The sequence below is a fragment of the Pogona vitticeps genome, chromosome 8, assembly GCF_051106095.1.
Source record: "Pogona vitticeps strain Pit_001003342236 chromosome 8, PviZW2.1, whole genome shotgun sequence".
Lineage (NCBI taxonomy): Eukaryota > Metazoa > Chordata > Lepidosauria > Squamata > Agamidae > Pogona > Pogona vitticeps.
In genome coordinates, this window is record NC_135790.1 from 29,263,347 (window position 1) to 29,334,730 (window position 71,384).

The following is a 71,384-nucleotide window of genomic DNA, read 5'->3' on the forward strand; positions in this document are numbered from 1 at the left end:
AGACCAATTTGCACATGCAAAGAAAAGCGACAGTGGAAAGAGAGATTTACCGATAGACAGACTCGTCACCCTGACAGCCTTTGTGTACCTGAAGGAAGAAATGCCTTTCTTCCCTCTCCCCCTGGAAAGCTGAAAGGGTAAGGAAGGAGAGCCGGGTGGGAGGAAGGAGAAGGGTGTTTCATCGAGTCCTAGTCCTTCGGGCCACCAATCCATGCCAAAACTATTTCCTCCTGTGGCTGCCACCCCAACCCATCAGCCGAAGGTTTGTGCAATGCAAAGCACACCTCCGTTTGCCACCTGGATGGCAACAACCTGCCCATTGGCTACGGAGTGAAGGTTTCACCCAAGAACCATTTCCTGTCTCCTCGAGTGGCTCACTGGAGGAAGAGCTGGCCTCGTGAAAACCAATCACAAAACAGAGCAAGCCAACATGCAAATGATGGGAAGTATGGAAAACTCCTGCCATGACCACCAGAAGTTCTCCACACTTAGGGAATCCCCTTTTCTCATTAACAGGCTACAGTGGGGTCTTGACTTAAGAACGGCTCGAGTTAAGAACATTTTGACTTACAAACCACTCTCATAGGAAAATATTGACTTGACTTACATACTTAGATTTGAGTTAAGAACTGAAAAAAAAACCCACGTGGGAGGCAGGGAAAGTGCAAAATTTGAACTTTCAGTTAACTGTTGGCCAGTGAAAAGGGTGCCTGACCTTGTTCAGAAAGGCTGCTCACGCCATCCCTGTCTCTGCATTTTGGTTCTCTGGCGAGGGAAGTTTGGAGTCCAGCTGCAACCAAAAGTTGATGTGCCGAAGCTGCCCTCACAAAGCGAGTTATATTGGTCTTCGCATCTGATCTTCCCTCCAATGATTCAATTTGTGGCCAGCAGAAGATAAGGTTTAATTTGGAACTCTCCCATACTGGGCGAAATAAAGAAACTGCTCATGTAGCTGCAAGCTGCCTCTTAATTTAACTTTTTATCAGGAGTGAGAAAATAAATGCTAGAGATCAGTCCAGACTCACTGGGCAGAGAGCGGGGGGGGGGGAGGCACACGGAGCCGGCACATCATACGTGTCTGTTTCTGGGATCCCGGCTCCTTCCACTACAGCCAACGGCATCAGCGACGTGCCCGCCTTTTGCAGGTGCCCTCCCCCCACTTCCTCTGACACATCTGATGGAAGCAGAGAGGAAGCAGGACCGCTTCCACCCTTCTGACAAGTTGAAGAGTCCATAAGGCTCTTGGTTGGCTTCACTGTGCCAGACTAACACAACGGGTGGAAACTCCTCTACTGGCGTGGGCCAACACCGATGGTGGCAAGGATGATGGAAGTTGTAGCCGAGCCCGGCTGGAAGGCCACTGGCTAGAAAAGACTGCCCTGGTTGGGGCAGTGGACACAACATGCCTTTTCCTGGAGTGACAGCAGCTCTGGTTGAATTAGCTGCTCAAGGGGCATTTGAAGAATTTGGCTCCGTGAAGCCCAGTCAGATGTGTTTGCCTTTCAGATGCTACAAGACTCTTGGTGGTTTTCACTGCAACAGATGAGCAACTAACATGGCTGCCCTTTTGGAAAGCTCCCATGTTCTACCCCAACCTTCGGAGCAAGAAAGAGGAGGGTGCGACCCTGTGCCTTTCCACCAGCATGACCTGCAAGATGCGGGCTGTGATTCTTATACAGTACATTTATTCTACAACGAATGCAGTGAAGGTGCCATGGCTATGTTCCCTTTTCTTGCAACAGCCTTATCTCATCGAAGCCATCAAGTGTGGTGGGTTTTTGACCATTTTTTGTGTGTGCGTTGTGAGTCTGTCTGTTTGTCATGAACAAAACATAGTGGCATTAGGTGGCACTGTTCAGTGGGGTTTGCGTTGCTCATAGAAACAACATTGCAGTATGTTGTTTCTAAATAGTCATGTTCTTATCTATGTTACATTAAATTCAGAAGCTGTAGCTCTTTCTATTGACTTGTGAAGGCTGCTTCGCCATCTCCTGCCCTGCTCGTCTCTCCTTGAAAAGGAGCCTAGGCAACTCCCTTCCGATTTAGCCATCCTTCTGACTCCTGGACACAAAGTGCCATTGTGCCAGGATCCTAGCAAGGCTGCTAACTAAATTGTCCTTCGTTAGAAATTGCACACACCCCTTGGAAAAAAAAAGTCCATGAAAAATGACCAGGCTGCTGTCTCACTGTTACTTAACTTGGGACGACAATGAGTTCTCTCCCCCAGCATCCTCCACTTAATGGCCAGGCTTGCCACAAATGTCCACGGACTCCATGCCTCATTCGGGCCTGGGAATGGATCGGAAAGTCCACGCTCTGGAATAATTGTGCCTCTTTAGAGAGCTGGCAAGTAGGTCAGGCTGGCCATGATGAAGTGCACTTAAGAGACGGGCGTTTTTCTGACGGCATTATCTGAGCTGTTAAGATATTTGAGCGATTGTATAAAGCGCTATTGTCCGCATTACACTACCATTCTGCTAAAGTTCACATCTCCAATGCATTACCTCACTCTCACCATTCAAAAGGGGGGAATGCGGGGGGGGGGTAGGGGGAGAGAAAGGCATTTTTTAAAAAAGCATTGTGAGAATGAGGGAGAGAGGGTGATGAAGTGAGGCCTGGAAGGACAAAAGCAAGCCAGATAGCCTGCCAAAGATGAGTGACCTTCAACCAAAGGGCAAGGGATACGATGGGCTCCTTCCAGGATCCTCATCTGTGAAAGACAGGAAGAGTTCAGAGGGCCAGGGCATCACAAGGACAGCTCTTGGGAGTGCTGTTGGAACCGTGGCAGCTGAAACCTTACCCCACATCTCTCTCTGTGTGTCTGTTTAAGGAATACGGCTCCCATTCCTTGAAGCTGAATGGTTCTAACCAGGAAGTCTGCCCGAATCACATCTCTCCAACACTGGTGTGCTTCTACTTCTAATTATGGACCATGACTGTCCCTACTCCTCTCTACATTCCATTGTGACCACAGGCGCCATCGTTTGGAGGGGAGGGTCCAGGATATTTGCCCCCTTTCCAGATTGGGTGGGCACCCACCCCTCAATGCTAGAGGGCCACGTTTGTTCTGACCGGAGAAGACCTGAGGTGGCAAGAAGAACTGCCAGGCTCTCTAGGGAATTCAAAGGGGCTGTTGGTTAATGTCTGGAAAAATGTGAGGTTGTGGGGTGGGAGGGGGGGAGGACCCCAGCAGGGCTGAGGGACCAGACTTTGGGCCCTTGGTGGTAGCATGAAGAAGAGGGGTGTCGAGCTGCCCAGCCGCTCTCACATTGCCTTCGCCTGCAAGCCAGCTTTGTCTCCTTCACCTTCTCTTCTTTTCCCTTGTTTGTGACACTATTTGTAAAACATGAAAGAAGAAGGAAAAAACGGCAGCAGCACCAACAGCATCATAACCCCCCCCCCCTTCCTCCTGCTTTGCCTTGCTGATGCCTCAGCTAATTGAACTCATCAGCTAAAATTGTAAACGGGAGGGGGTGAGGAAAGGAAGGGGGGGTTAGAAAAGGAGCAGGAACCATCATCCGCAGGAGGAATTCTGATGTGAAAATACTCCAGCCTCTGAGATTGCAGTATTTATCCACACAAGAACCCTGCTGTGCTTGAGAAACCCAGTTGATTTTAATGAGCTGCCACAAAAGGTGTTTGTCGTTATGGAATTCATCTCTCTCTCTCTCTCTCTCTCTCTCTCTCTCTCTCTCTCTCTCTCTCTCTCTCTCTCTCTCTCTCTCTCTGTGTGTGTGTGTGTGTGTGTGTGTGTGTGTGTGTGTGTGTGTGTGTGTGTGTGTGTGTGTGTGTGTGTGTGTGTGTTCCCTCCTCCCCTCTCTTGTGCAAGTGGGATCCAGGCCTGGAAAAGTTCAGAACAGGGAAGGTTGTGAAAGATTTAGATCTCGCGGCCGGCCCCAGTCGACTCCCCCATCCTGCTTCCAAGCCTCCCTTTGAAACCTCTCCAAATCGAAATATTGTACAAGCTTGAATGTGGGGGCTTGTTTAACCCAGACACTGAGTGAGAGTGAAGGGGAAATTAGGGAAGCATTTGTGCGAACAGATGTTCCCTCCTCGCTGGGTTGGAACAGCAAAATTGAGGCTGGTTTGCTTGCAATCTGGAAGGGGGCAGAGGAAAAGAGGGCACGTGGAAGGAAGGAAGATGTTCACAGGGAAAGCGCCTTTGAAAGAGAGGGGCAAGAGACAGCTATCCAGTCGCGGCACAGGAACAAACCCTGCCTTCCGTGCACCAGCACTGAGTGAGACTCCTGAGATTTGAGATTTAATGTCTCGCTTCTCCTATCAACTCCGCAGGGGTCAGCGCCCATGTGGAGTTGATAGGAGGCAGCACTGCCTCTCTTCCTTCCTCCCCTTACAGCCTTTCCCCTCCCAAGTAGGTCTTTCACTCTTCCCTTCCTGAGACATCAGGCTTGCAAACCGGGTTGCTCTCCTTCCCACCTGACTAAGACCAAGGACAACACAGAAGGAAGCTCACTTGCCATACATGGATCACGGCAAGCTCGTGGGAGGATAAGCAGGCAGCCTCCGCCACCCTCCGCCAGGTGGGAGAGGACTGCGTCTAGATGTGGAATCCACATCTCGATCGAGTTGGTGTGAGGTTTCTAGAGAGATGCTCCTTGCTAAACCAAGCCACATGTCTGAGATGCGAGGATAACCCTGGACCCTCGCACAAGATGGTTGCAAGGACTTCTGCGTTAATACATTGAAAGAGCTTTGAAATATCTAAATGAAACCCCCATGTTCTGTTTCCATTTGGGAACAAAAGAACAGGGGAAAGCCAAACTGGAAGCTGATAGAAAGGGAATGCTAGAATTTAATGGTCTGATCCAGGCAACCATTTCGAACAGCTGCTCTCCTGGGCTTGCAGTGAGAAAGCCTAAGCACACCACACAACATGAACCTCCATCTAAAACCAGCCTCTTCTCCTCTCCTCTTCTCTCCGTTTCTTCTCTCTGTCTCTCAAGGGACCCGTGTTGGGAGTAAAGGTGGAGAGAAACCTGGAAAAAACATCTGAATATCATCTTTTCCCCATCCCTCTGGTTCTCTAGCCCAGAATTCCAAGCCCCAGCATCCGATCGCTTGAGAAAAGCGAGGCTGGCAGAAAAGCTTCAAAAATCTCTCTTTTAAAAGCATGCCACTCAAATCCGACCCCACCAGAACGGAATGTCCTTCATAGCTGAGGATGCCATCTCGTCACACCCACTCGGTGAGGCTCTTCGTTTGGGTCCACAAACCGAGTGGGCCACCTACACATTACCTCCAGCTTTGCCGCCACTGGGGTGGCCCCGTTTCTTGTAGTTTCTGTTTCGTGTTTTTGGAGGCGTACAGAATCCACACGGTGACTCACAGGCCTTGACCTCTAGAGACAGAGGAAAGCAAGAGCCGCTATGTCCCCTACGGCCAGACCCTTTTGCCACAGCACCTGAAGCGGATTCAAGTTTGAAGCCCCCGTCACCCTTGGTCTCATCGTCTACCAGCAGTACTTTCAGACTTTTCTGGGCTGCCCACCCTCCGTCTCAGGCTCTGGAACACCCAGCCTCATAAAGCAACCCAAAGGCTTCAAAAGCATCTCCGTTCATGATGTTTCAGCAATCAAATATTAACATTACCGTCTCTTGATTTGGGGGAATGATGCCAGTTTGCCATGCAGATTTATCCCTCTTTTGTGATGCTTTTAAACATATGGTGATTACAATTTTCTAGGGCTCTCAACCCTTCTAGACAGATAAATCTCCTCACAGGCCAGATGTGGTGCACAAGACTTTCAGTAGATCATCCCTGAGAATCTAGGCATCACTCGACAAGACATCCCCTCGGCTTGATGTTTGGACCTGAAGGACCCCAACACGGTCCTGGCTGGTTTGCAGAGCACAGGGTCCCGCTCCGGATAGTGCTTTGCTGCTCATTTCTCTCAAGTGTCTCTCCTTTCATGTTGCTTGAGCGCTGCCATTTTCGCCGAGGCTAAGGAGACGTAATGGGGGGAAAACGTTCCCGGTTTCATTTTCTTCTATCATGGAAAATAGAAAGGTGAGATTTCAGTCGGTAAGTGCTTCTGTGAAAGAAAAAGAGCGAAGGGGGAAAAAAACTGGCAAATATCTTTGTCAGCACTGGACACCCTTCCAATGAGGCTCAGAAATTGCCGGCTTTGCTTCTCCCCACCACCCACCACCCCACCCCACAAGGAAGGCTTCTGCATACCAAACCATGCACACAACTTTCCAGCCTGAGAGATGAAATGGCCCCTTTTTTGAGCAGTGCTGGGTGATTTGCGATGCACAGCCTTAGCATAATTTCCCATCTTCGAGCCAGCAACTCAATATGGAAAGCCAACCTGGAGGAGAGAAGGACTGGATTTTAGATGTGGTTTCCAGATGTCATTTTCCCATTAACTTCAGTCAAACTCTTGTACATACAGATTTTAATGTCCTTTTTCTCTTTGCCGACGAGGTTTGGTTTTTTTTTTCCAATCACCTTAGCTCTTGCAAAGTTTACTTTGGGTGCCATCATGACAAAAACCACCATGAGCCCTTCTGATGAAGCCGACCAGCACCAAAAGGATGTATTAAGATGGAGATCTGCTCATTTAGGAGAATCGGGCAGAGCTGGCAGGTTTCCAAAGGACCAGAAGAAACCTGGATTAAAAATCTATCACACGCTCACAGCTGAAGCAAAAACTCTACACCAGTCTGGGCTTCTAACTCATGTTTGACATTTGAAGCTGAAATTTCAAAAACTTGGCTGTTGCCAGATATTATTGCAATTAATTGATTCTGAGACACACTTTTTTTAAAAAAAAAGATGAAAAACCTAGATCTTGTTGATAAACATTGCATCATAAACATAAGTATTAATTTACCCGTCTCAAGACTTTGCACAGCCTCAAAGTTCCTATTTTCAAACATTCATAAAACACTGTTAAAGCTCTAATTAGGGGAATAAAAATGATATTTGGCAAAGAATCAAAGATATACGTGAGAATTTCTACAAGCATGCATGTATTTTAGCCTTATTTGCTGTCGCCTTTTAGGTAAGCTTGAAAATAGCCTCATGGCGGAGAAGCGTATTGCAGAACAGAATGCATCTCTGTTCAAGCCACAAAGTTGGTCCCCGGATCTGTCAGACACCCACACAGCTAAAGGAAAGGAAGGCCTCATTAAGGCACGGAGTCAGAGAGGTTTTTAATTGGGAGCATCCTTTTGCAAAGGAGCCAGCCACCACCCGCCCCCATCTGTTCTGCCGCTTCATGGCAAACAGCAAACAGCCACCGTAGACAGACGTGCTGGTCCCCCAGCACTGGTCAAGGTGTGGCAGGAAACACCAGCCCCCAGTTTGTAGACGCTGGTGTCTATTTCGTGCATGAATTCTGAAAACAGGGGCTGGGGTTGGGTGGGGGTTGTTGCATCCCTGCTTCTGTGGTCTGAGATGTATTGAGACTTGGCTTTCTTCCTTCTCCTTGGGCTTCTTCTCACTTTCTTCAGACCGGTGGCCTTACTTCCAACATGTACGGCTCTTCATCTCCCACAGCATTTCCCGTGGTTTGTCCCTGTTTATCAGAACATCTTGCAACCAAGTTTCTTCTCTCTTGGACACTGTAGGATGTATGTCGTCTTTATGTACCTCGGATTCCCCCCCACCCACCTTAGTGGCATCGCTCCTCACCCCCAAAGGAACTTGCCAGAGATGACCATGTTGCCGATCACTAGTTCCGTCCAAGCTCTTTTCGGGAGCGTCTGTCGTTCCCGGCGCTAGCTGGTCTCACAGAGGGGTCCATCACTTCTTCATTCTTAGTTGTCTTGGGCAACAGCCAAAGATCAGCCTCAATAGCTTCTCTCTCTGGATGGGTAGCATTCAAATGTCTCGTCAGCCTTTGGGGAGGCAGTGCTCCTCCTACGTTTACAGTAGAGCTCTACGCTTACATTTTTCAGTGGCAAAAGGTTCCAAGCCCTTGTGCGGAGGGAGGCACTTTGCCTGTTAACATGAAGAGGGCTCCTTGTCATGCTTCCTCCAGTTCCGTTTCATCCCCAGCCAGATATAGGTCAAAGCCTTGTTTAAGGCTCTCCCTCCCCAGCTTTTGTCTCTGTTGCTGGAGATGGGCAGGACTTGCAGGAAGGGGGGGGGGGTGACCCTTCAGGACTGCCTTCTTACTCTTCAGAGGCTGTTGTCTCTGCCCAGGCTGGGTTCCGGTTCTTTTTTAACAGACCCCCTTCTTGGAACCATGCATTGCTCATTTCCCTGCATTTCCAGAGTTTGCTCCTAAGATGTAAATTATTTATTGACAACTCTGTGCAGCTGCTTTCAAGCAAAAGTTCATCCTCAGCATCATCCTGTCTCAGAGGCCTCCTCCCCCAGCCCTACCCTTCTGCTTTTTGACCTCCTTCTCCGAGTTGGAATCCAAGCTGTTGTCTTCTGAGAAATTTCGCTGCTGTGGTTTTTTTTTTCCACATCATCACTCTTTCTCTTGCATTCCGTTATTAAGCCTTTCCAAAATGATGCAAAATGACCTTTTAATTATGGATCTCACCAGATCTTTGGCAGCCTGAGAAGCCGTCACATCTGGAATTGCACAGATGTTACGTCAGGGTGCAGTGCCATGGTTGGGATGATGAAACAACCAAGCAACTTGCCGTGTCTCTACCCCACCCTTAGAAACATGACATGCTTCCCAGATTCCCCCCTCCATCTCTTCCTCCATTCTTGTCTTGGCCACCTGGTGTGTTCCTTTCTAAGACGTAAAAGTCTCTTGAAGAGTTATGGCCACCAACACAATGGCATCTCGCACTGAAAACTAAATATTCATCTGAATCTGTTTGATGTCCTGCTTGGGTTTTTTAAAGATTCCCCAACTTAGAGAAAGATTAGGCAGCTACAGAAAATCATAAGAGGAGCCCAGACAATGCTCTACATTTCATTACCGACTCTAGGAGGCTGTAAAGAAGACAACCACATTTCGGAGGGCGTAGAAAAGGACATTTTCATTGCTGCTATTATCCAAACACCTGTTGGGATCGCCTTCCCTCTGCACACAAACTACAGCAATTGTGCATTCGCACAGAAAGGAAAATAATGCCGCTCGTCCATCAGAGGGGGACTGGAGGACAAAAGCTCTCCAGCAAAGCGAGCATTGTGCCAGGGCTGATGTGGAGGCAACCTCTCCTGGTGTCTGATCCCAGTATCAAAAAGCTGCTCTCTTCATGCAGCGGTTGGAGAAACCTATTTTTGTACATGCTGGAGAAAAAAGATTAATGAGAGAGAGAGAGAGAGAGAGATTAATGGGTTGTGTACTTAGCTTTCCTTTTTGTCTACAGAGTTTGTAGCAAAGGAAACTTTCCTGCCTTTTGAGGGAATTTCTGGAAGCTTCTGCGTGGTTTTTGGGGAGCTCATTTTCCAGGATAAAAGAAACCAGACAAAAGAGGGTGTTTGCACACCATGCATTTGCACTGTGTCTGGCATCCAGAATTTGGAAAGTAATGCTATAAAAGCAATGTGCTCAAAAGTAATTTGAAAAGCAACCCCGAGCCATTTCTCGTTGCAAGCCCCTTGCTGCATTGCATGTTGTTTTTCTGCACATTGAGCTCTTTCTTTTCCTTTTCCTTGTACATTATAAGAATTCCAAAATTCCCCATTCAGTGTGGCTATTCTGTCGGGAGAGTTCTGACACGTGCCATCCACGGCTCTGGCTGTATCATTGCTTTTCTATTATGGAGAAGAGCGGTGGTAAGAGAGGAGCATTTAAAAAATAATAATTTAAAATCCTGTCCAAATGTCTTTAAATTGCCTTAAAAAGTAACTTTTGAAAGTAAGTATGAAAAATTACGCAGTATTCAAGAGAAGCTACATCTAAGGCGCTGTCTCCACACTTCAGGGGAAGCCCCATGGAGAGTGGATTACAACAGCCTAATCTGCGGACAATGAGAGCATGAATCAATTTAGTGCTGACTGTGCATCTCTACATGCTTGGTCAGGCTGAAGAAAGTTCCCCCATCCCAGCACTGCCTCCAACAGGGGCCAACCAGATGGACGTCGGGAAATTGCTTACCTTGGTGATGGCTTGTTTCCAAGGCTAAAATGTTTCTTAGATGAATGAAAGATGGGATGTTTGATGTGCTAGTCTAAGTTTGAAATTAAAATCATGCTATGGGACAGAGAAAGTGGCTAGGGAAGCCTTTGGTCCCGGCCTCCTAACCATATAGAGTCCCACCGGGGTCGCCCACTCCAGTTGAAGTCGGGGGGAGAGTCAAGTTAGATTTGTTTAAAAGAAGGATGTTTCCACACAGCACAGAATGAAACTATGGGATCCACTTCCTCTTTTGCAGCAACAGCCACAGACCTGGACAACTTGAAAGCCAGCTTTCTTGCTTTGCTGAACTTTTGCTGGTGAGAAGGGTGGATGGGGCTCGTCTTGCAGTGGTAGCTTTCCCTAATTGTCTGTCTAGACAGGTTCTTCCCCCCTCAGCCATCTGCCACAACCTCCGAGGTGAGCGGCTAAGTTTTAAAGGAGGACGACAAGAGACGCTCCTGTAATGCTAACCTTGCTCTGGCATGGAAAACAGTAGACAAAGCAGCCGTGACAATGGTGTGATGGAGGCTGGGGGATTAATTTAAGTGCAGACCTAATTTCTTACCAAATTAAGATAAATTGATGAAAGCTACATTTAAATCAAATTAAGCGGGTGTCCAGTCTATAGCCCAGCAATGCAATCAGAGTCCTTGCAGACAAGCAGCACCTTCGGGCACAGTTGGAGAAGAGAGAGACGCTTTCCTTTTCCCTTCTGCTTGTGCTCCTGCCGTGTCGTATTTCTTGAACGCCACTGTGTTGCCAAGGGCTGTGTATGAAATGTGCATGACTATACTTCAGCCCAGAAGGCTTATTATAATCTAAGTGAGAACATACGGAGAGCCTGGATAGATCAGACAAAAAAAACCCCACCTTCTCCGGATTCATCATGCAGCTGGAGGGAACCCGAAGCATCATCAATCGCCCAGACCCCATCAATCGCCTGTGATCAGTTTCACCTTACAGAATATTAATATGCATCCAGCATGTGATAATTTTAAATCACAGTAAGCATCTGGTCCTAGAATAGTATGGTTGGAAGGGGCCCCAAGGGCCTTTCAGTCCAGTCTCCTGCCAGAGCAAAAGCCTCCCTGGCATCTAAGTGCTGTTTGAAGACCTCCGCTGAAGGCAAGTCCACCACCTTCTCAAATAGCCTCTTCCAATACTGAACAGCACCTATTAACAGGTAGTTTGCCCTGTTGGGTTGGAACTTCTTTTATTCTAATTAAAAGCCATAATTTTGGCCCCTGACCCCCCACTCCAGTGCAGCAGAAGACATCTTCCATGTGCTGAAGATGGTGGTCATCTCATCTCTCAGTTTTTTCTTCTCTGGGCTAAACTGTCCCAACGCCTTCAACTGTTTCTCATAGAACTAGGGTCTGAGATGGTTGACCATCCTCACAGTCTCACCTGGCTTGTGGTTGCAGCTCACAAGCCATGTAAAAGTGGTTCCTGCCTCTGTGAAGAGCCTTAAAGCAAGGGATGATGCCCTTCTGAACACATGGCTTGCCTGACAGCCTACAGGGTTTGGGGCTATTGAACCTCAAGTCCACACCTAGAAAATGTCGCTTTCTCCACAGGGTGATATTCAGAGACAAGGCAGGGCAACACCGTCCAGCATGTTTGTCATTTCTGGCTCCAAAGGAATGGGTCCAGGCACCAAGCAGACCCTCTGACCTATGGAGAAAGTATTGCCCTCCCACCCGTAAAATGAAGCCAGCTGTTTAAAGGGCACTTGGTCACAACCCAGAGCAGCAGTTTGAGATGAAATCCTCTATTTCCCCATCTGTGCTGGTCCCCCTCAGCTGTAACCTTTTGAGGCCTTTTTTCCCTCTCTCTTCAGTTTAATTCCTCAACATAGTCTGGGAGAGACATGAAAATTAGATCTAATAATGAATGATTACAACTTTCAAGTAAAGTCTAGTTGGTTGACTAATCAATTTGGTTAAGTGAAAATCCATAGCAAATGAGTCAGCCGTGGTACAACATTTCTCCATCCAATTTAAATTAAAATCACCAACCATAATAATTTCACAATTACTCCGTGGGCAGGCACGAGGGACTTGACCCTGGAGAAGAGAAATTTCAAGGACTGCAGGAGAGGCCAGGAGAGAGCACGCGGAGAAGCCCGGCCGGTGTCTAAGAGCCCAGGAAGACCGCAAGGAAGGGATAAACCACAAAGGAGAGGACTGGGGGGGGGGGGAAATGGCAACATAGGCTGTAACGGAGTTGCTGTGGCTGGCGCTCATGTAAGCGGCACAGCAGCACGGAGGGGTTTCTGTTGTAACTTTCTGGTCCGTCCTCCCAAGAGTTCCATCTGCAGAAGCCAACAGAGCCGAGCTCCCACCAAATGAGGCTCTTATCTGCTTCCATGCATGCTGGACTAATGCCCGGTTCTGTCTACTGTGTTTAAGTTGTCTATCCTTTTGCTCCAAAGCAAACCCACATTTTGGTTAAATCTGGCTCACGAACATTCACCAGCCACAGCCAGGAAGCACATCCACAACACAGAAGGGTCCAGAGACAGAGGGTTGTTGAGGAGCTTTTCCTGTTTTCTGTGTCTGAAACACCACATTTAACATTGTGCCGGTCCTGCATGTGTTTTGTCAACATGGTCAAACCCATGTCTGGAGCCCTGTCTGGTCTCATATGCTATTCAACGATGTGGCGCATGAGACCAAGCTAGGTTCTAAGCAGAAGGGGAATGGCAATCAAGGCCCACTGGACAATCGCTTTCACCCTCAACGGTGCCCAGTGCAGAGCACGCTCTCTGTGCCTGACAGCCAAATGTCTTACAATGAATATCATCAGCCACCAAAAGGCTGCATATAACTTTCTGAATTTTCTTGATTTGAGAAACGAGCAATGTTTCAGCTCTGAACTGTAACCAGCAACAAAGATATTGCCATTTACAAAACAAAACCCACATTGCCACTTTTCTGTAATTGGAGGGGTGGGAGAGAGGAGAGGGGAGAGGTCTGTGGGGCATGGAAGAGAAAGCAAGGTCTGTGCCCACTGGCAAAAGCTTTTAGCAGAGGCTATTACTCTTTCGCTGAGAATCGATGCATTTTAATTCCCACTGAGCCGTTTTGTTTGGATTTCCTTCTGTATTTCAAACACACGAGGCCCGTTTTAACACAACAAGAGAAGAGAACATACTGCATTTCTCTCTCCCTCTCCCCCCCTCTTTCTCTCTCCCACCTCCCATGTCCCCACCCCAGAATTACTGGAAGTCCATTTTAAAAGCAAGGCCATTTTCTTGGAATCGATGCCTCCCAACTCGAATCGATAGCCACTTGCTGCAGATGGGCTCAGGCACCAAAGTGATGGCGCTCGATCACATTTGTATCCAAATCTTGACAGTTGCCAACAAGTCAATGCATTTAAGCAGCTGCCACTGGGTTTTTTTCCCCACTTCAAAAAATAATCTGTGTGCAGATAAGCCGGGACCTTTCAGTGGCACCCAGTAATATCTTTGGCATATTTTACCGCAGCAGCTGGTCCTTTCACAGTTACTCTTATCAACCTATTTCCAGCTCCCGGTTTGCCCACTTGGTTCCAGGCCTACGGAAGCACGCAGGCCCTTCTCTCAAGTCCTGAAGCCTTGCTCCCTCCTTTTCCTCTCTGGGGTGGGAGGTGGCATCAAGGGTCTGAGTGGCACCCATCCAAATTATCTTCCGGGCCTTCTCAAGGCTAAAACCAGTGGGTTTTCTGGCAGGACAGCCCCCCACCTCGTATACTTTGAGCCACCAGGGGACCCCACAGGTAGAGATATCATTGCCATAGACCCATGAGTAAAGCAGTTGACCCAACGGAGAGTGCAAAGTCATGGCCCCTGGCTTTACAGTTGACCTGAGACTACCGGTGCAAGGAAATATCAAGCTGCTGGCAAGTCCTGAGCCTGTTCTGCAGGCTTTCTTCTCCCTGAACCAAGAACCTCCAGAGTCTGGGCCGTGGGGTCTGTGGGAACACAGGAGAGGCCAACAAGGTTACAGTCCTGCTCTTGGGAATGGTCCTTTCATTTCAATAGAGGGCGTGTGTGGGAGAAAATCCCAGTGAATGCATCCTTTCTTAGTTAAAGTGGCTTAAGAATCATGCGGGATTTTAGGAGTGAGCTGATGGATAGCTAGCTCAGGGGTTCAGGTCTCTGCCTGCAGAGCCAGAGGTTGGGAGTTTGATTCCCCCACGGGGCCTCCTTGATGGGGGTTGGACTTGATGATCCAGAGGGTCCCTTCCAGCTCCACAATTCTAAGATGATTATCATTATCTTCTTCTTCTTCACCTTCATCTTTTCATCCAGAGACCCGGTAGTCACATCCTTGATCCAACCAAAGCAGATTTCCTTCAGATTATTAAACAGGCAGCTGGCTGCACTTGACTTTATTTCTTTTATTTATTTACCCTCTAGGGCTGCTGCCTGTCTGCTGCTGCTTCTTTCTATATTTTGGGGTTCTCCTTTCTCTCCCTGCCCGCCCCCAGGCTGATCTGGTGCATAATTTTTGCAAATGATCTGGCACAGTTTCCCAAAGCCGCCCTTAATTATCCTTTTCACCAGGCGGAGAGACAAGCCAACAAGTCTGCAGAGAAAACAGCCCTTTGTTATCTAATAAGTTGCAGGGAAGCAGAATTTGCATAGCGCTCCAAGGAACAGCGAAAACCTGCAGAAAAGGCCTGTATTGAGAACATCACAGAAGCATCTGAAGGGGAAATCTCAGTGTCTGCCCAGGACGATCTGTTTGTGCCCAGAGTTTGCTTAACCGAGTCTCAGACCATGAGGAGCGCTCTTAAAGGAGCAGCTTCCTTTCCCATCAGACCACCTTGTCAAGAAAGGCCTGGAGAGCATCACAGCCATTGACATATCGGGACGGAGGGGAGAGGAAACCCAAGGAGCTAAAGTGGGTCCAGAATTCCCCAGCCCCTCCTCGTGCCAGTTTGCAATGATTTCATTATCGCTGGCCAGAGCAGGAAAATATACAACATTTTCTCCCCACAAACCAAGGTTATGAGAGTTCTGTGCTTTTCCCCCCGATTTTAGGATTTAATAAATTTTATACAAAATCTTTGCATTTTGTGCAAAACAAAAACAACTTCTTGAATTCTGTGCAAAAATCTTTGCTATGTGGCAAAGGGACAAGAGAGCCCCTCTTTTGCCCCTTTGCCACTTCAGTTTAGAGGCTGAAATGTTTTGGAGTTAATTTTGGCATGATGTCTCACTATGTTGAGACATTAGAGTTGAAGAAAAAAATGTTTGTGTGAGTGTTCATGGCATCCGCAGTTAAGAGTGCCAACGCTAATGTGCTCCCTGTAGGATAGCCATGTAAGCCTCTGCTTTTCAGGTTCTCCTGTGTAAGAACAAGGTGTGGCCTTTTTGCCCCCCCTTCCCCAGCTGAAAGATGGCATCAGTACTATTCCTAACCCTCAGGTTCTCCTAAGGCAGCCCCCAACTTGAAGAGCCCCCTCTGTGGCAGGGAACAAAGGAAAGTGATTTCTTTTCATCTTGTTGAAGATTCTGGTCCCCCTCCCCAACAAAGAGATCATTTGGCACCTACTTTTCTCTATCTTTTCTCTGTTTTTGAGAGCTTGTTTGGAATTCTCTTGGGGCTTTTAATGTCTTCGTATTTTAAACAGTGCTAACTTGAGTTCTCCATGGAATTTCTTGCACAGTTCACTTGGTGCTGACTGCACTCCATTTGATGGCTCCGGTTTTTATATTGCAGTGCAAACTCTCCTGGAATAGATGTTTATGAAGAGTTGTGTGTCAACTCCTGAAACAAATCTAGACACTCCCTGCCAAGGGTTCAGTCTGTGCCAGAGCTCAGCCACAGGAGCGTAGCAAGCAGAAGGAAGTGGAGATGGAGCCAGGCAACTGGGGTGTCTCCTTTCCTTCTCTGATAAGAAATCACAAGGGATCCTTATGCACAAGGGTTAGAAAGGGTTATTCTTTCCAAGGAGCATGGTTTTTCCAAAGCAACTTGACTCCCAGTAATTATTTTTGAAAGAAAAATAAGTCAAACACTGGTTCCTCCTCTTACACACCTGAGAAATCTAATGAGGAGAAGCTCCCTTCCCTTTTTAGTCTACCGTACTTGCTCTCAAGCTAAAGGAGAGAGGATTGGTAACGCTCCTGGCATAGCAAAAAAGAGAAGGAAGGAGAGAGGTGTGGTTGATTTTTAAGAAACTAAAAAGGATGGATGTTGGAAAATTTGGAGTAATGAGAATATTTAAAAGGCAATGGACTCTAGCCAGGTCTTTTTAGGGAAGAAAGCTGACCAGCGTCCTCTTGCTCACAGAGAGTTCTGCCCAGCATGGTCTGACCACCCCTTAGTTCTCAGGAACACACCAGCGAGGCCGTGGAAGGTGTTCCTATTCCTTTATTTCCATTATCAGACCTTCCCGCAGGGCCTCCAGGTCTGGTGCTCTCAAGCTTGGCAAGAGTGCAAAAAGACAATGGAGAGGAGGGGACCATCGTTCATCCTTCATGGATAAATTCTGCCCTTTCTTTGGCCAGTCCAGCTCCATCTATTCCCACCAAGGCTCTAAGGTTTGGTTTTTTAAAAAAGCTATTTTGAACATTTCCTCACTTTACTAGAATTGATGGGATCATGTGCAATTTGTAAATGATATTAAAGGAGGTAATAACACTCTGGAAACTAAGGGGAAACCATAAATTATTAAAAATGGCTCAGCTGGAATAGGGTTTCTTGGCTCTGGCAGCTGAACAATGGTTCACATGCCACTGCCCTCGGGATGTTCCAGCAAAACAGCCTCCTCTTGCAGCCCCCAGCCCCTGCTGGTCAGCAGAGCCCCCGCCATTTTAAAAACCATCAGCAGATTTGAATTGCTTCCTTTTGACGCACAGAGGTAAGATATTTCCTGCCTCCAAGCCATCTCAAGCCAAGGCAAGGTTAATAAACACCGCATCGCACAGTCCTTTTGATAGAATGTTTCGGGGCCATCATCACATCTCAAGGAATTAGCCAGAGATATTACAAAATGGCAGCCACTAACCCAGAAACAATAATAAACAAATTGTCATGAAATAAGAAGAACTGGGACCTACAGGCGGCTAACCTGGCTTTCTTGCCATATAGACTTTGATTGTCAAGTGGCTAGGTTTCCATCTAAACAACTAACTTTGACCACCGGTTATGTGTTTTCTGCCTTGTGCAAAAGCTGGAGCGCTAGAAGAGAATGGAGGGCTGGGCAGAGCAAGACAGAGGGGTCCCTCCTTGCTTGTTGGTTTTGAAGGGCTGATACGTGGTTTTTAGCTCTTTTGGAGGGGATGAGCCTCCCTGTTCTTGATGATTGCAAGGGTTCCGCCTGCTTTACTATATGTTTCTGAACAGCATCTCAAGGGCCTTACAATCAAGAGATAGCCTAGAAATAGCTCAACAAATAAGGAAAACAGGGTCAGGCGCTAACAGCGGTGTGACAGTCAAACTGGATGAGACACGGAGGATGCACAAACTTACCTTTCAGTGCCTTTCCAAAGCTTAAAAATAGGTGGTGGGGGAGAATTGGAGGTTTTGCTACCCAAACATCGTCCATATCAATATCACAGATCTGGAGCTGCTAATAATCTTACAGGAGGCTGATGGACAGGAATGGGGGCAGGGAGACAACGAAGCTTTTTTTGTCTCTGCCCATCCCATGTTTTGTTTTTCTAGCAATATTAATAGCATCTTCCAGGTGGGGTGTCTGGATCCAGTAGGCATATGCCAAAAGGTAAGAAAAGGAGCCAACAACATATTTTGATATCTCTGTATCTATAGGAAAAAAAGCAGTTTATAAAATGTGCTGTCCTCTGAAGATGCCCATGGCCACAGAGACTGGCGAAACATTAGGAAGAGCAACCTTCAGAACACGGCCAAAGAGCCCGAAAAACCCACAACAACCAGTTTATAAAATGATTTTTTGAAAAAACACCTAATAGCAGATAGCAATGAGGTAAGTTACAATATTAAAACCTAAATAAACATATATTAAAGCAACCACTGCCTTAAAAGAAGTTTTGAAAGCACATAAGGAAAAACAGTATAGGACCACCCACCTTCTGCATTAAAAACCCCTACCTGGGGCGGGGGGAGCTCTTCTATTGTAAAAAGCCTGCCTGAAGACAAAGCTCTGCCCCTAAAAGGATGGCAAGGAGGGGGCTCCATTAGAGGGAGTTCCAGTGCCTTGGGGCAGCCACCAAGGAGGCCCTCCCTCACATCCTCACCAGCTGCACCTCCATACCTTGGACCGAGCAAAGGGCGTCTTCTGAAGACCTGGAAGTGTAAAGGAAAGCACCATCCTCAGATAGCCCAGACCCAGGTGGAACCAGGGGTGGCAGAACTTGGAATTGTGCCTGTGAACGGACTGGTAGAAGGGGGGGGGGGGGTTCTGCTCTTCCTGTAAGTATCTCCAATCGTATAATCCTCTTCCTGCCACTGTTGCCTTTGATGGTTGGATCTAAGCGTGAAGCTCAAAGACTGTCCCTCCTTCTCGGCGTTTCATGTCTCCAGCAAAGGCCTGGCTAAGGAAGACTTTGATTCCAGAGTCAGTGTGTGGCCCTTCGTCCAAACTTGGTGTCCTTAAAAAAAAAATCACCAGATGCCAATGAGCCTTTAGAGAAGCGAAAAAAGAAAATGTAGGTGCCAAGTAATTGGAGCAGCAACTTCCAACATCATTTTTTTTAAAACACACACACACACACACACACACACACACACACACACACACAAATCCTTTTTCTGAGATTTGGGTACTTTGTGTGATGATAAGGAACCACCATTGTCACACCTGAGGGGGAAAAACACACATTTCTTTCTTTCTCTCTTTCTTTCTTTTTAATCATAAAACACAACCCAGCAGGTTTTGAGAAAAGAGCCGGGAGGCTCCAGCAAAGCAATCAGATGCAATTTGGGAACAATGCCTCAGGTAATTATCAAAGATTTCAGCCACAATTTTTCCCATTAAATGAAAATGGGATGCCAAGATGAAAGGGCAAAGGATGGACGGGGAGGAGAAGGAGGAAAAACAGAGGGAAAAACAGATTTGTGCTTTGCAGTGAGGCAACCAGAGGGAGGTCGGTGAGATTTCAGGGATGATGGCATCCTATCAGACGCTGCAGCAGCAAAGGCAGTACAAGCAAAATGTTGCATTCTGAAGGTGGTCATAGGTGTTACTTTTGGGGGATAAACTTGGTCCAGGCAGGAGGCCAGAATAGCCAAAGCATGTAAGGGAAAGCCTCTACTCCAATGGCAGCATCCGTACATACACGAGCATGCTAAAATCAAGATCCTGTCTTTCTGAAGCACTGCCAGATGTCAACACAAGCTTGCAAAGATAGAAGCCCATTTCCCAAAAGCAAACAGTGGCTTTTGTGAGGGAAACGCTTTGGACATGTGGAAGCAAAACATGGCCTTGTTTATAAAAGCACACCCAGATGTTTTAATGCAGATGTTGAAGTATCATTCTGCAACAGGCATGGGGGGGTGCACAAGCACACACTCACACACCTACACAAACACACAGAGAGATTCCAGTACCGAGAGCACGCACACGCACCCGAGAGCATCTTTATTTCTCATGCCTTCAGAGGTTTGCCCTCGCCTTAGAAGCTCAGATAAGAGAATATTACTGACTTAGGTGAATTTGCTTGGCAGGTGTAAGATTGTTTACCTGGACTGTTTGAAAAGGCAGATACACCATATTGGTTTCGTATATGGTGCAGAAGAGGTAATGAAAAGGACCAGGGAGTCTGCTCAGTGGGTGAGTGACTCTGGCTGGGCTGGTGCTGCTGATGGAGAGGAATGGGGTGGCTTCAAAACTGCCTTCCAATGAAACCCTCCTTGTTGTATTCCATTTCAGCAAGTCTTTGTGCTGGACAGCTCCTCCTCAATGCACTGCTCTGCTGGAGGAATTCCACACAATTTGTTTGATGTGAACGTGAGCCTATACTATGAACTGTGGGTGTAGGATTTTTGGACTACAAATCCAATCATTCTCCATTGGAGTTCCCACAATAGACCCACACCTACAGACATTTAAATGTGGCTCACCTGGGAAGACTTCCTTGTAGAGGCTTTGAGGAGGCCTACTTCTTGTTCAGAAAGGAAGCTCCCGGCTAGCAGTGAGGCAATTTCCTGAAAGCCTTCCCAAAGTGGCCTTTCCTCCAGGTGAGCCCCATTTAAGTGCTTGTAGGTGTGGGTCTGTTAGAGGGAGCTCCCACGATGGAGAATTCTGGGACTTGTGTTCATGTGCCTGCTGAAGAAAGATGTTCTTTAAAAAAAATTACCACCCCCCAAATCCTACAGACTTCATGGCCATAAGCTGGCTGGAGGAGGCTTAGGGTTGGAGGAGTTGTATTCCCCAAAAGGAAAAAATGTTCCCAGTTCTGATACCATCAGAGCTTTGATCTCTGTAGCCCTATAACATCTACTCAGGTGGGCAAGCTCTAAAGATGGAAGCAAAATGTATTTTCGGTTCATTTACTTGCGGTCCTTTTCAGTGGAGATTTGGCATTTGAACCCTGGACCTGTTACATGAAAAAAACAGTGTTGCTGCACAAGCTTTCGGGACTGTGCCATCCACTTACACTTTTAGAGGAGGCAGCCTGGATGGGGATCACAAGAAACCAATGCGGTGATTCAAGTAATACAGTGATTCCACCCACATGGCATTCAAGCCCAGGATCTCCTGGGACCTTTGCATCATTTCAGGTCTGTCTCCTAGGCTGGGCACCACCCACCCAAAATTGCCCATCCTTATCCTCCAACTACACAGACCTCCAAGGAGGGGGTTCTGTTTACCCAAATCAGCCTCTCTTGCAAAATTAGCTGATGGCTAATTGAGCTGAGCATACTTTCCTGCTCCCTACCCCCTGCTGTTTTACACCCAGACCCAGGCAACCATTCATAAGCTGTCAAATCAAATTTGAAAAAAGAAAAAAAAGGCAAATTGCTTTTATAATTAATTTAATTATTATTGCTGCACCACTGTTGGGTGCTGATGAAATGAATGTGCTATCCTTGCCCCTTCCCTGCTGTTGTGCCACTGCCCCCCCCAACGCTTCCCCTGTTCATCTCCAGTTGGGTGAGAAACAAAACATCAGTGAAAGGAGACTAATTAAAGTTTCAATTGTTGTCATCCGTTAAATAGTACAAATTTTAATTATCCTGTGAATCGGCCCGGGTGTTCATTCCACCAGCCCCAGCCCCTCCGAGGAAAGCGAAAGTTTCTGGATGGATTTAGCCCCCACCTAAGTGTGCGTTCTGAGTGTCACCATGGGAACGGCAACAGCCCCAAAAGTTCATGCCCTAATGTGCCGGGAAGCTTGCCGTTTCCATGGTCTTGCGAAAGTGTTCGACCACATTCAGAGAAGCTGACTCTTCAAGACCTCCAAGAAAAGTCCCTCCAGGTCCCAACCTGTGTTGAAGGACTTTGCAAGGCATCCTGCCATTTCTTCCTTCCCACCTTGAAACTTCTGGCCAAAAGGGAGCTGAAGGGGTGCGTCCCTTTGAGGACGGCCCTAGAGTTCAACGAGAAAACATATATATTGTGCATGCATGGGGGAGGGGGCGTGCCTCCAGCATCTCCAGTTCCAACAGGTTAGGCTTCCTTACATTGTATTTTGGGTTCCTTTCCCCCCCCCCGCCCCCACCTCGATCATTTACTGTTGGTGTTGTTCTTGGTTTCTCTTCTTGGTTGGAATATTTTTTCCATTCTAAACTGCCCAGAGTAGTGCTTGTCCCTAAATCGGGATATATAAAAGTACACTAACTTACTTACTTACTTACTTACTTACTTACTTACTTACTTACTTACTTACTTACTTACTTACTTACTGAATGATACTTACTTACTTACTTACTTACTTACTTACTTACTTACTTACTGAATGAATGAATGAATGAATGAATGAATGAATGAATGAATGAATGAATGAATGAATGAATGAATGAATGAATGTGCTTAAAGAGTGTGCGGACTCTTGTCAATAGCAGTGCATTAAGAAGGCCTGTGATCTGACCCAGCATGTAAGATGTCTATCCCTAAAATATGTATGTCCTTGGAATGGGAAAGGACCAAAGTGCAGCAACAGGGGGATTCTGGGGGATGGAGTCCAAGAGAGCAACTCTTGTTGTGTTCTGATTTGGTAATTCACAAGGTGCTTGCTTTGGGTGAGATATAAGCAGGTAGAGACCCACACTCCTGCAGTGCCATGAACCTCTGAAGCACAACAGTGAAGAAATTCTGTTTTATGCTACCCAGTTCCTCTCCATCCTGCCCCTTTTCTGTTCTTGGCTTTTTCCTCTCCACCCATGCTTTGCTCTTTGCTCTTTGCTCTTTGTTTGGCATTTCATTTTCATAGAATGGGGGGAAATGTGGCTGAAATCCTGGATAATTTCCCCAGCCGTTGCCCTAAAAACAGTCCTGGGGTGGAGCTCTGAATGATTTCAACTCTGGCTGATATTCCTGAGCTGTGGGCCTGACTGCTAATGTAGAAAGTCCCTCCTCCCCAGATCACCATCATCAAAACATTTAAAATCCTACCCATTTCCTATTTCTGGGACTTAAAAGCATCCTGTTTCCAAAAAATGCTAGTTGGAATGGCCAATCAACTCTCACATGGAAAAATCACTAGGAAATTTGGTCAAATGTTGCATTTCTAGATCCGGCTATAATTAAGAGTAAGATCCCATTTTATAAATTGACGCAGCCTCTTGTGGCGGCAAAGTGGAGGCTTTGTGTTGTGTCTTTCCTTTCTTGAGGCAGTGGTTATAGGAATGCCCTTACGGGTGCTGCTTTTGAACTGATATATTTCCCCTGCTGGTTGTTTGATGTCTTGTGAGCTGCTGTGGGTGCCATCGAGTAGAAGAGCAGCATCCGGTGAACAGGTGAGGAGGAGGATAAAGAGGAATGAACTCACAGGTAAGAACAGGCGGCTTGGAATAAGAATAACAAGAGTTGACATAAGGCATCACCATATGGAAAAAAAACAGGTCTGTTTTTTGGCCCAGTAACTGGAGATCATACTTCTTTGGTGCGTGGCTTGTTTATGTGCTGTACAAACTGATGTTTTAAAAATGGTTGCATGATTTTATGTTAGTCACATCTGATCACTGAGAACGAGGGAGAGAGAGAGAGAGAGAGAGCAAGAGAGGGTTCCTTAAAAAGCAAAGCCCCTTTGACATGGGGTAGTTTGCAGAATGGTATCTGTTCCTCTCCTGCCACCACCATCCTAGATAGAACTGCAGAGAAAGAGGGAGCAAAGCTAAGACATGACTCAGACTGAGGAATAAAAGCTGTCTGGATCAAAATTGCGATCTGATGAGCCTGGGAGTGAATCAAAAGATAAAACTGGGAGAGATAATTCCGCTATTGTCAGCCCCAAATGGGAAGGACAGGGATTGTTTTTTTTTGCCTTTCCTTTCCTTGGCTGCCCCCCCCCCCCCCCGTTTCCTCCCAAGCACAAATATTAGGTGCAGCAACCAGAGCGACAGCCTCTCTCAAAAAGCACCTTCTGGCTCAAAGCACCCTTTGCTCCCCCTCTAGCGGCAGGAGGAAGGATGAGCCAGGCTGGGAGGAAGGAGTGCTGCGGAAGAGAGAAGCAGGACCAGCACAGATGCCACCTGGGGAAGGTGGCAGAGGGTCTCTCCCTGGCAGGCTCTGGCGGCATGTCTGCCAGCCTTCCCTGTGCCCTTGCTTTCCTTCTGTAGACCACTCTCTCGGCTGATGGATTCCCAGCCTGCCTGGATGTGAGCCTTTTCTGGCTCAGAGGTGCAGAGAAAACAAAAGCTGAAATTTGAGACCTGGGAAGGTGATGGCTTTGCAGCTGATTGGCCTGAGATCCGTCCCAACACATGCTGGGCTTCAGGAGCTGGTTGGAGAGGAGAAGGAGGGGGCAACACAGCCCAAACCCCCTGGGCTTTGGAAGATCTACAGGATGACTCTAAGTCAGCACCCTCCTGTCCAGCCTGTCACTATAAATCATCCGACAAACAGCTTTCTAAGCAAATGAAGGAGCTCAGATGGATGCCTGCCCTGCCACAGCCAGCTGGCCCCAGAGAGAAAGAGGCTGGATTTCCGGCAGTTATTGTTGAGACGCTCAAGCCAACCTCGTTATACCTGACTGGCTGAGTGCTTTGCAGGGGGGGGGGGGGTGGAAGCAAGGATCCTAGGCCATTTGTGTCCCTGGCTGGTTTCTCTGCTTCTTCAGGCAGCTCTAGCCTGGCAGTGGCCCTGAGGACAGGCTACACAGGACAACCCCTCCACAGACAACCCTTCGCTCTGCAAGGCACCCATGGGAAATGAAGGGGAGCGACTCCAGCAGAGCCTGCCTTCAAGGCCAGCCTCTGCAGGCCAACCCAAAGGCAAAAGGAGGCATCTTGAAGCAAAGGTGACAGGCGGTCCACACCTGCTCAGGAGGTCACTGGTCCTCGCTCAGGGAGGATAGTCAGCTCTTCGCCGCACTGCCAGGGAGGTGCACTGCCCATTTCATGTCTAAAGGAAAGGCAAAGACCCCTAAGAAGGGGGATCAAGAAGGCTACCGTCCTCCACAGGGAGCAGCGGCACCTGGACAGCACACTCCGCAATGTGTCACCTGAGGGCACCACTTTGCCCACTCTTTTGCAGAAAAGTTAGCCATCATGTCTGGTGTTGCACCGGGGGCCCTGCCCTCTGAGACACCCAGCTGTCCCCTTTTGTAGTACCTCTCCCTTTTCCATGAAGGGTCAGGGACCGCACACCAGCTCCCCAACTGCCACCCCATGAGACCACAGTCCACCCTTCCTTCTGTGACTACTTCTCTCCTGCAGAACGATCCCCTTTCCATCCAGAGACCTTTTGGGGGGCAGAAGTGTTTCTTGTTTCCTCGGTCGTGGGCCTCACTCTAACCACTCCTTGTGCGGTCTCCCCACTTCTCTGACCCCTCCACCATCCTTGGTGAAGCAGACCATTGAAAGCGGTGGGACAGGGCTGCTGAACCACACAAACATGTTCACTCCTTCCTCCTCCTGCTGAAGCACAGCCCCGTCCACTCGGTAGGCGGCTGGGTCCGCACAGCAAGGGGGTGTTTTGATGGACTTGACTGCATCCAGGAGACAGAATGGTCTCCAGAAGTTCATTTGAGGATAAAAATCTTAGAACGGCAGAGCTGGAAGGGACCTCATGGATCATCAAGGAGGCCCAGGGGGGAATTGAACTCCCAACCTCAGGCTTTGCAGCCAGATGCCTTAAACCACGGAGCTGTTTCTGGAATGGTGTACAACACACGGCCATGCCAATTGGGCACAATCAGGGTTTCTCTCTCTTCCAACATCCCGCGGTCGCCCTCCTCCTCCAGGAGGAATTCCCAGACATTCCGTTCAAGGAATGGGGTGCCTTCCAGTGACAAGATTCTAGGATTTCCCTCCTTAGGAGGAAAAAGTGGGATCTTTTCCATTTCTAACCAAGCAGCGCTTCCTGGACGCTTTGATGCTCTATTAACTAATCTTGGCCTCTCGAGAAATTTATTATGTTTAAACCGGTGCCATCAAATCTCTCAGTAGCATCAGGAAATAAATTAAAGAGTGGCCAAAGATACTCGGATCCTCTCTACGATGGCTGGCTGGCTGCGGTGAAGGGCTGGAGGTTTTGAACCTCCTGCAAATGGGAAATTAGGAATTAATAAAGCAGAAAAGCAATGAACTCAGTCCATACCCTCTTAGCACTCTAAGGAGCTGGAGAAGGAGAGAAATGGAGGCCTGGAGGGAGGGCTTCTCTCCAGCACACCAGCAAAGATCCCAGTGGCCGGTCTTCTTTGTCTAGGGCCATGATTCTCCAGCCAGGTGCAAGGTGCTCTTTTATATGTTATGTTGTAAGCCGCCTAGAGTGTTCGCGACAAACAGATAGGCGGGGTATAAATGGAATGAATGAATGAATGAATGAATGAATGAATGAATGAATGAATGAATGAATGAATGAATGAATGAATAAATAAATAAATAAATAAATAAATAAATAAATAAATAAATAAATAAATAAATAAATAAATAAATAAATAAATAAATAAAAAGGTGTTCCAGCTGGAATCTCAGCCAAGGAGCCCCTTCTTGGGAAAGGCTGCAGTTCTTTCTTAGCATCTCCCTGTTGTGCCCTAAAGGTCCGAAGTTCAGTCTGCGCCATTCCTCATCAAAGCAGGCGAAGGGATAAAAACACTTTCCTCTGTGTGAGCACCTGGACAGCTCCTGCCACACAGACCATAGCCAGGTAGGGCAATTATAGGGTTCCAGGCGTCAAGGCAGATTTCAACATATTAACAAGCATCCTCCTTCTCTGTGACCATGCGGGGGGGGGGGTGGGAGGAAGAAGAAGAAGGGGGAAATGTTGCCTCAATAATGGATTTGTTTGCAAGTGCTTCCCACCACTGAAAGGTGCTTTAATTCTAACTAAACCCCCTCCAGTATTGTCCATCTGCACCCACCTCTTTAATTCTGCCTTGCACTAGCAGACCTGGGGGAAGTGGGGGTGGAGAGCTGTTTCCATCATGTGACAACAGGCCCAAGAGAGCAGAGTGAGTTACAGGAGAGGGGGGGACACTCATTTCTGAGCCCTCCGTGAGCAACACCCCAGCCAGTGGTTCTATAAAGATGGCATCACAGTCTACTTGACCTTTTACAGGGCAAGGGGGACAGCACCATCCAAAATAAATACCTGACTCCTGGGGGGGGGGGTGTTGTATATGCCTATAATTCTTATTGTTGCTTATTAGATGCTTATTTTGGGTGCTTTGTGTCTCGGATATGACAGAAACAACTGAAATATGCCACACAACCAACCCTTAGCATATTCGATCTGATTTACTGCAATGCCAGGGAATGTCCACAAACATTCTCTCTGACTGCTTGTTGAAAGTCCTGCGTTCAGCCCTGGGCACTGTCCGTTAAAAGGATCTCAGCCAGAGACACTGAGGAGCAGAAGGCAGAAGAAGGTACCCTAAGGCAGCTACCTAAGGAATGCACCGGGGGGGGGGGGGGAACCACCCAGGAATCAGCGAAGCTCTTGCTCAGAAGCAGAATATGGCTGATCATCAAGCAATGGTGAGCCTGGCAAGGGGGGGGGGCTTGTTTTCCTCGGTTGTAACACGTTCCACTGTGCATTCTCGGGTGAATTAATGAGCAAGAAAAATTTAGCACAAATAGATGTAAATAACTCCTTCGCAGCACGATTTACCTTCAGCCTGCAGGTAGCTGCAGGAGGCCGTAAAAGTTAAATGTGCCTGGATTTAAAGAGGAGGGCTGGTTTTACAGTCAATAATAGCATTGCCAGCTGGGAGTTCCCAGCGAGGAAGAGGCGCCTGAAAGGAGTCGCCTTTGGCTTCAACACGGCATTGTGTGGTCCCCAATGTGCTTGCATGAAATTAAGAGGTGGGAAAACATACCTGATGCAGGGAGCGAGAACTGCTCTGCTCCGTCAAAGGGCAGCAAAGTGACCTCCTCCTCCGTTCCATGAATCACTTCGCTCCCTCTTCCCACGGATTGCCCCGCAATATTTACTGTATTGCTCCCGTATGGAGTCAGCTGGGTTGGCAGGTGGGAGAATCCTTGCCAGGAGCCACCACCTGGCCCATCCCTGCACAGCCCAATCCATCTGTGTCTTTTCATTTCATCCGGTTCACAACAGACCAGTGGTGTCCATCCATGAGCCGCTGACTTTTGAAATTAAACATTAGATGTGGTTCTGACAGTGGGGGGGGGGGAGCGATGAAACATGCCCACGCGGAGGTGCATTTCCATCCTGTGAGATGGGATGCCTGTGGCCAGCTCTCCCATTGTTGCTGAGGGGGAGGATCATTCCTCCCCACCCTTGGGAAGTCTGCGGGTTGGCCAAGAACATCTGGCTGACATTCATCTCAAACACCACCAACAAGAGGAGTCTTGTTTGAAGCCTCCTTTTGGGGGGGGGAACAGTTCACAGAACGTGGAGCAGAAGTGGGCAACTCATGGGCAGCTCTGGGGGCCTTGCTTCTCCCTCCCCCGCTCACCCCAAAAATCCCATCCTTTTTTCAATGAGTCATATTTTGCTCTTTATCTCAGAAGTGGCCATGTGGTCACCAAGGCTGGTTTTGCAGCTTCTAGCCCTCCCTCCACCTCTCCAATCAATCAATCAGTCAGTCAGTCAGTCAGTTGGCAACTGGCAGTTCTGGGAAGCATCCAAGAGTCTGGACCTTTAGATCATTCTTGGGCAGGCGAACAACTTCATCTATCCATTTTTCAAAACCAGAGGTGGATTTCTATCCTCTCCCTCTTGGTTGGTGGGCTGGCTTCTTTCTCTGTTGAGTTTTTGCCAGCAGTTCTTACCACAAGAAAGTTGGTCGTCCCTGGCCAGTGGTCAGACTAAGGGAGAAAATGCCCTTCTTCACGGTGAGGGCTTGTTGAGCGTAGAAGGGGACTGGCTTGGGTGGGTCTGCAGAGCCCTTCTTGACCCCTGGAATCCTTGGGAGGCTGCAGAGACCTGAAGGTGAGCAAAGACACAAAACGCCCACCTAGGATTAAGGGCCGGTTGAAGAACATGCCTCTTCTCTGACATAAACACATCATGCCAATTGGGAGCTCAGCCTAATTAAAGGGTGAACGGCTGCCCCTGGAAGCTTCCATGAGTAACCACCTACTTTTTTGACTGAGGAAAGCCAGGTTTTGGGGGGGGGGTCAGGGTCCTATGGAGGGGGGGGAGTTTCATGGCCGCTGTGAAGTGCAGAACAGTGTGCTTTTCCTAACGGTCCAGACAGAACCTTTGAGTTGGACAGCCCTAAAAAGTCAAAAGTAACTGCGAGGTTTTGGCTGTGGGCTCCAGGATGCTCTGGACCAGCTTCTGGGCCAGGGACGTGGGAAGGAATCTTAAGCTCATTTGGGGTGGGGGGGGGAATGATTGGCAGATGCTCTGGTGCCAGCCTGGGATCTCACACAAAGGGCTTGGGTCTTTCTGCTGCTTGATTTAATTACAACCGGCAGATAGCATATTTAGAGACAAGTAATTATTCAGAGGGGGGTGGATAATTTTGGAGGGTGTTTCAAGTTGGCAGCAGGAACCTGTGGGGTGGCTGCTCTGATCCTGATTATCACAGCCCCAGCCCCTTTGGAGGCTGGCATGTTTCCAGGGGCTCAGAGAAGCCACCCGGGGAGCGGGTAATGTACCACACTAAGCTTCCCCACTCCCCTGCCAGCTGGCACTCAGACGGGTGGGCACCCCAGGTGAGAAGGCACCCCAGGCCAGGGACCTTAGGTGCCACCGTGCCATAACCATCTTTCTGGCCCTCACCACTTCTTGCACGTACACCCAAGGCTCCTGTGCGCGCAGACCAACGAGCAGCCTGCAGGCGTTCAATGTCCAGGAGCACCGTATGCTTTTTAAAACGTTGCCGATCCAGTTTTAGCAGCAGCTCTTCCTTCACTTGGCCAAAACAAAGCACAAAACACTGACATTCCGCGCTGCACATTTTAAACCAGATGCTTTGCCTCATTCCGACCCAAACTGGAGCCTGGTTGTTAAAGTTCTGGAACCGGTGTTTAACAGATACTCTGCAATATCAGTGGTGAATCAACGCCGCCTGCCCCCATTACAGCACCCAGCAGGCAGAGCATTTTGCCGCTGTGTCCGGGGGATCCCACCACTGCGCTTTTTATGGCAGCAACACTACTTGTAACTTCCTGATGCGGTCCGGGGGGGGGGGGGGACACACGGTTTCCATCAATGGCCTCCATGGCCTCGAATCTGGGCTGTGACCTACATCTCCTCATTCAGGATTTACAGAAAGCATCCATGCCAGGCTGCAAGTTGGAAGCTTTCCCTCTTTTGAAAACAATAACTGGGGGGGGGGGGCAGGGCGAGAGAGCTGAGAACCGGCCAGGATGATTCATCATGCCATTCCTAACGAGGGGGGGGCTGCTGCTTTCAGCCACTCTTTTCACAGCCTCGGTTCTCCTTGCGCTTGAATTTATAACATCCTCCATCTTGTCCTTAGCGGATTCCCGAAAAGCACTTTTGCAAAACCCCATCCCACAAACCAATATGAAAACCAAAGAATTTCAATCAGATTTCTGAATAAGCTCCAAACAGTTGTGTGGGCAGCTGTTGCTCCCTTGGCGTTCGCCTTTGCATGCTTCAGCAGAGGGTTTGCCGCGTCTATTTACCACATCTAAGACTGATTTCCTGCTTTTCAGCTGCTTTGAAGATAATTGAAGGTAGCTGCATTGTCTGCCTGCGAATGTTGCCATAAAGGGGGGGGGGGGGGGTTGGAGAGAGAGAGAGAGAAAGAGAGAGAGACAACAACGGCCGATGCTAAAATCAATGCTCCTTCGTTAATGCTGTCCCTCCATCGGTGTCGAACACCATGTAACAAAGGCCCACAATGACTGGATCAGCAAATTGTCACATGCGGACTACTGTGCTAATCACAGGAGGCCCCAGGAATGAACCCGAGTCCTTTTGATAATGTGAAGCGTCTTGAATTGTTCAGTCCAAATTAAATATTTAATAGGAAATTTTGCAAATTTGGCATTTTTCCTCCGTCCAATTAGACGGGAGTGAGCATTGTGCTGCCCCGGCGAGATCCGCTTGCCAGCCGCCAAGGGTCCCCGTGGCAAATCCCTCCCCCCTCTCCACAGTCCCCCCCTCTGTGGGAGGGGAGAAGGCAGGAGGGCAGCAGGGGAGGGCAGAGAGCGGCTCTTCCCAGCATAGAAATGGAGAGGCAGCAGGCGGACCCTGCAGCGCCTGGGTCTCTGCGTTTCATGCCGCACCGTCCCAAAAAGAGGAGCATCACATTCCCCAGTTCTCCATGTGCAGGAGCATGGAAACTACCTGATGTTAGGCATTGCACAGCCAGCTTACAGGATCCTTTCCTTGCCCAGGTTGGACTTCACTGTGGCCTTCTGGTGGACTCCCCATCCATGTCTCAAATGGCCTCGACTCTGCTTAGCTTTCGATGCTGGTCCAGGTCGGCAAGCAGACTTGTCAGCAGAGCAGAGCGGAGAGTCTCGACGGAAGAAGCTAGGTGATGGGCCTGCCTTCCTACCCAGATATCAAGACTGAGGCCCCTTCTCCGGGGACCCTTTTCACATAGAAATCCACACCCTGACTTTCACACACAGTCCACCCTCAGTGGCTACGCCAGCAGGAGGCTGCCCTCTGGCCTGCACATCCCTCACGGTACACTGCTGGAGGCCAGCCAAGCCTGGGAGTGCAAAGATCTGGCCGAAGACTCTGGCGGTGGAAGGCGCACGCAGGAGAACTCCTCCTCCCCCCCCCATTCCTTTTTGCTCCTGCTTCTGTCGGCAGGGAGGGAAGCGAGGAGCAGAGACGTTCCCCCGGGGACCCTGGAGTGGGTGGCTGTTCCCTGGAGAGACCTGCGGGTGCCACGGCTGGCAGCCGGGAGACGGGTTGGCGTGGAAGGCTGTCTAGCAGATGAATCAACCAGACAGGCAAGAATTTGGAGGCTGGGAGAGGGCCGCCGTCTCCCACTCAGCCACCCACTGTCCATCGAGCAGAAAGGGATGCCCACGGGGACCTGAGCTGCCAACAGAGACGGCACGGCTCGGGGCCGGCGGGAGGAGAGGAGGGGAGGAAATGTCAGCGTGGAAATAGATTGGATGGTGACACTGTGAATAAAACAAGTGACCCTGCTGTGAAGGTAGAACAGGTGTGTGTGGGTGCAGATGTGTTGGTATTTTATTCAAAGACCATTGATTTCCTTGTCTCTCCTGCGCTCCTGCCTAGCTGCCCTGGCCTGCAGAGGTGGCAGGAGTGGATCCGTGGGGGGGGGGGGGGAAGCCGTGTGCCTCAGACCCAGCATCTCCAAATAGGGAGAGTGAGCGGAAGCCATCTTGCAGAACAAGGAGACTTGTGGTCTCGGGTGACACACATGTGACCGTACAATCACCTCTTTTCCCTTCACAGTCTTTCTGTCCTGGTGCATCTGACGACCTTCCCGTCATCTCCTCTCCACTTACATGGTGGAGGAATCTCCAGGGCCAGCCTTGCAGACATTGCTTTCTTGGTCTCAAATCCCAGAATCCCCCAACCAGTATTCTGTGGAATTCTGGGAGCTGTGGTATGAAAAGGCCTGGGTCACTTTTTCAAACGCTTCTGTGGAGTTTGGCATGCATGTACCTGCTCTGACTCCAGGCTCATGGCGGCCACGATGAGACCCGTTCTGATGAACAGGCCTGCCTTTCCAGTCTTTCGGAAGGTGTGTGGGAGGGGGGAGCCAGTTGAATGGACCAGTTGGCAGTCTTTCCCACTGGCCGCTGGGCAGCCTTCAAAGGTGAACAACGAGCCCAGTAAAAACGGGCTTGCTCTTCATAAAGACACTGGGGTCAACCATTAAGAAGCCAAGTAGCCATCAAGGCCGGCTCATAAACAGGCCGGTGCCCTGTGATTCTCCATCATGCTTTGGTGAAATAATGACTTTTCATTGCTTTTGCAATAAAGTTTATGGTAGCGATCAAAAGATAAAGTTGCATGGAGGAAGGAGCAGTCATTGAAAAGATAATCACACCAAAGGCTTGATGAACCGAGAGCTCTGAGACACTTCAAGCAGGTGTGACCAGTGTAAAGCTCTGTGGTTTCGGTCCCTGGCTGCGGAGCCAGAGGTTGGCAGTTCGATTCCCCCACTGGGACTCCTGGGAGAAGAGCCAGCCTGGGTGGCCTTGGGGGCAAAAGCTGCACATTCCCAAGACACCCCCAGAAGAAGGGAAGGGGAAACCATGTCTGTATACTCACTATCTTGAACGCCCTGGAAAGAGTCGCCATTAGTCAAAACCATCTTGATGGCACATCATTATTATTGTTGTTATTGTTCTGATTATTGTTACTCCTGCTAATGCTACTGCTACTACTATATCCATAGGCGATGGACCTGTGTGAGGCAGCATGCAAACATGTGCAGGGTTAAGGACAGAAGAAAATGTTTGCTGCATTTTCCCTACCGCTCGCCCATCTCTCACATGCACCGTGTCTTCCTGGCCAGGCTCTCTCCCACCTGTCTTCTTCTGCAGCCTTCTCTCTCTCTCTCTCTCTCTCTCTCTCTCTCTCTCTCTCTCTGCCTCTGCCTCCCTCCCTCCCTCCCTCCCTCCCTGCCGCACACAGTCACTCTTAAAACATTAAAGGCTTCTTCGGAGTTTCTTTGGCTCCAATGGGTTTCGCTGCATAATTTACAAAGAGTGCTCAATTCATCTCTGATTCTTGGGGCCTTTTAGGAATACAATTAGCCTTCGCACCATTTTTGTACTCTCTAAATCTTTTAATTTAGTCATACGAGGACAACCGTGTAACTGTCAGGACCAGGCATGTACAAATTGGGAAGGGTTCGGGTCAGACTCCGCTATAATTAAATGTGTCTGCCCCAGGGCTCAAGGGCCTTCTGCGCATGATGAGGTGTCTCTCCAGAACAGAGAGTTCAGCTGCACAAACAGGAGGTGCCCTTCCTTCCACCACTTCCAGCTACATGCTTTCAGGGGGGAAAAACATGTCCTCAAAACCACGCACCCCTCAAGATGCCTGATTCTTTGCCCACCCTTTTATTTTCAGGACCCACTAAATCTGCTGGTGAATCCGTCCCTTGGTGAGCAATGGGGAAATCGAGCAGCACCTTGGCCAGACAAGATTTTGGGAGACACCCAGGCGCAGTCCGTGTGGCCTCCGGGCGCAGGCCAGACGGTTCTTGGTGCGGATGGGAATGCCTGCTAAGAGGGCAAACAGAGCAGCATTTTGGGGTCAGGGGGACTTCTGGACTACAACTCCCATGTTGGCTGAGGGATTCTGGAAGTTGTATTCCAAAACAATTGACTTCTCGAAGCTCGGCCCCAGGTGGCCATTGGGGAGAGGGCTTAAATCATCTACCCAGCCCCAAATCAATCTTATGAACCCTGAAGGCCCTCTAGCTTCTCAACTAGGTCATGAGTGAGGGGTGTTTGCCGTGACTTTAGATAGCGATGGAGAAGCTGTAGCTCTCCAAACACAGTGGTCTACAAATGCGACCCGTGAGCGAGTTGTCATGACCTTTAATCATTCTATAATGATGATTAAAGTTCCTCTCCCTCCTTTCTATTTCTTAAACAATGATGATGATGATGATGATGATGATGATGATGATGATGATGATGATCTAATTTCATCACCCAAGTTTTTCATCCGTGGAGTTCCGCTCCAGCCTGCTCTTGTCTTCCCATTTATTTGACCTCAGAAGATCAGCTGCAACAGTCGTAACAGTCTGTACCTCTCATTTCTCATTTCATGGCTGCAATGTTCCTTCTGCATTTTATGAGTATTTTAATTTCTCGGTCTTTGTTCGTTTGCTTTAATATCTTCTCATTGGTCACCTTCTGGATCTGAGACATTCTTAGCATCCTGCAGTAAAAAAAAAACAACGAAATTTCATATGCTTCTGTCTTTTTCACAGTAATTAATAATGATGTGCTGTCAAGTCCATCCCAAGTGACCTTTTCCAGGATTCTCTGGGTGCACAGAACTCAGGAGCGGTTGACTGTCCCCTTGTTCTGGGGCTCATGCTGGAACTTTGCAGCTTGCCCAAGGCCACACAGGCTGGCTCTTCATAACTAACATACGTTGCTTGGCCTAAGCACCACAATCCCATGCAAACAGCAGAACCAAAGATGCATCACAATGTGCAACAGGCCTCCCCAAAGCCACTTTTTTAGCTTTACCGCAAGATTTTATTTCCTGAGAACAGGCTTCAGCGCAATAGCTGTGTGAAGCGTGTCTGAGCACACGTGGCAGAAGAAAGAGAAAAGAATCACAGCACTTTGAAGAGGGACAGCTTCATTTCTGTGTAAAGGAGCAGACCACAGAAAGACTATTATGGGGTGGGCAGGATGGCTGGGCTGGGCAGGCTCCCAAGCGCTCTCTCATCTGTTGATTCCAACTTTACAAAGACCTCCCCGAGGGGGCACATCCTGGCCCTCTCTCCCCACGCATTTTAAAAACGCCACTAGGGGATTGAAAAGCAACCTCTGCAGCAGCCCTTCGTGAACCCAAAGTTACCTTGACAAACGTCTGGAAACCTTTTAAACAAACGGCGACCGGCTCCTCAAAGCCCTCCTAAGCGCCTCATCTTGAATCATATTTCCGAGTGCCAGTTCATGTGCAAAAAAAGAGAGGCCACCTTAAACCAGGCCAGCGGCAACCTTCAAAGCCCACGGCGGCCCGCACTTCAAATGTTGCTCCTCACTTCTGCTCCAACGGAGGCCCTCTCACATTTGCTTAGTTTAAAAGACAGCTTCCCGGGGGGGACCCTCTTTGGATTCCACTGCCCTTTCCACAGGCTGCAGATAAACATTTCAGTCAAGGTTCAGCAAAGATTTCTCCAAAGAGCTGTGATTAAAGCCTAACCTTTTCTGCAGCACCCATTAACTCCTGGTGTCTCTGCAGCGAGCCCTCCTCACCTGGGCAGAGACCGAGGCATTGGGCCCCCTGGGGTCTACAGGTGGGAAGGCTCCCATCCCCTCGTGTTGACTTTGACTTTGGCCAAGACACTGTGGGCTTGGATTTATCTGCCCAGACGACTCCTGCGGGAAGAGGGCTCATCTTTGTTATTTATAAACCCGGAATGGAGTATGTAAATATTCCAGCATTCAATATTTATGAAGCGCTGGCTGCAGTGGCCCTGCTGTAAAATGTGACAGGAAGCGGAAGAAGACCAGCAGAGTTCCAACACAAGAGTCTGCAGCCGCATCCGGCAAGATGCAAAGCTCCAGAGAACTCTAGCTAGTGCTGAGGCCCCACACAATAGCGAGGAAGGAGACACTGTATGCAAGGATAAGCCAAACCCATCCGTTTCCAGTCCCAAGCTTTTTCCCTGACGAAGCTCTGCAATTCTGCCACAGGAGCAGACAGACGCTTCTCTGTTCTGGATGCCCTTGTTTTCTGTAGCAAGGTGCTCCTGCTGGCTGGGAGATATCAGAGGAGATGGAAGGTCTGCAACTGAAAGTCTACACGGGATCTGCTCTGGTCCTGCTTGGGATGCGGGAGGTGCCCGAGAAGTTCCTTGTCTCCATTCATTGGGGCTGGGTTGCCAGGATAAGCCCTTGACCATGGAGAGTGAGGCACAGAGTGCCTCTCCTCCAGCCAAGGTGTCTGTGCTTAGCATGTGGGTGTCTGTGGGTATCTAACACTCCACAAACATATGCAGCAACCACAAAGGGCCTGGCTGACTGTCGAGAAAAGTGCAAGCAGCTTGTCCAACATTTTGAAGTCCTTTGACCAAACAGCCAGCCTCCCAGTGCGAGGTCACCCATGCAATTTGTGCAGGTGTGCGAACTGCACCATTTTGAGCAAAGGCTGGCCCATTTTGTGCAAAACTAAAGAAAAGTGATTTTGCACAAAACAGACTTGCAAATGCAAGGTGCTGGTGGGGGAAAGGGGAAATTCCTCACCATCCCAGGAGCAGGAGCAGCCCTGCTTCCTTCTCCAGGAGCTGAGCTTCTCGTGTGAAAGCAGGCGGGCACAGCAGGGGAGAAGGCAGGTCAGCAACCTCAAGAAGTAATGGTTGTTTGTGTGATTGCTGTGAGGAGGGCCTTGCAGGGGAAGCTCATGGCTCACACAAGGGGTATGCCAGCTCCCCACTCCCGTCTGGAGCTGCCTCGGGCTCCTTAGTTTTCCTGGCTTCCGGCAGGCAAAGCACCAGAGGAATCTCAGGAGGCGAAGAGCTGTAGAGCTTGTCATTTGACAGGAACATCTCCAGACCAGGGGATCCGTGACTCTCTCTCCTCCTCCTCCTCCTAATGTATTTCTCCTGTGTTTCAAATCACAGTAAGGAAAAGGCTGTCATACAATGGAAAACAGCAGCAGTTCAATAAAGCCACCTGCACGGCCCAAACGTGGGAGCCCTTGTATATGAAGCCAAGTCAGGCCCCAGAGGTGGGGGGGGGGGAGGCCTGATCCCTGTAAGTCGCAGTCCCATCATTATGGATTTTCCCAGAAAAGCTCCCCTGAATTCAGGCCACCTGAATCAAGGCTGGGAATTGATCCTTTCTCACGCCTGCTGTTTCGCCGCGCTAAAAGCAAGATTGATTGTAAGTTTATGTTGTAAAAACGCATCATTATTTCAGCACATTAATGCTGCGCTTTTCGGTGCAAATTGATGTTATTTTTATGATGTTGTTTATGGGCTTGAATAATTGGATTGATTCTTAATTTCAAAGGCTCTGCTGGAAACTGTGGAGAGGAGGCAATGTAAGGCATGGCACCGTTTCAGGAGACCCGTCAAAGCCTCTGCGGAGGAAAGGTTCTAGGGGGCAAAAGGGGGCTGCCCTCTGGACGGACTCAAGCTCCAAGCTGCCTTCGAAAAGAAGAAGAACGGTTCCCTTTGGGAATATCGCTCCCAAGAATCACACGCATACACAGAGAGAGACCAAAGGATGCTGGGCGTTGCCATTGCCAAAGGAACTTCCCAACAGAGCAAGAGACCTTGGGATGGATGGCTCCTGTCCCACCCTCCATAGCATGCAGCCTGGAGCACTTCCTTGAGTGAGCTGTCGTTGCTTTGCCTGCACAGGAATGCCCCTCCTCTAGCAAAGGGGGAAGCCAAGAACGGACCGACCTTCCCTCTTGTCCCTCCCAACACTCAGCTACATACTTCTCAAGAAGCAAAAGGGCAGGGTGACGAGACACCCTCTCTCTCCCCTAGAGGTGGTCTCTGCTCGAGGCAGGGGTGGGCTTGATGAACACCTTAGAGCACGGAGCTCCGTGAATTGAGGAACCGAGGAGGTGAGAGATCTTGGTACAAACTGGGGAACCTGATCTGAACCCCAGAGAGCCGATGAGGAGGTACCATGTTCATCTCAAGGTTCTGTTGAAGGTGGCCGCCAGTTTGCACGGTGGTTCATATCTACATGCATGAAAATTAGAAAAAAGTTCAAACAGCATTCCCAGTGCATCTCAGTGAGAGGGGGAAACTGAGCACTTGGTGGGTTGCTCTCCGTGGAGGATGGTCAACTTCCAGGTCCCTGACCTCCCTCCTTCTGATCCCTTAGTCAAAATCTTGTTGGAAAAACACCCTCTGAGGGAGGACGGCTGCCGGAGCAATTCTGTCATACCGTCACTTATGCAACCAGGGGTGAACGGGTGCAAGACAGGCCGATGGCAAACCATCTCCTGCTGTGCAATTATCCTTACACAATCATGCAACATGACAAGATGGTGGCTTTTAGCCTTCAATTGGATTTGGAGAAGGCTGTCCCATAAACGGAGGACCCCTTGAAAAGGGAGAGGAGGGGCTTTGGTAGCCCTTAAAAATGGGGAGTCCTTCAGAGAGGCCATGCTGCTCCTCTGCCAGAGAGGTTCACAAACACAGATGATGCCGCTGCCTCCCTTCAGGGTGTCCTTTGCAAACGATTCCCTGAGAGATTCGCCTCAGTGCAGAACCAGCCAGTGATTCGGAAAGGCGGCCCTCTTCCAAAGTCTGGCTGCAGGGCGCTGGCGTGTGGATGAAGGAAAAGCTAGAACAACAAAGGGAACGTCTTTGCAGGGAGCGTTGCTTCCTTTCTGTGGAACACTGAAGTCCAGGATTAGACCTTCCCCTGCTCTGCCTGTCATCAGCCTCCCTGTCAGAGCAGCAAAAAGACCAGGGGAAGCGGTCAGGATCGCCAACGCCTCCGTTGCCATGGCAAGCCGGATGCCCAGGGCCAAAACACAGGCCGATATCCCAGGTGTCACAGCAGCCATGGCGCAGAGGGGACGGGCGCCCGGGTGGAGTGGCTAGAGCGGGTGAGCGGGCTGTCTCCAGATCCGTTTAGGTGGCAGACCAGGTAAAGGGGCTGCACTTGTTCAGCAATCCAGGTGCAACATAAAAACATCCACACTGGCTTCAGCTTGCAGGCAACATCTTCAATGTTATATTCTCCTATTTCCTGTTTTTCCCATTTACAGAAGCTGTTGGGTTTCGTTATGCCTTGTCTGGCACGTGCTTCCTCCCAACGCCAGGGCCGTGTCCCCATGAAACATCCTCCACCAGTGGTTCTTATCTGAGGTCTTCCAACTATTTAGGTCTTCACCTCCCAGAAAACTCAGCACAGCCAACGGTAAGAGACTACAGGAGCTGAGGACTAGTAAATGCTCACTAACTTTTAGCTAAGTTGTTAATCCTTTTTTTCATACTAATTTCCCTGGTTGATGCCCTTCCTTACCTTGCATGCTTTCTGCAATTTAGGCTGGTCATGAGTACCAATGGCAACACTTTCTTAATAGAAGTTGCTTTGCCATGATTATTTTTGTACTCATGGTTTCCTGGCTGGAAATTCTATTTTACTTTTTATTATTATTTCCAGCAGGTGGTTGTTGAGGGGTCTTTATATGTGTGTGTTTTTAAGCCCTTTTGTCCATTGTTAAGATTGAAAACCAGCTGAGTCACATTTTAATAACCAACAGCACATTGCAACTCATCAAGCAAAAGATGTCAGATGCTAACTGCTGTTACATGCTTGCTGCCGTATTGCCATAAAATGCCCAATGCTCCCATGTTGCCAACAGTCAAACGCCATCCAGAATAAACACTGGAAATTCCATGTTATGCTCTCATTCAGCATTTATGCCTTGGTTTTCTTATGTGAAAGAAAAATAACCATAACAGCTTGATTATGCTCTCTGTCATATTTTCCCACTTAAGAAGCTAAGCAGAGTTAGACATGGTGAACACTTGGATGGGAGACCACCAGGGAATTTGACTGACCTAAAAAAGAACCCAGGACAGCCTTTGCTGCCAATCAGAGTTGGCGATGCTGGGCTAGAGAGAGCGAAGACCCAGGACAGGAGGAAACAGCTTCCCCCTGTTCAGACCTGCTTTGTCATATTGCTTCCTTTGCTGTCTGTGTTCTTCTAGATTCTCAGCCCGGGAGGCCCAAAACAGCAAAAGAAACCAAGGGGATGGATTAAACCTCCACCTCTATGGAGACCGCCTGGAGGCTCCTGGATGCCTGCAGAATCTGGAATTTGGGAAGACCTTCTAAACCAGCAGCTGTTCTTAGCTACCGCCTTCTACCCTGTGTGGATTCGCCTGAGCTGCTTGGTGATCAAGAATTTATTTTATCAGACAAAACCAAAAGGAAAAATTAAAAAATAAAGAAGAAAAAGGTTGTGTTGGTGACAAAGCACCTTTAGGGATAGTGGGGAGGGGGGGTCTTTGGCCATTTCTCTGGCCTCTTTCTTTGGGATTCTCCTTGCACAGCTCTCCTTGCGGAATCGCCAAATATGAAAAGCGAACCCCTCTTGGCTCTCACTGGAGAGTCTGGGGGGGGTTGTTGTTTCCCCCTCATTACTTCCTCTGCCCACTCCCCTCGGAGAGATGACAGCCACCGAGCATGAGAGATGTGGCCTCTTTCCTGGAGAACTTTGTTAGCGGGCCACTTAAATCATTCTAATTACTCCAGAAACACGCCATTAACTTTTCTGCTTGGGGTCTGTACTGAGGAAGACCCCTGCCTGTCTGCCTCTTGGATCTGAAAGCTGTTGCAGGAATGATGTGTCTGGAGCGGAGGGGCGGACGGGATGGGCTGGGGGGGGGGAAGGCTCGGTGGCTGCAGCTGCTGAAGCCAAAATGGGCGAGGGACCCGGCAGAGAAATGTGACATTAGGAATTCAGATTTCATTACAAAGACATTGATTGCCGTGGACCGATTTAGCAGAGGTCTGATTGTCGGGCGGTAAGCAAAGGCGGGGAAAGTCAGCAGGAGTCAAAATTACAGGGGAAATAATGAGAAATGGAAATGCGAGGAGGACCGAGCGTAAGCACGCGGCATCGTCAAGGTAGCAGTGAAATATTACCTGCCCATCCGGTGGAGTGGAATGTCATAAGTTGATGCCCTTGGGCCAAACAGAACTCTGTCAGAAATGTAACATTATAATGATTATGATGATTATTAGCAGAATGCCTATCATTAGGCGAGGTGGGAGGTGTTTGGAGAGAGAGAGCGGCCTTGTCAGTAGCAAGGACCCCTCCACCCATCACCCACCATGTGCTGCTCAAGACAGAGAGACTTCCCACCCAGTCTGTCAGGAAGGATTGGGCTGCCCGAGTTCAGGAGCTGCAGGTGGGGCCAGTTTCAGCACCGGCGCAAGAGCGCCAAGGCGAGAGGTCTACCGCCGTCATCCTCTTTTCTTCCCTGTCACTTGGCAGCGACCGCTTCTATGGGATGCAGCTGCTTGACAGCAGCAGCAACAAAAGAATTAAAACCAGAATGGAAGGACAGGCAGTGCCTCAGCCATCAAAACTTTTGAGGCCATCGCCCTCCCCCTGCACGGGTTGAACCCCCTGCCTCTGCTCTGCCTTTCGACAGAATGGATCAACTCTGCTCCCTTCCTGCCGGGATGAAGCCTCCACTTGTTCGCCCTCCGTCGCCCCCTAGACCAACATCTGGCCCCGGGGGGGGGGTGGAGACAAGAAAAAGTTTCTTGGGTCCAGAATGAAAGGAGAAACAGAATTGGGTGCCATCGGCATACAGGGAGGCCCAAACGCCCCCCAGCACTAGAAACATCTCCTTGTATTGTCATGTCAATGTTACAAAGAGTGTTGTGTGCCACCTTAAAGACAAGCCAGTTTCATCTAGAGTCTGTGGACTTGGCAGGTGGTTCCTTCAGAGTCGTTCAAAGCTTAAGTGGAAGAAAATGTGCCCATTTTAAGGTGTCCCTGGATTCTCTGTTGTTTCGGCTGCTGCAGTCCAAACGTGAAATAGTAGCACAGGGAGAGGAGGGGGATCCTTGAGGGACACCCTAGGCCAGTGGCCAAGGTGACAAGGAGAGCATCCTCACTTCATCATCAAAAACTGTCCCTCCAAGAAAGACCAAATACGTTGTTGAAAAATGTCCAGAAGCTTTTTTTTTTTCCCCAGACAGGCGTCTCAGAAGGATGCCCCCCAGGACTGATGGCAGGGAAACCCGATGAGAAGTCTGGCATCAGCACCAGAGATGCCCTTTCCTGTCCAGCTCCTGGCCCTGGGAGTCTGCCAAGGTTATCCTCATTTTGGAAGAGGCCAAGCAAGCATCATTCCAGAAGCAGGCCTGAGGCCAGGTTGAAAGGCTATGTAGCATCCATGGTACCAAGATATGAGAAAGCATAGAGATGGCCGGGTTCGCTCTTTGCAAGGAAACTGGCCGGCTATGTAGACAGGTTTAAAGCCAAAAGTTTCCCTTCCTCACAAGGAGACCTATGCTGCTTCACTCCTCCTCCTCCTCCTCCTCCTCCTCTTTCTTCTCAGTCACTGAACCGCTTGCAAAGTCATAGTTTCTCAGGGTTGCATATCCCCCCCCCCGAGAAACACAGCAGGAGAGCAATTATACATCATTAGTAATAAATGTGTCACTCCTTCAATTAATTAGTTCCTTTTAATCATGTTTTTAAGAAGGGGGGAAAAAACCCTTACATTTTTCCAGAAAGACATAAAATTGAATAAAAAATAAATTTAGCATTTGTGTAAAGGGCCACCAAATGTCCTTGGAGGAGATGATGGGAAAGCAGGGTATGCATTAAATTAAAATAGAGAAATAAACAGATAGGAAGATGATGGGAGGGAGTCTTTAAAGAACAAGGTTGCCTCTGGAACTCACTCAAAGCCTAGCTGTCACCTTCTCCCCTTCTGCTGATCTGAAGCATTCATGTCCTTTCCTTCCTTTGAGAGCTTTTTAGATACAGTATTTCTTCTAACATGGTTGGTTTCTTTTTAAGGAGCAAGTATTGGAAGGGCTTAGTCTCTTCCTACATAAACCCATTTTCAAACAAAGGCACAAGTACAATAGATAGAATCAGGCAGCTTTGGTCTCTGATGTGTCCATCGGCCAAAACAGTGGCCCAGTCCTGCCGTCTCCCCAGGCTGCTTCTTGCACCCCTTTCTAAAATTCACAACAATTCTCACTTGCTGTGTGGGTTCAAATGTTCCTTTGAGTCTCCACCTGGATATCCATTAATTAGGGTCCTATTACTTACCAACAAGTGCCAAAACACACACGTACACACATGAATACAAAACCAGAAAAAGACGTATCATCAGACCAGATTTTGATAATCTTCCACTCCTGACCATACACTTGGTACATATATTGGAAGCAGTGCTCCCACCAGTAGTAAAAAAAAGGACTAGTTGTCGTATCTCAGGATTTACTCCAACACTTTTTTCTTTTTTGCATTTAGTGTGCTTTGTTTTATGTTGGTCACTGAGAAGTAAGCACATGTGTATTTTGTAAGTTGGATTGTTGAAGATAAAATTTGTATTCCCCTTCATGCCTGGCTTGACCACCCTTGACCACACACCTGGCCTTCCTTCAGGCCCTCCCCATCCATCCATTGCTCTGATCTTCGCCATCCTGTAGCACATCTCGGGGAGGGGATTGCGACAGGTTACTGGACTCTTTGGCTGGACAGCCAAATTGGCCTTCTGAGGATGCTGGCCCTCCGCGCTTGGTGACGTGCTCTTCTCCTGCAGGAAGCCATGCGACCGGGTGGGGCTCTCGCTCACCTCTACTTGCTTCCCTCTCCACATTTGCTTTGATCTCATAAAAAGTGAGAGTCACCAGCGATATTGACTCTGAGATTTAATATATAAGGCCATTGTAAATCATTTATTTCATTTCCTTGGCAAGGTCTTCATCTGTTGTGACTTGGAGAAGAGAGGAGGGGAGGCAGGTGGCATCTGTAAGCAATAGTGATTGCTCAGAGCAAATATTTGCGGAGAAGAAACAGCCCCGAGGGCAGGGCCATGACCGGATCTACAAGACTTTGGCCTCATTCAAAATTACCTTTGCAACAAGAGACATGAACTGAAGTGACCCCCCCTCCCCATAAATACACACACACATACACACCCCTCTTCTCAAAGTATCGCCTTGCCTGGAGGGAGCTTGCCAATCAGCTTGAGTGGCAGGACAATTTTGGGGCCCTACTGCCACCTGCTGGAAGGAAAGGGAATTGAGGCTGCTTAAAAATTCTCTCCCACGAACCCTTACTTGGGGGGGGGCACAAATTTGGCAGGTGCCATGTTCTTGCTGATGAACCCATCTGTTTCAGTGTGTGGACAGCCGTGGGATGGATGGATCCGCCAATGAGTGGTGTCACACATGGGGCCGGAAAGAACCGTCCATCCCCCGAATGGGGCCCTGAGGCTGTAAAGTACTATTCCAAACTGAACGTGGCCACCTCGGTCTGATTCCAGAAGTTAAGCCTGGTCAGACCTGGACAGTGTTTTTGACCATCAGGGAATAACAGGGATGTCCACCTGCCTGAAACCCTGGCGACCCATCCCTTCTGGTTGGAGCTGGCCAGATTGGGCTCGAGGGGCCACGGCCCGGACTCAGGAGGAGGCGGTGTCCTCTGCTCCTAATGGATACGTCCCTTTGAGGTCACAACAATGCTCGGGAAGCAGGAGGGCTGCGGTGGCCCAAAGGCAGGTAACTGCCACCCCCACCACCCCCACCACCCCCCTGGGCCCAAGCTGAATATGTTGACCCCATCAATAAAGAAGGGGACCCCAGCTTCCCTCCCCCACCTGGATCCTTTCCAACCCTGTTTAACCTAAAAGGCTGCCACCTGTCTAACTCTGCCGTTCTGAAGATTCCCCCGTCTGCTTTCAGTGCCTGGAATGTTTCTCCATTTGCTCATTTCGAGGTTCCAGGCCTTGGCATCTCGAGACTTCCCTTCCACTCCTTTCCTGTGATTTACCACCTGCTCAGTCACCCCTTCCCCTTATTGCAGACTCTCTCTCCTTTTTTTTTTACACCTCCCACTATAAATCCAGCTCGCCAAGACGATTCTGATCTTAGGGGTCTCCTTTAATTTGCACAGAGTGGGCGACCCGGTTCTCATCACACGGTGCCGGAACTGCTCCCTTCCCCTCTGGCACTGTAAATCCACCATCCGTGCCTGACAAGGTCACAGCTTTGATGTTCTAATTGCACATTATAGTCCAGGAGAATCGGTCGCCCAGCTTCTGACGCTCACTCTTGGGATAATCACTCAAGGGTGTCCCTGAGATGAAAGACAGCCTCTCGGGAAGGAAGGAAGGAAGGAAGGAAGGAAGGAAGGAAGGAAGGAAGGAAGGAAGGAAGGAAGGAAGGAAGGAAGGAAGGAAGGAAGGAAGGAAGTTGGCCCTGGAGGGAGCGTACTCTCTTTTAAAAAACAAAACCTAAAATGACTGAGGTTTTGTTTTGGTTTGGGGTTTTTAGCTAGTCTTGCTGCTAATCTTTTTGCTCTCTTTTTGCAGCCACTGGCCTTTTAAAAAATTCCGCGAGCCGTCTAAATGCATCAAAACTCTCCTTTTTATCAAGGAGGTGTGAACGTTCATCACCTCCCTTCTCCTAGGTAGGTGGGCACAGAAATGAGGCATCGAGTGGACTGAGGAGTGCTGTGTTCAAAAGGGGAGAACGCCAAATTCGAAAGAAGAGTGCTGCTAATACGCTGTCAAACTTTGTTAATCCCACAGACACCCCAAGCTGGATCATTCGACGCTGGCAACGCAGCCTCGTTACGTTTGGAGCAAAAATGAAAGAAACCTAGGCTGACCATTCTCCACCTCCTGTTTTTTCAGATCCCGTTCCAACAACAGACACCACACCAAATCTCTTTCTTGCAGGACCTGAACTCTGAGCTTTCTAGCTGTTTGAGTTCTGCAAAATTACCTCAACTCAGCCAAGATCCTCTGTCTTCACAAGGGGGCTTCCTTTGATTTTGCAGCGCAGGCTTCTCACATTTTACTCTAATTAAGTCTTGCAGGGGCAAGAGCCTCCCCGGGAAAGGCTAGATGAGGTGGGGAAGTTTTGTGGTAGTACATCGACCCATCCTGCAAGCACAGCGCGCATGACTATGGTCGAGGGCTTCCACTCTTGAAATGGTTTCTAGAGTAGCTGCTCCACAGAGGTCAGTGAATGAACGTCCAGGCGTTGAAGCCACAGTGCACATTAAAGCCAAACATTGTCCTCCTCTAGGACTTCCCACCCTGAAACTCTCCTCCCCACTCAGAGAGGTTGTAAAGCAGAGCAGCTTCCTAGGACTTCAGCCCACGGTTAAAGACCCGGCAACTCCAATAAGCTGGCAGCTCTGCACAAGCCACTGAAATGTGGTTTATGGTCCTTTCTGTCAGGCCCCTTTGTTACGTATCTCTTCTGGGCATCCCTTCTGTTCCTTAGGCGTCTGGCTCCCCAAACGTTCCCAACCACGTCACCTGCTCGCAAAAGGCCTCCTGCACTCCTCAACCCCCTCCCCCCCCTCCGGCTCTCGCTTACCTGCCTGCATTACAAGGTCTGATTAGCACTTCGTCCTCCGGAGAAATAAAGCAAGACTTTGGTTAAATAAAGAACGGAAGATCTTTGATAGGAAGAGACACTTATTTATCCCCTTCCTCGACAGCCTAATGAATAATTTCATGTTTGCGGAAGCTCCTTTTCAGAATTCAAAGACAAGAGATGCTTCACCCAGTTGGCCGGAGGGAGGACGCAAACGTTATTTTTGCCCTGGAAAGGCTTAGTTGAAAATGTGGATTACTATTTTTTTTTACCATTTCAATGATTCCATTCTTCTCTTCAAACAACCTGTGAGAGGTGGTTAATTAAGCTTTAAAATCCCTAAGGAGAGCAGTCCTCTACCGGAGGGGAGCCAGAGGTATTGGGTCCAAGCCTTAAGCCCCCCCCCCCCGGAGCAAGGCGCAAGGGGCACCATGGCACTGGGGCCGCTCCCGTGTTCCTCCTCCCCAGACATTTTATTTATTCATTCATTCCTCTGAAATATTTATAGCCTTCTACTTTTCCAGAGAAATGTTCAAGGCACATCCAAACAAACATTAAAATACGATAAACGCACATCACCAATCAATATTAATATTCCTTTTTTAAAGGTGGTTTTTAAAAAAGCAGACCAAATAATTTTTAGCAAAGTGTCTGTATGCTTCATTGATTTTATTAATAAAGTAATAGTAAAGTGGCAAAGATCATTTTTCAGCAGTTGGATAAATCTTACAGATTACTCACGTTTCTCATGTCATGTTATAAATTCCAACCATCTTCTGTTTTAGAAAACGAAACTGCAGTATTAGAGTATATCAGGACAAACAAGGTGTCCTGTATAAATAATGAGCCAGACTTTAGACTTCTGGATCAGCAACAAAGATAAACCTGGCTCGTACAAGTTGGAGTTCTATCAACAAGCAACCTCAAAAGAACTGAAAATAATTAGAAAACCAAAATCCTGCAAAATGGCAAACATTAAAATCTATAAAATCTATGAAAACAAAAGCAGGTTATCCTTCTCACCTAGAAGTAATTCAGCAGAGTTGTTCCAAAAACCTTTCGTTACCAAGTTGAACAAATTGCTGATATTTCCTAATTTGCTTCCTGAATTTTTTTTTTAAAAAAAGAAAATTAAAAAATCAGTGATTTTGCACAAATATCATTTCACCCATACATTTTTAGGACTCCTAATTTTTGGCACAACCCTTTGGTCCAGCCTTTGCCTAGCAGTGCTGAGAAACTGTTGCTGTTGTTATTATAAAATATATGCGTATTTGTGTAAAAAAAAAAGAAGAGGTGTTGAAGGCAGTAGAAAGAAACAGAGCAGACCTCCCAAGGTTTGGAGTTCTTTTGGAAATAATGATCAATAAATAATTCTCTTTCTCCCCCCCCCTCCCATCTAAGGTGCAACTCCATCATGTTACAATACTGACTTACAGAGGTGGCGCTCTCCAGAACCACAACATATTCTGTTCATCAAAGTATGTGTACTACATGGACTGGGGTCCTGCAACTTGGGGCTGGGCTAAATGACCTTCAGGGGTCCTTTCCAGCTCTACTGTTCTATGACTGCATGATTGTGGGATTTAAAGCTTTCACGTGCCAGGCAGGTCATGTAGGCCTTTGAATAATAAGGTGAAATCAATCATAGACAACCGTTCTTTCCAGCTGTTTAAGAAGTCACTTCGTAAATATCTCGCTGGCTTCACGGATGGCCTCTTACTCCACCTCCAAGTGACTTGGCCTACATTTGAACCCAATTAAAATGGATTCGCACCTTCGTCTGCAGGTGTCACGGAGGAAAATATCAAAGCAGGCAAGGCAGGAAGTTCTCCATGTCTATCATAGGCTTTGATAGGCCTTTGACAGTTGGATCATGTTGGCCTCTGCCAGCAAGGTGTCCACCTTTCTAGCCCTTTCATGGTATCTTTACCACCCGTTGCTCCTCATTATAAGTTGATGGAAGGGTCGAGGATTTGGTTGGGAGAAGGTCCAGTGGTCTAGAACCTCCCTTCTCAAAAATGAAATGCTGAACATTTATTTTCCATAAAGCATGGAATAATCGCTCTTGTGTGAGCTCGTTAATGGCCCTCCATCCCTTACAGGAATATTACTGTAGTCCTCCTTGATTACTATGGCAACCTCCAGCAACTGCAGCCTCCATCAGCGGATGGACAGGCGGACGGGCGGACCGAGGCAGTGAGAAGCAAAGAGCACAGAGATTATTTAAGCCGCTTTGATTGCAAAAGGTGCTGTTTGTTTTTATCACATGCACCCACCCAAGCCGGGGGTGGTGCAGAAAAGGAATACGGTGGAAGCTAGGATGATGTCTTCCAGATCTCACTCTCACCTGGTGAAGCCAGAGAAGCCCCTGTCTGCAGACCTGACTGCACCTTACCTTTATGGTTTTTAAGTTTCCCGAAGTCGTTTGTCATTTGAGAAGAGAAATCCCTCATGAGGTGCTCTTTTGTAGCATCCTAGCACAGTAGATGGGAGGGGGGGCAACCTCAAGGGTCATCTCATCCTCCAACCCTCTGCCAATGCAGGAAATCCAAACTGGAGCATCCCCACCCGCCGGCCCTCGAGCCTCAGTTACAGAAAGCCCAAAGAAGGGCTGCCCATCCTTCCCAGGCAGATCTTCCCACTCTTGAACAGCCTTTCCTGCCCGGAGGCTCTGCCTAAGGTTTAGTCTCTATCCCTTTTCACGTTACGAGTTAGGACTTCGGTAACGCCACTCAGACTGTGTTCGTCCTCAGGCTCCATAGAGTAATGTGAACAAAAGCAGAGACAAAGTCCCAGCTCCGAGGGCCTGACGGTCTAGAGTTGGTTCTGTCTTAATGATGCAGCATCCTTTTCACTCCACCCTTTTCTCCTGAATGAGGGGAATGGGAGGAGAGCGGCTGGGCTGAGCAGGCACCTCCTGGTCTGGATCAAGCTAGAAATGAAAGGCCCAAGAAGTCCCACTCCGGCTCTCTTTCCTGTCCAGCAGCCTGGCAGTGGCCAGGAGGAGCGGCCGGTCACCCTAAATAAGCCCCCACCTGACCCATCCCTCCACACCTCCTGCCGGATTCCTCCCAAACAGCCCAATCTCCAGCTGCTCACCTGATGCAAGAGCCTCCTTTTCTTCCATCCAGACAACGTTCTCAGAGAAGACAAGAGCAGAAAAATCATCAGGGACTCCAAGTCACCACCTTTTTCTCAGAGATGAAAGAGAAAAAGAGAAACATGTGTCATTAAATTATTGATTTTATTTCTTCTCTCTTGCTCTCCACCCACCCCTTTTTAAAATTTTAAATCTCCATTGTACTGGAATCTTATGTACCGGAATCACAAAACGGTGGGTCCTCGGATGGGAAGAGATCAGGGGTGGGGCAGCAAGCTTCCAGACAGGGAATTTCAGTACACCGAGAGAAGTTTCACACTTAAATCGAAGAGACATTGAAGGATTTGTCTGTGAGCAAAGCAGAAAGAGGGTCAGGGAGAGACTTCTTGCCACAGAGGACACCCTCTGAGGAAACGGAAAAGCAAGGGAGAAAAAGCTGTCAAATATTGAATTATACATGTGCTTGGGTATCACCTCTGCTTTGAGGGGTTCACGGAGACACCAGTGAGTTTCAATCCGCTCCCGGGATGCAAAGGTCTTGCTAAGAACATTCTTCCAGTGTCTGCCTCTTTGCATATTCAGGGGGTAAAATGGGCAATAGACAGCATCGCAGAAGACTCAAGATGGAGCAGACCTGCTAGGAAAGATGTTAACACATCTCAGTGTGAACAGAGCCTCACTGTGGAAGATGGGATCGTTGTTCTGTGTAGAGTTAACAGAATTACACACACACACATACACACACACACACACACACCTTCCTCTCCATGAGAGCAGTTGTACTTGTTAGTCTTACGCAGAGCCCATCAGAAGCCTCGCCTTTCAAATCCAGCATCAGAGCCTTGCTGTCTTTCTGAAGCTCTTCCGAGAAGAAAAGGCAGCCATTTTGTAGAGTATTATGGGCTGCCCTCATTTGTGCTGGCCAGGATGGAATAATTGCTGCCTTCCTATTCCAGCCAAATGAAGTCAATCTGATGCTCCAAGGACCACAGGAGGTGGTGCTGGTGGTCGTGGTGGCGGTGGTCCCTGCAGCGGTCGACCTCGTCGCTCAATCATCTGTTGTCGGAAAGGGCTGGGATCAAGTGCAGCATGTTGATCCGATGGCTCCTTTCCCTGTTTCTCCCACCACGTTCAGACTGAGCTTGCAAACCCCACTCCACTCTTTCGGTGGTTAAAACAAAAGGAACATTTAGCTGGAAACTAGAACCCGACAGGGTTGTCCAAGGACCCTCCACCCAACTCACGGTTATACTATGGAATTTATTATTATAAGACTCAGAACCTTGAAAAACTATCCTTTGGGGGTGGCTGCTCTGCTCAGGTTCTGCTTGTGGGCTTCTCCAAGGGCCATTGCGTGGCACCCACGGGAAGAGTGTGCCAAACTGGAGAAGGCTTGGAGCCAATGCAGAGTGTGGCTTCTACCGGCTTTCTTAGGCAACACTGCCAAGGACCCAGTGGGTGCACCTCTTGAATTGGGCAATGCAGAAGTCCTTGTCTGGGATGAGAAGCAGCTCCCGGGGGAGGGAGGCAAGACGCTTAGGATGCCACAGACTGCGGCTGCTGAGCTGGTTAGCTTGGAAGAGCTGGGATGAAACCAGGTGCATTCAACAGTCATGAACAAAAGGAAATCGCAAAGAGTGTTGCAACCATGGTTCTCAGTTAGGGCTCCTCTGGATGGTTTGAGCATCAGCTCCCAGAATCCTTCATCTCTGCCTGCACTAGCTGAGCCTTCTGGGAGCTGAAGTCCTCCCTCTCTGGAAGGCCAACGGTTGAGGACCATTGCCCCAGAATAACCACTGCCAAATCCATGGCTATTGCCCAAAGTCTTCTTCTCTGGACTACAGCTCCCAGAATGCTCCAGTGGAGAGAACGGGGGGGGGGCAGAAAAAGAAGCAGCAGCTACTCCTCTGAGTTGCAATGTTACCTGGATGCTTCAGATGCTCCACTCATCACTCACCTGCAAGGCTCCTAGCACAATTCTCCTGCATCCTGTCACACTTCCGTTCCACCTGATGACCCTGTAGAGAGGAGCTGCCTTGATTTGTTTATTTTTGCCCCATTCAGTGAAATAATCCCTTTTTTTTCACGGCAAAATCTTCCTGGTGTGTCATCTGCTTGGGGGGGGTGCCAACCGCCCACGTCCTCCCCCGTCTCCTGCCCAAAAGCCTGGAACATTTTCCTTGACCCTCTTCCTAGCCTCTGCCGTAGATGACAAAAGAAACATTTTAATAAGCAGGAGGTTCCAAGCGTGCCTCTGTCGCGTGTCAGCATCCATTTGTAATCCTGGTGACAGACGAATCTCCGGATAATAGCGGCCTCTTCATACTCAATGGAGCTGGATTGGAGCAATTGAATGTCTGGGGAAGATTACCAGCAGTTATGGATATTGCTTGTCATGTTACCCTCGGCTGATGCCTTCTTCAATTGACCAGTCACACACATTTCCGGAATAGGAGCCGGACATGTTTTGTGCGGCAGAATGAGGCCACCGACGCTCTTTGGCAAAATCCGTCAGCACCCATTTATTGGTAAAGTTGAGGATTGCAACAGCTCTTCATGGTCTGCTTGGTTGCCCACCCTCGTAAAACAGGCTGAGGTGGCCACACTGGCTCTCTGGGGATATAGCTAAGACTAGAAATGAGCCGAAGCCATTTCCACTGGTTATTTTTGGTGACTCCACTGACAGAAGCTGGCGTGCTCTTTGTGCCATGGACAGAGTGCTTTCTAGGCCAGGGCCAATCCTCCCTTTTCTTCTGGAACCCACATGGCCCCCTGGGCCCACAGAGCCTGCCTTGCCTCTGGCTGGTTTTCACGGGACCCACATCCAGGCCCATTCTGCCCAATTAAGGTGGCCTCCATTGATCTGAGCAGCAGGTGGGCATGGGTGTCTGCAGAGGAAGTGCAGGTGGCGGGCTAGTGGTGGGGAGGCAAAGAGCGCTCTCCCCCAGGAGCCACTCCCGGGTCCCAGAACTCCCTGTGGTCAGAAGCAGATTGGCAACTGGTAGTTGTTGGTAAGCAGAGGGGGGTTTATCCAGACACTCCTCTGGTCTGGAGGCTGGTCTCTTGGGTTGAAAGGAGCTTAACAGACTCGGTCTTCTGCTATATGTTTGACTGTTTTGTTTTTAAATGTGCTGTTTTAATCACATTAAAAACAGGAGCCTCCTGGTGTTGTGGTTAAACTGCAGTCCTGCAGCCAAAACTCTGCTCATGACCCAGGTTCAACCTCATGTAGCCGGCTCAAGGTTCGCTCGGTCTTCCATCCTTCCAAGGTCAGTAAACTGAGTACTCGGCTCACTGAGGAGGGTGGCAATGTGTAGCCTGTAGGATTCAATGGTAAACCACCCAGAAACACATGATTTAACCCTGTCGCTATCATGGTTTTTCCTTCTTCCTCTCGTTCTGCATAGAAACAGCCTGTGTGGATGGGCTCCGTTGGTTTCTGATCTCAGACCTTCTGCCAGACTGAATGTGGACTTCTTCTTGATGCTCTTGGAATCCTTGTTATGTTTTTTCCTGGGCTCAGTGGAAGGGAGGGGTGTTGCCCTACTGAAAGCTGTTATCAGATCCAACGATGTAGCTGTCTTGGTCTGAAACTGTATATGCTAAACATCTATGATAAAATTTAGAAACAGGGTCTATTTTTAGCATTTCGGCAGTGAGAACTGTGATGCTCAAAATGTGCCAGCTTATGACATCTAAGCGTGGGGGGAAAATCTACCTTCTGAGTCGTAGCAGCAGGTCTGTTGGGAACAGAGAAATTTCAGAAATTTCCTGGCAGGGCATGTAGACGTTGCTCCTTCATTTAGTTTACTCATTATCCTGTTAAGGCTGCATGCATTTAATATAGGACATGGGCACCTTTTTGCACTCTCATATGAGGAACCTTTAGGGCCGAACTCCACAAACATAGGATGCGACCCATCCTGGGGGGTCCAGATGTGTGGGTGCTCAAACCCAGCCAATGAGGAATTAGCACATTTTCTGCTTCTCTGAGAAGAGGGCAGAGCCAGCCCAGAAAGCCTCCGTTGCACAAGGCTGTCTCGCGTAGAACGAAATCCGCCTTTTCTTGCAATTTCTCAACAGCACTTCTTGCTTTCTTTCTCCTTGTGTGTGTGTGTGTGTGTGTGTGTGTGTGTGTGTGTGTGTGTGTGTGTGTGTGTGTGTGTGTGTGTGTGTGTGTGTGTGTGGCATGTAAGTATATATATTTATCCTGCCGCTAAACGCTCACTTGCCAGAGGGACCCACGGCCAATAACGGCACCCGTTCTTAAGCATGATCGATGCGGGGCTCCACGGTAATGTGGTCAGGCGGTGAATCCGGAGCACCCCGAGGAACCGGAGATACGCACTCAGGTCTGGCTCAGTGGGGGCTCCCATTCATCATTTGCAAACGAGACGTGGGGAAGGTGGTTTCTTTGGGCCCCCAAGGGAGAGTTTCAGTAGGAGCCCTTTCAGAGCTGGAAAAAGACAGCTGCGTGGGGAGGTCCCCGTCGCTGAGTCTCTCCCCTGCTCCTCTGGATGGCCTGCAGCCAACCCAAGGCGCTGCTGTCTTCCTGGGTGTGGAGGCCTGTGCAGAAGTATCCGGGCATCACTGAGGTGGACCAGCGTTTCTCCTTCCCGACTGGGTCTTTCCTCTGAGCCTTGCTCCATACCCAGTGCTCAGGCATGTTTTGAAACCCTCTTCCGACAAGCCAACATCCATAATCCTGGTTCTCTGAGCAAGGGCAGGGAGCGTCTTCTCTTGGCTGTAGTCAAACCTCAGCCTGGCCACCCACCCAGAAGGGAGACTGGGTTGGCCTTTGCTTCCACTGGCATTGAAGTTCCTCCCAGCAGCTTCCTCCATCTCCCTCCTGGCAAGCCTCTCCCCCAATCACTCCGTTCTCCTCCCTCCTTCTTCTCCTGCTTCTCCACAAAGGAAGGAAGGAAGGAAGGCACTGTTCTGGAAAGAGCCCTCACCGTCCGCCTGCCATACAGCCACATTGCACCGTACAGCTTCCGACAAGAGCACAAGGCAGCCCCCCCCCCCAAAGGCTGCCACTGACTCCCGGGCTCAGATCTCCAAGGCAAAGAGGCAGACACCTTTCTACAAGGGGGGCATCCTGTGTGGATATGTGTAATGTGCCTTGGGAGAGGGGCGCAGATGTGTGCATGTGTGTGCACATCCACAACCGTACACCTCGTCCTTCTCCCCTGCTGCTGCTTATAGCAGCACTAGAGAGGGTTGATGCATTTGCTGGTTTCAGGGGTGCATGCTGGGTGTGGCAAAGGTCAGGTCCATCTTCTGCCTGGCATGTGTCCAGCAGTGCTGGGCATACATTTGGTCAGCGAGGGCATGATTCTCAAAACTGGAGGTGGTGCACAGCCATGCGCTTTATGGGAAGCAGAGTTTCAGGGGAAAGTTACTGTTCTGGAGCACAGCTCACAGAATCCTCTAACTATCAGTTGATCAGTCGATTGATTGACTGATTGGTTTGCATATCACCCCATTAGTGAACACACACTACTCTGGGTGGTTTACAGAATAAAACACGAACCCTCCCTCAACAAACCCAGCTCCACCACCACCACCCATACATCAACACAGTTGTGTCCATGAGATTGTTGACTTTAGATGGTTTTTAGTTGAGGAGTAGTAGTAGTAACAATAGCAGCAACAACCACTGCCCCCACCACCACTGTCTTTGAACCGCAGAGCTGGAAGGGACCCTATAGATCCTAGGTTCTTAACGTGGGCAATAATGCCCCCCAGGGGGCAATTTCATTTTTCAGGGGGGCGGTAGAACGAAAAGGGGCGGCGTGGGGGCGCTGGAGCAGAAGGGGGGCGGTAGGGGGGCGCTGGATCAAGCCAAACCTGTGAAGATGGCTGCAGCCTTTTTACAGTGAGCATGAATATATGTTTTCCTCCAATTTTAATTTCGTTTCAGACTTTTTGTCGTGAAATTTTTAGTTCCTGCATTTGTTTTTATGCCCTTTTTATATTTCTTTTTGCGTCTTAAAATTCACTTGCAACTAAATCATTAAATGTTACTTTTTGGGGGGCATTTCATTTTCTTGGAATTTAATTTTGTTTTCAGGGGTCACTGGATTTAAGTGTCTTAAATAAATAAATAAATAAATAAATAAATAAATAAATAAATAAATAAATAAATAAATAAATAAATAAATAATAAAAGATATCACCACGGGGGAGGGGGGCGATGATAACTTCCTCAATGGCTCAAGGGGGCGTTTCTTTCAAAAAGGTTAAGAACCACTGCTATAGATCATCAAGTCCTGCATTTAATTATTTTCTATTATTCAAACTTCTTCTGTAATGGCGATGGCTACACAAATAAACTTGTTTTGTCTTTTCTTGATATTAACACAGTAAATATGGCGATATATCAACTCAAACACTATTAATAAAAAAGAGATAAGGGCCAAATTTAAAAATTAATATTAACAGCATTTGGGGACAGGTTCTTAAAGGCTGTTTGATATAGTTCTGCCTTAAGTAATTTCCTAAATACCAGGAGGGACGAAGCCTGGCACACCTCTGTTGGAAGCTTGTTCTGCAGAATTGAAGCCACCATCAAGAAGGCCCCGTTCCTTGTTGTCACCTCTTTAGCCTCCCTCGGTGTGGCCACTTTTAACTTTGTGGCTTGATGGGAGCATGTGAAATGGGGAGCTGGTTTCTGAGTGAGAGGTTCTGACAAGTGTCAAGGCCCTAAAGCATTAAGAGCTTTATAGGTCATAATCACCACCCTGAATTGAGCAAGGATACAGATGTGCATGGCCAGAGGGTGTCAATTTCCCAAAAACTACGTATTCCAATCCGCATGCACAAATGCAAAATTGGAAGTGCTTGTCAGAGAGTTGAAAGAGAATGACAAAATCTAACTTGGGGAAATGGGGACCTGATACTGTTAACTATGAATGGACAGCTTTAAGGTCCCTGAACTACCTCTATTGATCTGTGTCCTGCAGTGGTTTATCATTGCCGCAGCTTATCTCAGGGCACCTCCAAAAGGTTGGTTGAACTCTGGCAGTCCTTCAGACCGAGGACATGTGGCTGATCTGGGCTGTGGTAGCATCCACAGTGCCCCAACCTCAACCCCCACCAGTGCTCCCAGTTAGAGCAGGAAACAGGATATGAAAACGCCTCCTGTCTCTTTCAAGGGGCCTGACTGGTATAAGCCATAGTAGGGGGACCCAAAAAATGTAAGGCAACACCCCACAGCCCAATGCACGGCTAAAAAGAGAACACCTCCTTGCTCTCAAATCTTTCCAGTCAACCCTGTTATTTCCCCTGCTGCCCCATGTTCCTCCTGGGGGGGGGGGGAAGAAGAGGTAAAAACAGGAACCACACTCTGTGTAAAGAAAGCAGAGGAAAACCATTCCCTCTGTAAGCACTTCTGGAGTGGCAGGATGGGGCCATGTTTCTCTTTAATGAGGCTTTTGATCAAGCTCATCTTGTGGACGTGGGACCCCAAATAAAAGGAATGTTCCGTGGTCAGTGTTTTAATGAGAGCCGAGTTCCCTGGAGGGAGGCCAAGGCGCAGGAGGAACCCTCTCTTGCAAATCTTCCCGACAGCTTTCATGAGCAGAGTCAGGAGCATCATTTCAGCATCAATGACTTTGCAGATTTCTCCAAATAGATCCTGCTTCGGTGTGTGTCAGAAGTTGTGATTACCTTCCATTTGCTCTCAAGATTTATTGTCCTCTGTGGGTCTTCTAGAAGAGCTTTAATGGAAGCAAAATTAGTTGGCCAGGGTTTGATCTTGGTGGAAGCAGGAACCGGCTCAAGGAAGTGAGGGCAGATCACGTCGCAGCCAGAGCACAAAACTTGTTGAAGATCATCCGGGCCTCGTCTGAGCTGGTTGCTCCCAAGGGCACTGCTGGCCACCGGAACTTGCTGGATGATTTCTACCCCCTTCCCCAGCACACCCAGAGCCACTAAATGGCATGGACAGTGAAGAGATGAGCTTAGCCACAGCTGAAAGAGAAGGGTGGCTTTTGATCTAGGACTTTGGTGGACTGCAGCTGGCTTCTTCGGGGCCAAGATGCAAAGGAAGTGGGCTGTTGGCCAAAGAAACTGCACTAACTTTTTGGGTGCCCAAAGAGCCTTGGTTGTTACAGCTTGGAAAATGCCTGCCTTGTGGGATGGCAAATCCCAGCATGCTGTCTTGGCTGAGGGATTCTGGGAGGTGTAGTCTTAGAGAGTCACATTTCCAAGCGGGCTGCAACCCATGAAAGCACAACTGAGAGAGTCAGGCCTTGAGGTGCCAGGAGACACTGTGCTAATTTTGCTCCAACCGACTAACGCAGTTAGCCCCACCATCTTGGCATTTTTAGACCTTAGTGACAGAAGAAAGAGGAAATATCGCTGTAACTTAATATAACCATTCTAGTAACACAACAACATGGGGAAATATTGTTGTACAAATAAAACAAATAGAGACAAAACTGTTGAAAGCACAGTGAAGGGTGGATGAATTTGGGCCTGTCGAGCAAGGCAGAGGGAATGGAAGATGAATTTCTGATACGTTTCTGAGTTTGTTCATCTGTTCCTGATGTTCAAAAATCACCTCATTAAATCAGGGCTGAAATTAAAAGGGATGTTCTGGGGCGTTTTTTGCAACCCATTTTCGCAAAGATGGAAGTTCTCCTTTTCTGGTTGTCAGGAGACTGGACCGCAGCCTCTTCAACCTCATTCATCTTGATATTAATTTGTCATCTGGAGGGCTGGGACCATCAACACGGCCAAGCCAAGAAAAGTTGCCTTGAATTTCAACTAATTTTATTTTTACCCTCCGTCATATCATCATCACACAGCCGTGACCCTGTGTAATACTCCGACATCTGCATGTTCATTGTGTGATCCCTAATTGGTTGGAACCACTTGGAAAAACAACACATGAATGTGGGGGGGGGCAATGGCAGGAAGGGGTAACTGTGGCCGTGAATGCCTGTTTTAAAAGAGGATACACTGTTTTGGTTGTCATTTCTGGGGACATTTTGGGGGCCCTCAAAAGTGTCCTCTTTGACCCCATAATAAAATGGATGAACATGTGACACAGCGCTCATTAAAACCAACCAGCCGGTGCACACTATGGTGCCCGATCTCTGGGCAAAGAAAGAGAGCTGACTCCACCCCTATCCCTAAGCTGATGCCCACCCTCTGACTCGTCACCTCCATACAGACAACCACTTAATGAGAAGGAAGAAAAAACAGAGAGAGAGAGAGAGAGAGAGAGGCTATCCCGTCTGAGCCGCTTGTAATTTAATGAGCAGGCTTGAGCTTTTCAATCTGTGTTTTGACCTTCCCCAGTTCTCAGCAACCCCCGAAGTTCTTGTCAGAATGGATACGAGGCATTTAATAAGGCGTCTGTCTGAGAGATCGCAACTGCAAAGATCAGCGGCTGGAGAGCTTTCCTTTAAGCAATATTTTTTCCAGAACCAGAAAAAAAATGAGGAAGAAGAAGAAGAAGAAGAAGAAGAAGAAGAAGAAGAAGAAGAAGAAGAAGAAGAAGAAGAAGAAGAGGTGATTACTCTGAATGATAAGCTTATTTTCTTGACCCAAAGACAATCTAAACTTCTCAAAGCAAAGGCTGATGGGGGTTCATTGTTTACTCTATCCACCTATTGGATCAAAGAGGCATACTTTGGCCACTCTCTCATCTGTGGTGGAGACCTGTGTCACATCTAAGTACAGATGTGTCCCAGTGCCTCCTTCCTTCCTTCCTTCCTTCCTTCCTTCCTTCCTTCCTTCCTTCCTTCCTTCCTTCCTTCCTTCCTTCCTTCCTTCCTTCCTTCCTTCCTTCCTTCCTTCCTTCCTTCCTTCCTTCCTCATTTCAGGCAGCAGCTTAACTCCCTTCTGGCTCTATATTTATCATCATTAAGCCACTTCCCAGCAAAAGGTGAGTGCTGCACAGTACGGAAGGTTTTGTCTTGACTCATTGCAGTTTCTGACAGCTTCTGCTCTGAGAAGGCCGTCTATAACTGACACACTTCACTGGATCATGACAGAGATCCCTCTGGCAGGGACCGTCATCTATAAATAACTCTGTTGTAGACCTCTTACCTTGGGCGATAGTCAAGTGGTTCTCCATGAGTGGACATAAAGAGCAGCAGTCACTCAATTGCCTCCTCTTCCAAGGGCCCCCTACACACACATACGCCTTGCACGTCAGACCCTTAAGGGAAGAAAAAGTTGATGCATCACATCCTCTTTGCAAATGACTCTGGACTAAAGCTGCAAGAGAGACCTACAAAGATTCGCCAAACACAATGCAACAGCAACCTCGAGATTTTCAGAGGAAGTGTTAGTCATGCCATTCAAATGCTGAGCTCTCTTAAGATTTAGTTTGATTGGATTTCCAGTCATGAACTTATCAACTCTTAACTGCATGCCATCCATCATGTCCTGTAAAATATCAATAGCCAGATGTTAAATACAGAAATCAGATGTCAAGGTAAAATGCCAAATATTGGAATGATGGAGTACTGAAATATTTCAATGCATCAGTCAGAATACGGACATTCTGTACGGCGTACATGTAGCCCATGTTCACCAGAGGTTTAGAGGATGCTCAGGAACACACTCCTTGTTGAAACTCATGGAAGACAACCCTGAGGAGCTGAGTTCGAACCCGTTTCCTCTCCATTCTGGTCCCTCTCTCGAAAGCATAGCACCTCTTTTCTTCTAATTTTCCTTTTACAGAGCACAGGCTGGGCAGGGTGATGGCACTCAGCTCATGCCCAGAGTGGCCATACATGTTTCTCTAGGGAGAGCAGTCCTCCATTCGAAGGGCCGCCCACTTCCAGTCGGATGGAAACATAAAGAACCAGAAGGAAGAGGGAAAGCAGTGACCTTGGAGCGGTCCAGACCCAGATGGCAGGGCTTGGACATCAGCAGAATCAGCTGGCACAGCAGCCATCTTTTTAACAGCAGCCATTCTTTGGATGTGATGCATTGCAATTTTAAATACTGTAACTTATACAGCTCCTTTCTGATTTTGCAGCTGTGAATATAAATAGTTGTTGTGTGCTGTCAAGTAGATTTTCCAGGTAGAGTGATCTTAACTGGGCTTTTGATATATGTGAGATGTTTAAGGAGTGGTTTACTGTACACACACACACACACAAGTGAATTTCCATGACTGAGTAGAGGTTTGAATGCATGCCTCCTGGGTCTCTGACTCTCTGTCCAATACAAATATATATTTGACTCCCAAATATAGAATAGATGGGCAGCATCTCTCGGGGTCTCAGGCACAATGTAACTGCCTGGCTCTTGAGATTGCGCAACTGACTACACCAGTGATCGCGTCGAGACTTCTGCTTCCTAACACCCATGCTTGCATGGGCCATGTCTCAGTGGGGGACATTGAATGCTGTCAGAGGTTTCTCATCCAACAGAGCAAGCAGGATAAACAAGGAGTGTTGTGGAAACCATATTCTGGGCAAAGCCACCGTCCTGGCATGGTGAGATATGCCCGGTTACTGACTTTGCTTACACGAAAGACCATTGCAGGCTCATTGTAGTGTCTTCCTTCTTTGAAAACAACAAGGAGCACCTCATGCCACCTTAATGGCTATGGCATTTTTTATTTGGTACGGGCATCGTCTTCGGATGTCCACGAAGAAGAGGTCTTCAAGCCGAGAAAGATGATGCCTAATAAAGGCTCAAGGCTCCTTGATGTTTCTGCTCCAACAGACAGAAGGGGCTGCTCCCACCCACCCCCAACCCTGCCCTGAATGAGTTCTTTAAAGTAAGAAAAGATGCAAGGGGGGGGGAAGCAGGGGTGCTCCTTTCCATATGATAAACTCAAAGAGTTAATGGAGAAATATTTATTTTGTTGCTACGAAACATAATCACCCACTAATCAGAGAGAGCCAGTTATTCTGATATAATTACAGGATATGATAGGAAGAAGCCTGGGAGGAGGGGGAAGAGGGAGGAAGAAGGGGGCGAAGCACGCAGAAAGCTGTCTCTGGCGTGGACGCCTGGCCCAACCTCAGTGCCATTAGAACTGTGGAAGGAGGGAGGTGGTCTTGAACTTGCAGCACAGGACTAGTACGATCCCAAGGAGGTGGCTTTGCCCACCAGGACTCAAAACGGCCTCCCTTAGAGCAACCAGCACATGTGGCACTTCTGAAAAGAAGAAGCTGTCGGGGGAGTTTGCTTTCTCCAGCAGCCACATCGTTCCAGTTTGATACTGAGAGTTGCAGAAGCTGAGAAACAGTACAAAGGGTAAGGATCGGCCTCCCTGCACACCCTCCCGATAATGCAAGGTTCAGGCTGGCTCTGATCAACCCCTTGTCCCATAAGACTGGGATTCTCAGTGTGGTGTAGTGGATAGAGGGGTGGACTAGGATTCCAGAGGCCTGGGTTCGAATCCTTGCTCAGCCATGGGAGTTCACTGGTGGTGTGGAACCAGTAAAGCCACTCCTCAAATATCTCACATACCTTGAAAGGCCTGTTAGGGTCATTATATGTCTGTTCCAACTTGAAGGCGCATCGGGGTGGATTATCTAGGAAGCTGAGTGCAGTCCAGAGGAGTCACCCCTGCAAGGGGCCAAAGAGTCACTGCCTCAGTGGTCTGCAAATGGCCGTGGGGTCTGAAACCTCACCCCACAAGTCAGCCGAGGGGGAAATCCACGGTTCCAGGCAATTCCCTTCTGCCTGGAGACTCCCAGAAGTGGGAGAGTGATGAAGCTTTCTTGGCTCTGTGGAGCATCCAGTCAAGGTTTTGTTGTGGGTACTTGTGCGTGTCTGTGTGTCTGTGTGTGTGCACGCACGCACTTTCCAGGCAGCCTTGAGCAGGAGGAGCAAACACACCCTCCTTCCTCCTTGCCTCCCTCATTCATCACTGTCACATCTGGAGAGGTTTTTTATTTAACAACCAATTTATTTCCAATTTAACTAATCTTGGGCTGCAGCATCTCGCACAAACACACCGAAGGCATCGCCGGCTGTAAATAGACTTACAGGCCACACCAGTTAATATAAACTCCCATCAAAGGGCATCAAGCAGGAGGGAGAGAGATACCAAAGGGAGATTGCTGGGCCCCCTAAAATATGCAAGGGGCTGGCACCGCCAGCGCAGGCCTCCCCGCCCCCCCCCCTCGGCTTCTCCCCAGCTCCAGGAGCTGGTTAGATTTATATATTTGCCTTCCGGATCACCCCGTCTCACCTTGAGAAGGGAACAAAAGCTTTCATAAACAATTTATGGGGAGATAATGCCGAGAGACTTGAAGGCAGGAGCCGGGGCGGGAAAACAGGCAGGGAAAGCAATCCAGAGAAGGATGTGGTCTATTTCCCCGTAACTTGCGGCTCACTTTATAACTCCCGGCTCTGCCTGATTCTCCCTTTGCCGGTAAGGTCATCCTGCTGTCCCCTTGCAAGAGCTGCTTTGGAGAATGAACAATCCTGGCTTTCGATCAGGGATGGCAAGTCTTTCTGCCTGCTCAGCCTGAAGAGGATGAGAAAGGAGTGGTTAATCCCAGAGGCAACTGGGCCCCCTCTGAGGAGTCAAGCAGCCCAGGTAGAGCCAAAGAGGCAGAAGAAGGGAAAAAGGAGGGGCCGCTTTGCCTTGCCTTCTCTCTGGCTTGTCTCGACAGGCCTTCTGCCTTCTCGGTTGCCATTTCTTCAAGGCAGCGCTCCTTCCCTCATCCTTCTCTCCCTCCCGCCCGCCCGCCCGCCCTCTTGACGCTTTTTTGCTGCCTTCTTCCTTGCAAAGATAAACTTTCTGCTGGCCCTTCAAAGCCAGAGAGGCTTTTAAAGCATTGACTTATTAAAAGCCCCCCTCCCGACACTGATCTTTCCATAAGCCCCTGAATGTAGCAAGATAAACAAGTCCTCGAAAAGGCATTTTTATCCAGCCAGGGCTCTCTTCAGACCCAGCCTAAGACTGGCTTATGTCGCTGTTGAAACTGACAAGAGATCCTCAATCCCATCAGCTGTCACTGCCGAACAGCGCTGACACTTAAGCGCCGCGGGAGGCCCTGGGTACCACCTGCTGATCGCCTTTGACTACCGCGGAGGAGGAAGCCGCCTGTGTTGGTTGGCAATGCGCCCTTGATCTCAGGAGAGGGAGCTGCGACTCCTCGGCCCACGCAGCCAGGCCGGGCGCACCGGCACAAGACTGGCCCAGGGCACCCGTAGGGACGCCGGACTCTACTGGCAAAATAGCACGTGGGCTGTCCGAGTGGCAGCAGCTACCAGAAACCAGAAGAGAGACATTGTGACCTCTGACTACCTCTTTGCTCAGCAATGAGCGTACAACTAAGTTACACTTCCAAAGCAAGAGAGCAGCTGTTGCAACACTACTTTTTGACGTGCCGAATAACATTCTCCAGTTTCTTCCAAATTTTACCTTTTTTAAAGGGCATTTTGAAGCATGTTTTAAGAAGCATTTGACAGAAAACTTTGAAGTCTGGTGTCATTCTGTTACCAACCCTAGAAAGCAAGGGAATAAGGTTTTGTTGTCTGGTACAAATTTTGTTAGAAATATACAAATTTGTTACAATATTTTTTCCAAGCTGCAGTATCAGAATTGGACACTAGAGGGCACCAGAAAACAGTGTCCTACGCTTTTTGTGGCTGTGCTGTTAAGAACAAGATAATCTGCCAGCAACATGCCATTAAAAATATTCCTTCTTGACATGAAGCAACTGTAACCACTATGATCATTTGGCTTCTGCAAAGTATCAGTAATAAACTTAATTCCAAACTCAGGCAAGTAACTGCTCACTCTAGAACCCATCTGTCATTGAAAAATGAGGGCTTGACTTGTAGGGATCGGAGGCAGTGTGTGCTGGATCACATGAGAAGTCTGGTTCCCTTTATGGGAAAGACCATTCAGAAACGGCACCTACTACATAATGTGGTTTGCTGGAGAGGTCAAGGGAGGTGCAGTTCAGCCTGCACAGAAGGCTCATGTCTTGTCCTGGGGAGGAAAAGGTGTGGAGTGAAGGCCCTCCCTGGCTTCCCTAGATTTTCCTTTACCTGCTGCAACCTACATTGACCTCCTTTCCACCAAGACTGGTCCTCTTAGGGATGCTGGTGTGACTTCCTCCTCCTTCTTACCTTGGCTCTCTGCTCTCTCTTGGAGAAGAGAGATCACACCTCCACTGCCAGAAGGTAGCAAGGGCTTCGTGAGTTTAGAGATGATGGCAAGGCAAGAGCCGAGGGGTGGCAAAATGCTCCTTTGTTCCCACCCTCAGCCTCCTGTGTTGTCCTCATACAACTCACTGCCCGAAGCGGACTTCCGCAGAAGTCCAATCCCTTCACACACGTCTGGGCATCTTTCCTGGCCAAGGGCAGGCACCTTCCGCTTCAGGAACCCTTCTATAAAACAAAGCAAGCATTGTGACGCAAGGTGTCCCCCGAGGAACTTTGATAACTCAGACAATCTTTCCAACAAGACATGATTGATGGTCCAATTAAGAGTATGTTTGCACTGACTTCTGTTCTTCCTTCACAACGGTGGGAGCAGATGCGTTTAAGTAGCCATCAACCTAAATATGCATCGATTTCTTTCCCCACCTAAGGCACCTCTCTGAAGAGCGCTGCTGTGTGACACACAAGCTGATTTCCAAAATATTTACAGTCAGCTTGAAAGAAGGAATAACTTGCTTTGCATTTGCTTGTTCTCTCGGACGAAGAATCTGTGGAGACCTCGCTGTCCAATCCGTTCTAAAGTTCCCTACCCAACCTCTGTTTTATTTAAACTTCTCCCACCCAGATCTACCCGAATCACCCGACATAGCCAGCAGGGGCGGCTGAGGGGTCTGACGCCGAGAGAGGCCCGGAAGGAAAAAACAAGAAACCGGGCCTTCTCGGCGGTGGCTCCTCGGCTGTGGAACGCCCTTCCAACAGAAATTCGGCTGGCACCCTCGCTGGGTGTTTTTAAAAGCCAGTTAAAAACTTGGTTATTCAAGCAGGCCTTCCCTCCAGTCAATTAAGTATTTCTCTTTTTCTTTTTCTTTGCTATTCCATCTTGGTAATCCTCTCTTTAAATTAATTGTTTTAAATTGAAACTGTAGTTGTAATTTTTATGATTTTATATATTTTTATACTGTTTTGTTTTATTTTGTAAGCCGCCGCGAGTAGACATGGTCTAGAGGGGCGGGGTAAAAATCAAATAAATAAATAAATAAATAAATAAATAAATAAATAAATAAATAAACTTCGTTGGCTGCTGACCAGCTCTGTTCTGTGCCCGAGAGGAACAAAACAAAAGCTTTCTGCCTGGGAGTGAAACAATTTCCCTCTTTTTAATGACTGACTCACCACCAGTGTATCTGCTTCTGAAATATGCTGATGAAATGTCAGGTTGCCACACTCCCCAGCAAGTCACGGTGGCCATGCAGGAGGCAGTTGTTAGCTCTCCGGAAGCCTCGCGGGAAGCCAGTGGAGACGTTGAACTCCTGTCCATGCAGGAGGCCAAGAATGGGCAAGGAGCTGGAGCTCCAAATAGCCCGTTCTTGTGGCCAGATAGAAGTCGCCATGCAACACATGGCATGTGCTTTAGACCACAAAGTGCTCCCACCCACCTCCCTGCCACCATCTCCTCAAAGCAAGAGACAAAGATTTCATTCTTGATGGTGGCCTCAGGGAGAATTTGTACATTCGCAAGACTGATCTCTTTCTGCAACACGTAAAACAAGATTGTACCATCTTTTTGTTGCTTGAACGTTTAAATTTTAAAAGCATTAGATGGTTTATTTGCAGCCTTGTGATCAAGCAGTCTCTATTTTTCTGCTCGGTGCATGTGCAGGTCTGTGCATGGGCACACTTAGCATCAGAAAGGTACCTAGCAAGATGGTGTGTAAATTGTAAGAACTGCTGTTTTGAACAGTGCTTGGTGTCTCACGCTCAGACTTGAGGCAAGTACCGTTGTGGTGGCTTGACAGACCTGGACAACTTTTCTGTATGTATTGAGACAGCCTGCCTCAACCCTAAGCACAACTTTAGCGTGACTGCTTCCCATCCTTAGTCAGAAGTTATGGAAAATCTGCAAGACCAAGAGTGCACACAAGAGAGGCATTCCAATAAACCTAGAGAGTTTGCCATGCCAGTAACACCGAGGACAGTGGTTCCCAACCTTGGCCAAGCCTGACATTCTTGGATCACAATTCCCAGAAATTCTGGGCAGCACAGCTGGCAGTGAAGGCTTCTGAGAGTATTAGTTGCAGAACATCTGATGGACCCAAGGCTGGGAGCCACTGCTCCAGAGCCAACCTAGAGATGGGAGAAAATTGTGTGCCATTCCCAAAGACAGAGGGCAAATTTGCCAGATTCTCAGAAGGCACGTGACCTTTGGGATTGGCACTTCTCAGGCGTTTACAACTCTGTAAAAAGCTGACATGCACAGAGGGACATTAAAAGGGACTGCCTTCCATCATCCCGAGAGGGCTCTTTTTCCCCACAGCTCAGATGGAGGAGAGAGATGAGCTCCTTCCCCCCCCCCACAAGAACCATCTAGCCCTCCTTGCCCGTCCTGAGAGCCAGGTACCTACAATGGTAGGATAAACCCCTTCTGGTGTTTCTGGTCCCCCTCCCAAGCCCCTTGGCAGCAGCGGAGTGGACTTGCGTTTGTCTCTGTGAGCATTAAATCCATCGTCTTATTAGCAACTGTGACATAACAGATGCTGGTGAGTCTGTGGAAGCGGTAATCAAATTTCATGCTTTGGAACAAAAATACCGGATCATCGGCAGGGGGTCAGCGAAAACACGCAAGGCTTGGACCTGTCCATCACGACAGCACGCAGCAGGTAGCTTGAGAAAGGGCAAAAGCTCAGATGCCACAGAAGGGACTGGCACGTGCCCAAGGCTGAGATGCCAAGCTAAAGAGGCCAATGGACCGAGTGGCTGAAGCAACCTCTGCTAATTAGAAAGCAGCAGATGGAAGGGTGGGTTAGGGGGAGGACCCAAACCAGAGCTGCCCCCTCCCCCTGGGCTCTCATGGTTTGGCTTCTGCTCTCCACACAAGACTCCAGAGGTGGCCAAGCTGAGGCTCCATGAGTCCGATCTGGATTCATGGCTAGCTCCTGTGATGCAGTTCAGCTTGGGCCCAACTCCGATTCCAACTTGCCCCCATCCAATTTCCAATGCCTCCTTGGAGCTTCCTGGCTGTCCCCTTGAAGGCTCCGGGCAGCCCCCATCTTCAGAGCCACCCAAGCCAGCCCTGCCATTCACCAAACGGGGGCAGCAGTCCCAGGTGATCCGCAAACAGTTCCCCAGGGTTTCTGGCAGGATGCATTGCTAGCGCTCCTTGGGATGTGCTGTGGACTGAACCCGTGGGCTCGTCTGCAAGGCAGGCAGCTGCTTTCTTGCTGGGCTGACTCTGTTGCCCTAAAAAGAATGGAGGATTCCAGTCCTGAACGAATAAAGGACTCAGAAGCTGCCTTTTCCTTTGCCCTGCCTTGGGTCCATTTAGATAGGCATCTGTGGTCCTCTCAGGTTTCCGGAGCTCCGTGGAGATGCTGGCTTGGGTTCCCACAGAAGCTGGGACCACCTGCATTTCCTCCCCCCACCCACCCCCAGTATCTTCTCCTCGAAACCATCCCTGCCCTTGGTCTCTCTGGGCTCGTTCCCTGGGGGAGAGAGCCGTCCCTTGAGAGAAGAGCCCCCCTCTTCCAGATTTGACCACACTCACTCATTTCCTCTGCTCCTTAAAATCTTTTCTCCCTGCTACAAAACGATGGCCTGCCTTTTTGTTCGAACATCTTTTACGTTTGGAGCTGCCAGCATGTCCCCCTCCAGCTAAAATCCTAAGCACACGTCCTTGGAAGCAGGCCCAGCTCAAACAGATGGGACTCCTGGGCCAAATTCAGGACCTGAGGAGCAGGATCTGACTTCCATCTCCTTTTCTTGCCTTCAGGCTAAAACATGCCCAGTTCTTTAAGTCTTTCCTTGTTGGCAATTTGCCCTCCAGACCCCAGATCACCCTCTGATTCTTTCCCAACTTGTCAGCTTCTTTCCTGAGCCATGCAAAGAGCAACACGAAAGGTAACGCTACAGATTTTGACTGAAGAGGCTGCTGGAGGAAAGCAGTGGCGAAGCCCCTCAAATCTTAGAAGTGATGTCCTAATGGATGTTGGCCATCTCTCTCTCTCTCTCTCTCTCTCTCTCTTCGCATTGACTTTGAAAGGGTCAGTAGCAGGGGATGGGGTGGGATGGATGGAGTTGCACCCTTTGGATCCATCCGCCAGTCATCCTGGGGTTCCCTCCATGCTCATGCCTGCTTTGCTTCTGAAAGGGAGAAGACAACCATTTTGTGCATAGACAATTGGCACAACTTGCAGGAGACCTTGTTCAGAAAAGTGACGCTCCTTGGTTTTCTGTCGCTTGGAAGTAATAAATCTTTTGCAGTCTGAAAATTCCTTGTTAAGGTGTGTGTGTTTTGTTTTCCTCCCAAGCCATGATAGCCAAAGCTGATGAAAATGAAGAATTTAGTGCCTGTTCTTTATGTCTTCCTTGTAGGTCATGAGAGAGCAAGTCGCGTTTCTGATGTTCCTGGGCCTTTCCCAGCCTAGCGCCCCTCCCAACGCCTACCATCCCCTGCCATCAGACCCTGGGCCCTCCTTTCCGGCAAGAGGGAAAGCATCAACTGCTATGAGAGGAGCCAAAGAGGCGAGGGTGCTAGCCGTGGTGCTGAACCCTCCCAGTCTTCTCCTTCAGCAGCAGCAGCCTGCAGACATGTTTTCTCTTGTGCTTTTGTTCCTTTGATTCCCGTTCTCGGTAACAAAGCAATGTTACCAGGGTGATTGCCCAATGGCAAAGCTAGCATCCGGCAAAGATGAGAAATGACGCTTTTGGAAGGGGAAGCAGCCGCTCTGGTGGGGTGCTTTTGCTCCCGTTGGTGGTTCTTGCTAGGAGCCGTCCTGCAATGTTGGGAGGGAGGGAGGGACACACTAAAAGCACCAGGGTCAGCAAAGCCAGGCCAGAGAGACATCTGGCGGTTCATCTCACCAAAGCCAGAAAGGTGCGTGGGCACCACTATATCCTCTGTTTTGAGAAGGACAGGGAGAGGAACAAGCTGTCTGCTCTCCAAGCACAGGCATCTTTCTAAACCCAACTACAAAACAAACACAGGGTTGGACCCTTGCAGAGGGTGATGGGGGAAGGCATGGACTTGGGGGCAGACCATTCTGGATTTTACCCTCCCAGAAGCCCACCAGGGTTTCCACCATGAGGGAGGGGGACTTTTTCATAGCAGCACCCAGCTTTTAAGATCTGATTGTTTTAGTCCCAAGGGCACTGGATTGGTGAGTTGTTTTGGACTCTTAAGATTTAGATTGGATTTTTACTGTGTGTACATTGTGGGTTCGGCTTTGCCATTTTGTTTGGGTTTTTATTTTTAATTGCTTTCACTGTCTTTTTGCAAGGACCAAGTGCCTTCTGACTAAGTGTCCTGGAAACTCTTCCCTTGATGCCAGGCTGGTGCTAAAAGCACACAAGACTGAAGAGTACACGCATGAGTTTTTCCTTGAAACTCTGTGCAAATTGAGAGGGAGGTAAAAGAAGGTTGCAACCTAGACTCTTAAATATCATTTCAGAAGAAGAGATTTTAAAATAAGATTCCAGACCTCCTTGCCACGTAGCTGGACTTAAAACCAGAATGGAGAAAGCAGGGTGAGCTCTGGGGCTTTATGTACAATATGTACACAACGTATACTGCGAAGTATCCATTGCATATTCTGGAAATGCTGCATTGGACCCTGTCAAAATAGACCAAATCATCCATTTTTTGGATCGCAACTTCGAGACTCTACTGTGGACCCCACCCCCAGACATTGTGGCTGCCCCAGCTAGGAATTTCAGTAGAAGGAACCAGTGTGGGTAAATGGGATGTGCCTCCTTTATCCAGGAAGCCATCATCGGCTGCCACGTCTTGGGAGGCTTTGTGTTCATCGCAAGGAGGCCACGGAGCTGCCGGCAGGGATTCCGATCTGCGTCCAACAGCAGGTGAATAGACTGAAAGGGATCTTGTCCATTGAGAGCATCCAGAGAGCTCGCCTCCCCTACCCAGAAAAGGGCAATTCTGAGCAAAAAGCAATTGTTCCATTTTTTTTTCCACCTGGATGCACACGTCAGTAACACAAACTCCCAGCAGCCTAGCTTTCTACCATCTACCAGGAGATGTGTGTGTGAGAGAGAGAGCAGGGGGAACCGGGGGGGGGGGAGAGGAGGAACCACAGCTTGTTCCCTCCTCAGACGTGGAGCACAGCAGCCCTCCGCTGTGGGGTGGGGAGTGCCCAGGGAGCGTCTGGTCTCTTTGCCTCTGGGGGTCTGGCTCCCTTTGAACTTTGCTGCTGCTGTCACAACAAACTCGGCTCTTCCTGGCAGATCAAGCTGATGGAAGCCTGCCTGGATGCTGACATCAAAGAGGGATCATCAGAACGCTGCCACGAGGCTTCCAGGGCCCCAGATGCTCCTACTTCTGAGCCTTCCTTTCGGCTCCATGGCCCCCCTCCACCGCCCTTCCATCCTTTATCTGCCGCAGAACTGTTGGTAGATTTCGGTCCCTAATCCTGGCTAGAAACACATAAGAAGCCACAGTAGCTTCCGTGATATCAACAAGTATTTGAAAAGTGTGCTTTGGAGGCCGGCAGAAACCATGTCCCAGACAAGGGGAAGAGAGGAGGAGGAGGAGGGAAACGAGAAGCTTATTTGCCTGGCAACCCACCCTTTGCAGATTGTTTAAGCCCAAGTTGGGCGGGGAAAAAAAACCTCAAGCAGAACTTTAGGCTTCCATGCGATGGCACGGCTGAATTCTGGGGTCTTCTAGGAGGCTCCTTGGTGGCCCAAGGGTAGGAAGACCAGAGCGGGAAAGCTTCCCTTCACAGCCTCCACTGAGAGAGGGGACAGCCGTTCGCCCCAATCTGTAACAGGCCGTGAGCCCAAAGCTGTTCTGCAGCAGCAGCTCTCACACACATGCACACACACGCACCCGGGCCAGGCGTCTGTCATGATTTCCTCCTGCCGGGTTCCTGAGTGC

At 48.8% G+C, this 71,384-nt stretch overlaps 1 long non-coding RNA gene across 2 annotated transcripts; it reads left to right on the forward strand.

Moving 5' to 3' along the window:
• The first annotated feature begins 22,837 nt into the window (after window positions 1-22,837).
• Window positions 22,838-40,162, forward strand: LOC140701865 (uncharacterized). 2 transcript variants are annotated; one of them, XR_013538176.1, is made up of 3 exons: window positions 22,838-22,969; window positions 38,960-39,111; window positions 39,909-40,162. It is a non-coding gene; the product is annotated as an uncharacterized LOC140701865 (long non-coding RNA). The 2 variants fall into 2 exon arrangements; XR_012080857.2 differs by lacking the exon at window positions 22,838-22,969 and adding an exon at window positions 37,676-37,798.
• Window positions 40,163-71,384: the final 31,222 nt, after the last annotated feature.